This window comes from Siniperca chuatsi, linkage group LG12 (genome assembly GCF_020085105.1).
Source record: "Siniperca chuatsi isolate FFG_IHB_CAS linkage group LG12, ASM2008510v1, whole genome shotgun sequence".
NCBI lineage: Eukaryota > Metazoa > Chordata > Actinopteri > Centrarchiformes > Sinipercidae > Siniperca > Siniperca chuatsi.
In genome coordinates this window covers 27,183,772-27,244,719 of record NC_058053.1, presented here as the reverse complement: position 1 = coordinate 27,244,719, position 60,948 = coordinate 27,183,772, and the positions used below count along the sequence as shown (strand labels likewise).

Sequence of the window (60,948 nt, the reverse complement as noted above, 5' to 3'; positions counted from 1 at the left end):
TCTCTTTTAAGCAGGAGGTCGCATTCAGGAAAGGAGGGTCTGTGTGTGTGTGTGTGTGTGTGTGTGTGTGTGTGTGTGTGTGTGTGTGTGTGTTCAGATTTTTCCAGTTTTAGTTCATACTGCAGAAGCAGGATTTTACACCAGTTGAAAGTTTTTATTAAACTGGATTCAGACAGAAAATAGTTTCTTGTTTCACCTGTGGCACATATGCAGTTTACAGTGATAATGGCAGCAGATGTATCATCGAATTCATGGCAGTTTTTGAAACAATGGCTCCTTGATTTCAGACAGAGTAGACAAAAACAAGCCTCTCATTTCTAGTTGGCCTCCACTGACTTTGCCAGCTGAAATGACTGTAGCTAGCTAGCTAAAAGCCAACGTTAGCTCCATGAATTGGTTGAAAACGCAGTCTGCAACTGACTTTGTAATGTTTCCAGCTGACTTGTTTTAAAACAAGAACCTTACATATGCACTTGATGACTACATACATGATATCACGCTGAAAGACTGAGGCTAAAGCTAAAACAGGTCCCAGTTGATGATCCACGTCATAGACTGTTTATAAAGATGGACGACGCGTCTCCACTTCCCCCCACCGTACAAAAATGAAGCCAAAATATCCGGATACGGGCGCTGCCATCTTGCGCTGGTGATGTCATTTGGAGTCTGCACAGTAGTGATCGGGGTTGGAGCCGCGGTATCGATTTCCCGCCCACACACCTCAATGGCCCTCAGCTGATCGCGAAACGGCCTCAGCTCAAATAACTCAATCATGATCGTGAAACAACACTTGAACAAACATCAGCGTGATAAGAACTACCTAAAATGACAGAAACCAGTTTAAGCCCTCAAGATCAGCGCTGGGCTGTGAGGGGATTTTGGCATAGTGGCCACTGTCGGTACTGCATGTCTTGTGACACCCACTGGCCGAAAAATAGTTTTTCCCCCAAACATAATCTATTACGAAGTGGCTGTATAACAACAAATACATTTCTCTGAGTGTCACAAACACTCAAATGTGACTCTTTGCACCACAATTTGAGCCAATAGGTTAAAAAAAAAAGTGTTGAAGATCTGTATCAATAACTTATTTTTGTTACGTGCAAGTGTGCGGGGGAGTCAGCAGGAAGAAAAGTGGCTAATGGCCATGCTCTGTGGGCCTAAAAACACAGCCTGAGGAGGCTGAAATCCCCTGAAGAGACCCAAACCAACGATGTGCTACTTTCTGACTTCCCTACTTTGTCTGTGGGTTCATTGGTTCCCACTGAAGACGTAAATCTCACAAATATAAAGTTTTATCTTTTAAAAAAAGGTTCAGTAATTTCCTAAAACAGCTGGTCACTGTAGTTTTTATCAAACATTACTCAAATAGGAGAAAATAAAGTGCATTTGTTGGAAACTATTTTCAGCAGCGGATTAATACGTATCAATAAACAGACAATACTTGTTAGTAGGATCAATTCATTCTTGGCTTTGGTCTTTAAAGGGGATTTATTGACACTAATAAACATGTGGATCGTTACCAGCCTTGTATTTTAAAGATGGTTTAACACTCAAAGCAATAATGAAGAGTTACAGCAAACATTTCTGCTTCTGTCATTTAAGTTTTTATTCATTTTTTTGTTTAGAAATAAAACATTGTGGAGTTTGTGGCTGCCCACCGCTCCGAAACAGTGAGGACGGGTCAAATGCAGAGGATGAATTTCCCCCACGGACGTTAATCTGATTTAACAAAACACAGAGATGACTATGAGAACAACAGCACTAAAACGCAAAGAAGACGTCAATAATCAATAATAACACGCAAACAAGAAAATAATGTCATTTTTGTCTCAAAACTTGTCTTAAAACCAAATCTGAGAGAGACCACCAGCGGGAGGACAGAACAGATTCATCCTTACGTCTCCAGCATGTGGTCTGTCAAGACCATTTTAAAGAGTTTAAGTGGTGTGCAGTATTTTATATCAACCTCACATTCTCATTTTTTAAATTCTGGATCATTAAACCAGAGCAGACCCAGACCCTTTCTGCTCTATTCAAAATCCTACACTGTAAAAATCTGAAATATTTTTTCAATACAGTACTTCTTTCACTTCTTGGAATGACTTCAAAGTTTTCTCATTAAAACCAAACTTATTTGTTGTTGAACTGTGTAACCGCCCTGAACAGTTTCTCCTCCTGCTTCAGTGTTTGGATCCATTCATCGTCGTTTTGTAGCTCCTCAGTTGTTCCAGGAAGCCGGGATTGGGGGAGGAGGCAGGCCGAGCTGATCTGACCAATGAGAGGGCGGCATCAAAGGACTGGCCGTCACGTGACATCAGGTAGCCGATGACCACGGCCGGTGCCCGTGACACGCCGGCGTTGCAGTGGACCAACACCACGCCTTTCTGGAGAACAAACAGAAGTAAATGGTAATATTAAAGCTGCATTAATTGATTTCAGAAGAAGATGAAAAACATATTATTTTCTTATAAAGTTGCTATGACAAACGTGTTAGCAAACAGTTGAACACGTCCAGCTGACACGGACAAACATGATCAGCCCATTGGAGTCATGAATATTCTCTCCGTCAGCTCTGTGTTTGGTCTCCAGCAGCTGCTGAGGGAAACATCTGGCTCTTCAGCTGCTAGATGCTCCGCTATGTTCAGCAGCTGCTCTCTGACTGACTGTCTGCTGGCTGGTTTGGAAACGCTGAGACTGAACCGGACAGTAAATGTGAGGGTAAAACGGGGTAAAAAGATTTGTAGAGCAGCAGAGTTGGTGACAGTTCTCTGTGGGTTTTTCACTGCAAGCAATTCCTTTTACATTGCAGAGTCATTTCATTCATTGTTTGTATAAAAATATTAATGTTATTTACAGCTGGAGACGATCTCAGCTGGTGTCCTGTTTGATAGCAGTTTATGTTTTGAGCAACATATCACTGAGCTTGTCCAATCATGTTTCTATCACCTCAGAAAAATCCGATCTATTTTAAATCTTAGTGATGCAGAAACTGTTGTACATGCTTTTATCTCCTCACGCCTCGATTACTGTAACAGCCTGTTCACTCGTCTTAATCTAAAAACTCTGACACGACTGCAGACTGTACAGGACTCAGCTGCTCGGCTGTAAACCAGGACCGAGAGGTGCGACCACGTCACACCTGGTTCAGCCTCTTTACATCGGCTCCCTGTTGGTTTCAGGACTGATTTTAAGATCTTGTTGATTACTTTTAAGGCTCTTCATGGCTCCAGACTTTATTTTAGACCTTGTAATCCCTTATGAACCTTCACGTAGTCTGAGATCTTCGGGCAGGGGTCTCCTGTCTGTTCCTGAGTCCAGGATGGAAACTAAGGGGGACAGAGCTTTTGCCATCAGGGCCCCGAGGCTCTGGAACAACCTGCCCGAAGACATCAGGCTGTCTGAGTCAGCGTCTTCGTTTAAGTCTCGTCTCAGAACACATTTTTATCTGAAAGCAGATCCTGATTTCACCTGAACTGGCTGTTTATTTTATTTCTTTATATTTCGTCATTCACTCCGGTATTTTATTTCTCTCGTTGTGAAGCACTTTGTACTTTGTTTTGATAAGTGCTCTATAAATAAAGTTTTATTATTATTATTATTATAAAAAAAGGAAAATGGAAGGAATTGGCAAGACAGAACTGTTTTACGTATCAGAGAAACACTCAGTTTATGAAACTACATACAGTCTGAAATATCAGCTTCACTTTACTTCTTACTACTACCATGCGATGTCTCTGTTCAGGTTACGTGATTTCACAAGGTTTAAAGCGTTTTAAATCCTCAAACCCTCCTGCACTCACTCACAACCCTCACAGTCTGGGGGTGCAGGGACGCTCTCTGAACACTAGGGGGCTCCACAGAGCCACAGAGTGAACTTCAGCCTGTCGGGCTGAGCTTCCCACCACAGCCAGCTCCACCACTGATGTGCTGTTTAGTTAAAAGGTGGCTTGTGTGTTAGTATCTCTGTGTGCTCGTTAGCTTCTCCATTACAGCCTCTGTTTTCCTCCACACCATAGCTGTGTCCCAGTTACCGGACTGAGCCTCTCAGCAGGGCCGCGTTCACTGCAGCCCGAAAACCAAACTGGTGCCGACCTTCTCACCTGGCTCTTGGGAGGACGGAAAACAAGAGCTTCTCCTAAATGTCACAGTCTTCCATCGAGACAGACTGTTAACAGATTCAAGTTTGGCCAATTTCTTTTTCATACAAAAGCAAACAAAAAAAACAACAACAATTTTGATGATTATATGTTTACAAACCTGAACATTCAGGTAAAACCAGACCTAGGAAATGTGTTAAAATTTGGATTAAAACCAAAAACATTAGGGTAAGCCCTAAAACAAAATTTAAAAAAAGGGTTAAAACTTTAGATTTCAGAATCAGATTTGGTTAGAAACTTGGGTACAGACCTGAACTATTCAGGTTAAAGGTTGAGTAAAATTCAACTCACAAATTGTGGTGTAATAGCCAAAAATCTGGGCAAAAAACCCAAATACTTTCCTGTCCTGAACATTCGGGTTTTGGCTTTAAAGGACCCAAAAATTCAGAGAAATACCAGAAAATTTGAGCGAGGCATGACTCGAAACATTTGGCAACCCCCCCAGATATTTAAGGCACATCTGAATATTCAAGTAAAACTTGTAAACTGAAAGCTGTGGTACAAACCTCAAAACACATTTAGTATGTTTACCAGTTTATGTATCTGTACTGCAGTCATGAACTCAGTCACATGGTGCTTTTGTGCTTGTTGCTGTCGTTGTCATGACAGCGTCAATAACTGAGGGTCACTACCAGCCAGGTGTCCTGCTGGGTAATCTGACCCTGCATTTCAAAGTAAAAGCTCAAATCAGTTTGATTATCAGGGCTGGAATTACAACATACACACAGAAACATATCATAATGAACACACACACTTGTAATCACACACCCGTAATGACTGCCTAATGACTCGGTGTCTGTGTGTGTGTGGTGTCATGTTAAGGTGAGCCGCAGGCTTCGCCGCTAAAAGCTTGTATGACACTGAAATCTAATCTGTGTGCAGTTTAATAAAACATGAACAAAACTACGCATCTATTATTCAGAAGAGTGGAGACGAGAGGTCGAAACACGTGTCACATGTCAACCCTTCCCTCATTTTAAGACCCTCACGTCTGTCTCCTCCTTCCCATAAGCCCTTGGTTTTATGGGATTGTTTCTTGTCCTTTTTCTTCTTATTTGTGTTAGCAACGATGCTAAAGCCAGTCAGTTTGCCTTTTCAATGATCACTGATCAATGATCGCCCACGGTGAAGTGAAACGTGTGACTGCAAACTGTGAGATCAGCTTTGAGATGGCAACGTTTTCAGAAACAGAGACAGAGTGAGACGTCCCTCGCTGTGTTTGCAGACAGGGTGTTTGAATCCATTCGTCAGTTGCTAAAAGTCAGTTTTGATAAGTGATTAATGGTTTGAATAATCGTTCCAGGAAACATTTCAAACACTTCCAGCCTCTCAAATGTGAGAATTTCTCTGTTTTAGATCGTCTCTCTTTGGGTTTTAGGACTGTCGGTCAGACTGAATGAGCAGTTTGAAGAGTCACTTTAGACATTTGGCTTTATTTTGAGATGTTTTATGAACGTAATAAATTAATAATAAAGCGATTAGTATAATCTGTAGTAATGTGTTACCTCACTGCGAGCCTGCTGGATGAAGTCACAACAGTCCTGGATGTGAAGCAGCAGATCAGCGTCGGGATGATCCAGAATACTGACGGTCTTATAGATGAACAGGTCAGGAAACACATTCTCCACCCCGAAGGCCACATTCAGGATGTGAGACACCTGAGGAGGAAGAAGAAGAAGAGGAGGAGGAGGAGGAGGAGGAGACTTTATCTTGATAATCCCAGAGTGAAGGTGATGTACAGCCATGAAATCAGAATCACAAACTAACAGGAATCACAGGACGGTTACAGTAACGTCCAGGCAGCTAACAGCTGTGTAGCAGTGCCTTTATAGGATTTATTTCCTCTCGGCTGCTCCTGCTCACTTTTCACTGCCTTTATTTTGGCTTTTGACATGGCTGAGGCTACATTAAGCCGTCTAAACATTTTTTAAATGATTGTGAAAATGATTTGCGTCCACATTTGTGTTTCCAGGTCGTGTTAGTGGAGACCCCTGTACGCAGTGAAATGGCTAAATCTCTTTTCAGTTGGCAAACAACAAAACTGCATCACAGCCAGCTTCTGGTAAGGAGTGGGAGAGACAGCCAGCTGGCCAAATCTACATAAATAGCCTACAGGTTAATGACAACAGCTGTGTGATCGTCTCTATCGACGTTTAAAATGCATGATCACAGTAAGAAAGTTGTCTTCTTAACGCTGCTGCCACACTATGACTGGGTTTGATTGTCAGCCTGTTACACCTCTGTTCATACTGTGTTTTAATACAGGCATATTCACAGTATTGTTGTTCTTATTTATTTATTTTACTGTTTTCAGATAACTTAACAAGTGTGAAATAGTCCTTTAATCGCCGCCCATAAACACTACATGTTAACCAGCAGTCATTCAGGTTCATGACAACAGCTGTGTATTTGGCTAGAATCACATTTAAAATCACTGATCGCAGAGAAAATTAGAGGCGTCTCCATGTTGTCTTGTTAACTTTACTGGCACACAGCTCCCGATCCTCTCTGAGCGGCTTACGTCGTCGTTTTGGGAAAGCTCAGTTTACCCCGACACACCGAAACAACAAGCTGACCTTTTAAGGTTTACACACTCTGGAGGCCATTTTGGAAAAGCTCCATTTTTTTATGGAAAAATGCTGTTTTAGTCTGAACGGAGGGCTGAAACGGTGCGTTTACAAATGTCTTAATGTGGACGTACTCTTAGCTCAGCATGTCATATTGTTATTTTTCAAATAGGTTAGGCTTTTCAGAAATGCTATAAACTGGCATGCCATTGGAAATACACACGTTCAAGGACAGTTTTTATGAAAAACTTTTGATTTTGTCACTCCTATTGGGGTTTTTTTTCTATTTGGAATAACTATGATTTGAGTTTTTGCCACCAGGATTCCCATCATGCTTTGGGTTGTGTAAACAAGAAGTATAATGTTTCTATAGAGTCAGTGTGTTAGCTTGTTAGCTATAGCTGTATTTCTTTACATTTTGGTGAATCTGCACCATGAATCATGTTTATTTGAGGCGAACAGACACTTTAAATGAATCTCTGATAAAATATGTGGTTGACTGATGTTAAAAGCAGACCAAACCTTAAAGATGAGCGATTCACAAATATGTGAACACTGAATACATTTTAATTGGATTCACATCTATGCTGACATACTGTGTACATGTATACGTACGCCCATAACACACACACACACACTATCACACCTATATGTCAATGCATGTGTCAATACATACACACATAGACACATATATACATGCATATACACATGTAGATTGTCTTGTTTTTGTCCTGATTCTGTTTTATCCACTTGTGCTGTTTTAATTGAATCCTAACCATTGACGGGGGCTGCAAATTAGCTTTAGCTGTATGTGGTTCCTGCTAAATAAAGAAATAAATGAATCAATTCAGCATGTGTCTGAGAGCCTTCTAGTGCTCTGCAGAAACCAACGCGGCAGCTGATTAGTGTGCAGGTCTGTTGTATTACTGGTTTTTCAGTTCAGTAGGAAAAGAACCTCACCTTGTGTTTCCTCAGAGTGCCAAAGTCATGTGCAGCATCTTGAGAACCTACACACACACACACACACACATAGTGAATTACTGTAGTTAGTTACAGAGGTGGAAGAATTATTCAGAACTTTTACATAATTAAAAGTAGCAATAATACAATACTCTGTTGCAAGTAAAAGTCCTGCATTCAAACTCCTACTTAAATAAAAGTATTAGCCTCAAAATATACTTGAAGTACCAAAAATAAAAGTATTATTATGCAGAATGGACCATTTCAGAATCATATATATTACTGGGTTATAGTTAGTGATGCACTTTAATGTTGCAGCTGGTTAAGGCTAATTATCACTTTATATACTGCTGGGAACCTTTATCTATAATAATACAACATAATTATATTTTGTATTACTAATCTAAATCTGCAAACTAACTAGTAACTAAAGTAGAAAGTATTATCAAATGGAAATATTCAAGTAAAGTACAAGCACCTAAAAATAGCACTTATGTACAGTACTTGAGTAAATGTACTTAGTTACATTCCACCACTGGTTAGTTAGCTGGTTCAGGATTTGTCTTCGAACTGTTTTGGCGCGAGACGCTGTCCAGGGTGCTGGAGAAAACAGCTGACCCGAACAGGTTTTCCACGCTGCGTCCGCGCACAGCGTCTGCTGCAGGTCACAGGGTCATTTATGTTCCACCTGTGAACCAGTGAGCCCTGATGGGTCACGTCCCCCCCTCTCATCCCCCACGTTTGGGCTCATGTTACCCTCTACTCTGAGCTGGCAGTTATCTGTGTTGGTGGACTGAAGGTGATTTCCATGACGGGGGTGGACCCATCCAATCAACTGAAGTGGCTGCTGGGTGGGTCATGCCTCTGTTTTTTCCTTTCTTAAATACAAATGTGGGTTGTAGGTGGAAGTAGACAAGCCGCCATCACTGCGGTGGCACCTCACTTGTAAACATGAATAACGCTGTAATGTATGTAAAGAATTTCATTTTTTAAAATTTTAATTTTTCATCTTTTTAATCTGTCAAACTACGAAGCTAAACTGAGTCCAGTTTTAACGGATGGCTACATGTCTTTTCTGTTCTGTGACGTTAACAGCTGCTCCAATCTTGTTGGATGTTCGGCATGCTGTCAAAGGACCGAACATCATATCTCTTGCTAGCTTGGTATCTCTTACATTTCCGGGCAGAAATTCCACTTTTACAGTATTGTTGTGTTTCCATTTTTTATTAAATTATGCACATCTACTGATTACAATGCAAGCAATCATGGAGTTTGATTTAAAACATAAGTAATAAGTAATTCTTGCTGGGTTTAATTAGCTACACCACACAGCACTTTCACGTCCACACTGTGGAGGTCCAACAGAAGCAGAATACATTAATGTTATTTTCTCCCAAAGCCTGTGTCAAAACCAATTTCAAACGAGTGTTTTGAGGTTGAATAACCGTCATCTGTTGGACTGCTGACCGTGATTAACCCAAACATCTTTTACTCTGCCACTGCAGTAATGGCGGCAGCGTTTGAGAGTGCAACACATAAATCACACTGGTGGTCTAATGACGAACAGCTTTACATTAAATACCAAGCTGTCAAAAACAAGAGGGACAGGTCAGCGTTTTGAGTCACAAATGGGATGTTTGTTATTGTTATATGTTAGCATTCTGGTGTGGATATTCATCTTTGGGTTAGTTCATACTGATGTAATTAGGGTTTTAAAGATCTGTGGAGTTTTTCAGTGAACTCAGTCAGTCAGTTGGACAGACACAATTGTGGGATTGTTTCCTGTTGTTGGTCTTGATGATTGTCGGACCAGTTGTAGTTGGACTGAGCACAATCCAGTCTGGACCAGTTTTATTGGAACTGGAGACATGGGACATCACAGGTGTGAGTTTAAGAAATAATATGTGCGATGAGTGACAAACCCCTTCATCCAAATTGACCTTTTTCATCTGTTTCTTCACCTTTTCCACGCAAATCAAATCTAACATGGCTGAAGGTGGACTTTTTGATGGAAGTCCTTTTCTGTTGGTTCTCAAAGGATTTGGGGGTTGCCTAGTGACACAACTCTACTAGTGGTCAACATGGGTTGACAGTGGTTTACTGTGTCGCTTAGTCAGTCATTATGTGTCATGATCACTCACCAAGCAGCAGGTAGGGCTTGACAATGCCGACCTGCACGTCCCAGGAAGTGTCGGGGACATATCCCAGCATCCTCTCGGGGGGGACGGGGTCTTCAACCACAGTGATCGTAGAACCCTTCCAGGTCTCGATGATGCGACGGCCGCTCAGTGATGTCACACGGGTGCACTGCTTCCTCAGCCGTGTCCGAGAGAAACTCTGGATTTCCTCAGTCAAGGACTGCATGACTAGAACAGACTGGAATGAACTAGACTGTACTGATCTGGACTGAACTGGACCGGGCTGGAGTAAACCTGAAAGATAAATGAAAGGTATTTAGATATTATACTAATATTATAGTAGATATACAGTATATGTTAGATATGTAAGTAACGATGCAGGATGAGGCGTATAGAAAATAATACGAGGTGGAGGTGAACTACATCTAAAAAACAAGTGTCTACAGCCAAGCTAGCGGCTCTGTGAGGATGTACTTGGGCACAGTGGTGCTTTGAGCTAAATGCTAATGTCAGCATGCTAACATGCTCACTGTGATGATGCTAACATGCTGATTAGCACAAAACACAAAGCACAGCTGAGGCTGATAGGAATAGTTATTACTCATCAGCTCTGCAGATATTTGGTCATAAACCAAAGTATTAGACACATTTAACATGTCGACCTGATGGTGGAGCTAGAGGAAAAGTCAGAGGAACACCAAAGTTATTACAGTTCATCCTGAGGAGAACATGAATGTCTGTGCCAAATTTCATGACAGTCCATGTTGGTGTTCCCCAAGGTTCTGTCCTGGGTCCTGTTTTGTTTACCTTGTTGTCCTGCCTCCCCTTGAGCAGATAAGTAGTTTTTCAAGGTTGCTATGCAGATGATATCCAAACATCTGTTAAAAGTCTCAAAATGTTGTACAATTGACTATTCTGCAGAACTGAACTCTACTGAGAATTGGACAGAAAATAATTTAATGCACATTAATGCTGGTATTACTTAATAAGTCTGATGATATTCTACCTTTTTTCTTATTGTTAATAAATCCCATGAAAAGGCCCAAAACCAACACTGCATGTTTTCGACTAACAAGTAATGTGTGTCTGTCAAAGCCTGATAAACTATTAAAAACACATCAGTGAGCCGCACTGTTGCACTGGGTGACATGTTGCTTCATCACCATGAACACACACACTGTAGTTTATTCTGACTCAGTCCCACACACACTGTCCTGCTGCCCCAAACACTCACTACAGCACCACATGTGGATTCATCCGCCGCTGGAAAATAGTCCCCCAACAGATGCACTATTTCCTCCTGTTTGAGTAATGTTTGTTTGTTTGTAACTAAACTTTTTTTTAAATGAATGATATATTTGTGAGCTGTGTTTAAAGATTTACATCTTCATTAGGAATCAATGGGCGTGGAGCTGAGAGCCACAGACAGGGTGGGGAAGTCAGGAAGTATTGAGAGACAGATTAATATTTTGATTTGCTGACAATAAGAAAAATACAGAATTTCACCAACCTTATTTTTTAATTTTTATTTGTGCCCCAGTTAGCTTTGTCCCTAAGGTGATGGAAATCCTTGTTTTTCCCTGATTATCTGTTAAATATATTTTCAGAAATCTAGGTGTTACTATTGACCAGGCATTGACTTTTGATCAGCATGTGAAGTGTTTGATTTGCACCTCTTTTTTTGAAGCTGCAGATCATTGCTAAATGTAGGCTCTCTTTTCACCTACAAGACATCCCCAGATCGCTTACAACTGATATTGAACGCTGCTGTAAAGCTTTTTAATCAGGTCCTCTTAAAGTTCTCATGTGACATTGATCTTTATTTCTTTTCTGGCTCCCAATCAAACTCAGAATGGAAGCCAAGATCCCGCTGGTCACTTTTAGAGATCTGTATGGTCGAGCACCCAACTGCATTAGAGTGCTCCTACAGCCCCTTACACCCACCACAGCAGGTCTCTGAGGTTTTCTGTTCAGGGTTTGTTGGTTATTCCTCGTTCCAGGCTTAAGACTAAAAGAGAGGTTGAGGTTCTGGCTCCTAAACTTTGAAATCCATTCAACTTAAAATATCTGTGAAGAAAAGCAAAAAAAAAAATGCAGCTCAAGACTCACCTGGCATTTTGTGACATCTGCTCAAGAAAAGTGCAATATAAACAAACTTTATTTACTTAAATTCAATCTTTTTTTCACCACTTCACAACAACGTTTCGATGGATTACCATAATTGGTACAGATGTTCAGCATCCCCAGAGGATGAATTCTAGTGAGTTTGGTGATGCATTGACTTCACTTATCCAGTTTAACATCGCAACATCTACTTTTGGCACAATGAGGTTCACACGTGTGGTTTTGACTGAAATATCTCAACAACTATTGGATGGATTGACATTTGGCACACACATTCATGTTCCAAATGTTAGCATGCTAAACTAAGATGTTGAACATTATACCTGCTAAACATCATGTTAGCATTGTCAGTGTGAGCATGTTAGCATGCTGCTGTTAGCTCAAAGCACAAATGTGTCTAAGTACAGCCTCACAGAGCTGCTAGCATAACTGTAGACTCTCGCAGACTTGTTCCTGTATCAGGACTTCTCAGTGTGTTTTCACACAAGATGCCACAAGAAACAAAAAGTTCAAACTTCTTTTAGCTAATGTGGTGAGTACGTTTGGTCTGACCGTCAATTTGTTAAACCATTAGTGAGTTTTTACATTAACATAATGTGCAGCATCAGTGTTGTTATGGTTCTTTTTAGGACTGAAACTATGTTTGAGGTAACAGACACTTATCAGCCTGCCAGAGAGCAAGTATTTCCAGTGGACTTTGTATCAATAGAAGTTATGTAGATATCACGTTAGGCATGCAGTAGTCACGCAGTAGTTTGTAGTTGTAAAGGTGGACATTGCAACTCACACTCCAAAAAGTGACCACCAGTTATCTTCTGTTTGACAGAGGGAGGATTACATTGCAGAGTGGTTCATGTTATTTTGTCCACCCTACTGTATGTGGTAATGATTGTCCTTATTGTGGTTAAGATGACCAATCAGACTGAGACATTCACTGTTCATTTCACTCAGCTAGAACAATAAAATAAGCACAGAAATAAGTCTATAAATGTGATACACAGTATATATACTGTATGTATATGTATAAACTGCTGTGTGGGATAAAAACCTGTTTCTTCAGATGTTCAGCTTTGGTCCGGTTTGGCTCAGAATGGCTCTGGCTCAGCTGATGGCAGATAGTCCAGTTTAAACACCAAAAACCAGAGCAGAGTGGTGATCTAGTTCAGTTTCCAGAAGAGAAACACACTTCTTCCCCCATCATCTTCTGTTCCAGAGAAAAACACATCAGTCTGGTCCAGGTTCCTACTGCTGACTAAACCTGGTCCACGTTAAACCAGGTCCAGAACAAATCCAGTCTCAGTAGCTGTAGTCCTGTAGTCCATCTGTGAACTGGACCAACTCTGCTGGAGGTGAGACTGAACTGCTGCTGTGTAACATAAAACCTGCTGCCTGTCCGTCCGTCCGTCTGGCCCTGGTGCTCTATAACAGTGACAGATCTACCGAGTCGATAACTAATAATACAGACCTACACCAAAGTCAATTCAATTAAATATTCTTTAACATTTATGACGAATAAACCACACGGCATGTTTTGTTGTCAGTTGATCTCATTTGAAGAAAAAAAACTGTTCACAAACACGCAGAACAAAACAACAAAGAATACATAAAACCCGTTTTCAATATGATGACATTATAAAATAATAACAACATCAGGCTATCAGTGTAGAAAAGCTTAAAATATGAATGGGCATATTGATGGAGGATGTTGCTTCTTGTGTGGTGCACAAGAGGGAGCCACATCCCTGCTTTTATGAGCTACTAAAGACTTCAGTAGAAACTGTAGTTGATAAAGCCGATGAAACTAATACAGTTGCTCTGATATTCTCATTCATAACGATAATAATGTGTGTGTAACTGTGTTGCACTTATCAAAACCAACTGTCCTCAATTTATTATCACAGTTGTCTCTGGTGTGAAGTTTTACGCCGTAACATGTAACCCAACAATTTGTCATTTTTGATCAAAACCACCGTATAATAATGTTCATTAAATATCTCAAACTCAGTATTTTTGTGCCACTTAGGCTGCTTTCACACCTAACCTGTCATGTAAGCGTGTCACCACGAGTGTGAGGATGTTCCCTGATATATTAGAAAAGGACTTTAAACAGAGGTGTGTTGAGCTCGTGTCCTATTCTGAATTTTCACAGTTCCCCAATAGAAAGTGAGTAATAGCCCAATATTACGGGGGAAAATGCCTCTTTTTTGGTCCTCCAACTGTTTTGTCCGGTCCGAAAACACTTTATGTATAATTTTCTCCCTTGGCCAAATGAACCGAACTACAGGTGTGAAAGCGCCCTTATTAAAACACTGTGATTTGATACAGTATATGTATTGGAAATGTTTTGGTTCCTTCTTGGCTCCATCTCATTACACATTCCTGCTCCGCAGAGGATTAACCCTTTAGATTTACTTAGCGTCACTTCAAATTAAGTGTTTGTCAGACAGTCGAACACTGTCTGTGAAAAAAGTAATGATATAGCCTTCAGTGTCTCCAGACGGAGCTGTGGGAAGTCTGATAAATGTCCTCAAGTGATGTCACGTGAGTCGGCGTCGGTCGGGGCTGAAGACTACAAGTTTGAAAATGAAAGAAATCTGTTGGCGTGGAGTTGGACAGAAGTGAGTTTACCTCTGCAGCCCGCTGCTCATCTCTGCTGCAGGCTACAGGCTATTAGCCGCTACTAGCATGAAGCACAGGAATCTGTCAGCAGTCGAGTTGCATTGTGGGTAGAGTAGGTGCCAGATTTTGAAATTAAACTGTCCATCGTGAGTCCAACAATGTTATAGGAGTGCCATGCTAAATTGGTGGAGTTCTTTTAATGTCCCGTATGACCTTTCCTCCACCCTCAGGACAAAGCAAATTCAGTAATTGTTGTGGATTACTTTCAGTCCTTTGCAATACTGTGTGTGTGTGTGTGTGTGTGTGTGTGTGTGTGTGTGTGTGTGTGTGTGTGTGTGTGTGGACAGCTGCAGTCTTATTTATGTTGGAAAAGATTCTGGTAGTTTCCAAGAATATTTCCACAAAGAGAGAGAGAGAGCGAGAGAGACACAGTTTTCTGGCTTAAATTGGACCTTTTCATTCCTCCAACACGCACACACACACACACACACAAGAGGAGGAGAGAAGAGGAAAGGAGATGAAACAAGGAGAAAAAAGAGGAGAGGAAAGGAAAAAGGAGACGAGAAGGTTTTCGGTTGCACTGGAATGTGTGTTCACTGTGTGTGTTTCATGTTCTTATATCCCAGTGGGGACGTTAACCTGAATGCACACTAACTCACGGGGACTTGTGTCACCGTGGGGACACAAACTGACGTCCCCACGGGTAGAGACGGCTTTTTGAGGGCTAGGACTTGGTTTTAGGGTTCAGGTTACAATCGGGTTAGGGTGAGGGGCCAGGGAAAGCATTATGTCAACGACTGTCCCCCACAGGGACAGTGAAACAAACGTGTGTGCGAGTGTGTGTGTGTGTGTGTGTGTGTGTGTGTGTGTCCCACTGCTAAGATTTTCCTGCCAAATGCTTTTACGTCAGAAACAGACTTGCAGAGATGAAATCATGAGAAACAAGAAAACAAAAACGAAAGAAGAAAGAAAAAGAGAACAAGAGGAGGAAAGAAGGAAGGATGGAAGGGAAAGTGCTGACTCAGTTCTCTACATGTTGATCCATGAGTCACAAAACCCGGAGAGACCGTGTGTGTGTGTGTGTGTGTGTGTGTGTGTGTGTGTGTGTGTGTGTGTGTGTGTGTGTTGGCTGTAACTCAACCCTAACATGGGAAGCTCCTCCAACATCTGACAACCATTACTGCTATGACACACACACACACACACACACTCTCTCTGGAGTTGCGGCGTCATATTCGGCTTTAATGGACCAATAAGAGAGCTGTTAATGCAACAAGCCTGCCAAGGTCAAAGGTCAAGCAGTCAGTCAGTAAAACAGTTACATCAACGTCAGCCCGTTCATTGGTCAACAGTTCAGTAGTTAACTCACTGGTTAAAACTGTTGATACTCCATCGATTACTTAGTTGTGCGTTAAGGACAGGGTTTGCCACGGTAACCCGGACAGCAGGGTTCCCGCAGGGCATTCTGGGAGATGTAGTCTTCTTCATAACACGACTGCAACTGACTTGGCTTCGGCCTGATGCAGTGGTGGAGGAAGTACTCCGATTCTTTACTTAAGCAAAAAGTACCAAAACATTAATGTGAAAAATACGCCACTACAAGTAAAAGTCCGGCATTCAAAATCCTACTTAAGTAAAAGTAAGTATTGTCATACACAGTTAGCTAGTTTGAACTACGTTAAATACAGTTAGCTAGTTTTAAGACCGACATTGCCACCCATCATCTCTGTAAGCGTGCACACACGCCAACCAGCGATGACGCGCGTCGAGGAGGCAGGTCGAGTCTTTAGGATACGACACGGTGCCAAGTCTTCAGAAAAGCAGCAGATTCACGGCCCTCGTCGGCACTTCCTGTCTGTGTGACATGTTTGGTGTGTGCTACAGGTGTCAATTAACACACATCAAATGACGCAACGCTGATGTGTGTTGCACCTAAAAGCAAAATATCAACTGACATGATAAGGACCAGGTCCTGCTTTATTACCTGTCCTGTGTTTTAAGACCTTCATCACTCCATAATAATATCATGCATAAAAAAAAGGCGTACAGGTATGTTCCTAAATGAATCTGTGTTTAATCAGATTACCACACAGCAGACCTGGAGCTTTGTTTTATTCCAGGATAGGAATACTGTACACAACGCACAGAGAGGGGGGAGGAACACATGGTACACGAGACCTGACTCTAGAGTCACAGGGCCGGACCTGGTTCTGACATTGCGTGACATGAATACATGTCTTAAAGCTTTGAATACACACTTTGATCCGAGTTTGAACTGTGATACAGTACGTGCCGGGTCGACACGCCGCAAAGCTCACGTGATGTGGGAGTGTTCCTCTGTTTCGCGACCCGAGGTTTAGGGTATTCGGAGGTTTGTGGAAGCTGACAGGCCAGGCCGGACCTCCCAAACCCACTTTGTTACAACTCAGCGATGACTCTCAGCTGGGACTGAATGAGACTCACAGCCACCAAAAGGCTGTTTGTACAAAGATAGCTGCCACAGCACAATCCCAACACCAGAAAACAGGTTTGAAACTGTTAAAGGTCCAGTGTGGAACATTTAGGAGGAGCTGTTGGCAGAAATTGAATATTTATAAGTATGTTTTCATTAGTGTTTAATCACCTGAAAATAAGATTTGTGTTTTTGTTACCTTAGAATGAGCCGTTTATATCTACAGAGGGAGCGGGTCCCCTTCCACGGAGGCCGCCATGTTGCACCGCCGTGTTTCTACAGTAGCCCAGAACGGACAAACCAAACACCGGCTCTAGACTGGCTAGTTTGCGTTTTTCGCGAGTTTCGCGGCCACCGTAGTTTCTCCTACACGCTTAGAAGGGGAGGGCGAGGCGAGCGGGATTCAAATGGTTGCAATCTGCAATTTCACCACTAGATGGCACTAAATCCTCCACACTGGACCTTTAACACTGCTCATTTAATGCAGTGGAGGAAAGTAACGGAGTAGTATGTTTCTTTATACTTCTACTCCACTACATTTCAGAGGGAAATAAAACTAGCTGACTGTATATAAAGCAGTTAAACCTGCTCCACCTCGAGCAGCTACAGCAGTGAAACGCTGCTCTAACGTTGATGCTTCAGTATTAATAATCTAATAATCAGACAGAATCAGAATCAGTCACAGGAGACATTTTACTGCAGAACCAGAACTTCTGCTGATACTTTAAGTATATTTAGCTGATAATACTTCAGTATTTTTATTAAAGTAGGAATTTGAATGCAGAACTTTTACTTGTAATGGCTATTTTTACATTGATGTGTAAGTCCTTTTACTTCAGAAACTGATGTGATTTCATGAGCTGCAATGACACACATCCATGAGCTTTTAAAGGCTTTACCGGTGTTGACTTTTCATCTAAAAGGAATCTATCTTTTAGCATGGAGGATAAGAGAAGAGGAGAAGGGAGAGGAAAAAAGAAGAGGAGGAGGAGGAGGAGAAGAAGAAAGAGGAGAGGAGAGGAGGGGAGCTGTGGAGAAGGAGGGATAGAGGAAGAGGAGGAGGTGGAAGTCTGAATAAGAAAGCAGCTCCTCCCGCTTCCTCGAGCCGCCTGCAGACCGGACAGCAGCTGCAGAAAAGCCCCAGTCAGCAGCAAAACCACGTCCTTATCTGGATTTAACTCGCCGTGACTTCCCCGGAGCACCGACAGCGCCGCCGTGCCTCTCTGAACCGACCGACAATGCTCTCCCCGGGACTCTCCGTGTCTCTGCTGGCCGTGTCCTGCGCGCTGTGGCCGGCTGCGGTCCGGGCGGCGTCCTGCGAGTCTGTGCGGATCCCGCTGTGCCGGTCCATGCCGTGGAACATGACCAAGATGCCGAACCACCTCCACCACAGCACGCAGGACAACGCGGTGCTGGCCATCGAGCAGTTTGAAGGGCTGCTGGGTGAGTTCCTGTCAGTCTGTTCACTAATTATGCCGCTAATTACTGATTTAATGGACTCGGTGCCTAATTAAGTGACAAACTGACTGAGGCTGCACCAACCATAAAGTTCAGCTCAAACTCCTTTTTGCAGTTTATGTCCATTAATATACAATTTCTAAAGTTTTTTTGTTTGTTTGGTTTAAAAGATTTTAAAAGATTTTTTAAAAATCATTATGCTTTATGCTTTAAAAAGTAGGCCTGTAGGCCTGTTTTATGGTTAAAAGATACTCCGAAGTGACTCCAGTAACCAATTAAAGAGCTGAAACGATAAATGGATCACCAGAAGAATAATCATCAACAAATTGCATAATCGATTGATCTATTGAATCTTTTTTTTTAAACAAAAATGCCAAAAATGAATTGGCTTCAGCCTCTTGCTTGTGAATATCTGCAGGTTTTCTTTGTCTGCTGTGATAGAAAACTGAATATCTTCAGGTTTTAAACTCTTGTTTGGATAAAAAAGGAATTTAAATATGTTAACTCGGCTATTTTTGGACATTAGAGCAAATGATGAATCGATTAATCAAAAAATACCGATTATTCAATCATAAAACTCATCTTTGCAGCCCTAAATTATTTTATGAACTAATTAAGGAGACTGATCATGACAGCCATTGGTATATTAATGATTTATTTAAAAAAAAATACGATTTAAAAAAATTATATTTGATGTTAAAAAGACACCAAAGTGTCAAGAAATTAAACGTCTAATTATTTAATGGACCAATAAATAGTTTTAATTGACTCCTGTACTGCTGTCAGCACCAGGCTGCCTCTGAAGCAGCATCAGCATCCTAAACAGCTTTCATGAATTTAGGAAATTGTGATGGCCGTTTTCCACTGTTTTCCAGTTTTATAGACTAAATGAAACAAAGTAATCGGCAGATTAGTTGCAACCTTAGTTTTATTTACTGTTTTTTTAGAGTAAAATAGTAAGAGAATGAGAGAGAGAGAGAGAGAAATAAAAGGAAAGAGGGGGAGGAAGGAAAGTTAGAAAGAAGAAGAGGCAGGACAGAAAAAGTACAGAAGGAGACGAAGGGCAGAAAGCAGCAGAGTCACGTGACGCTTGTAATAAGAGTCAGTTAGAATCAAAACACGCTACTTTAAAAGTTCGGTTCACACAAAGTACGAAAAACACATTTTCTCACTCTCTTATAGTGATATCCCTCCATGCATAACTGCGGACCACGTGCCACATTTGTGGTGCTCGACATTCATCAGCAACATGTCTTTTTCAGAGACGGTGTCCCTGTTTTCATAATCGGCACGACGCTGTCGACAGTTTTCAGCTGGACTGTTTTCTGCCAAAGAAGTAGTCCCTATGAAAACTGCTCACAGCGATCCGGAGTGATGGGGGCAACGTTTGTGGAAAGAGTTAGTCCGCTTGATTTTGAAGGAAAATCATTGATCTCTGTGGGTTGAAATGCATTATGATATATTACACTTCTGTCTGGCAAATGTGCGCTCTGTCGCTAATTCACTTCCGTAAAACCCTGTGTGCCTGATGTTTCCTGTCCCAGTGTGATTTCCTGGCCATTAGAAACACTGATGCGCTGTAAAATGGAAGGTCATTATTTCTGAGGTGTGCCATCATCTTGTTTCACAGAAAGCAGAGAGCAGCATCGCTCTCCGCTTACGCTGTTTACAGTTTCTGATCGCTTCGCCTGATATTTATTTATTTATTACCCGCATCAGAACTGTGACATTGCATCCTTTTTTGGGGCAATTCAGCTGAACAGAAAGCTAATGTGACCGCACCTTAAAGAGTAAGCTCACCCAGGCTAATAATCCTACTTGCACTGCCAACTCGTAGTGAAGTTTTTCCACACCCTGTGCAGCAGTGACGTAGCGGTGCACTTTAGTACCATGCTACATCACAGCTGAGCGTGGTCAGGTGAGGTCAGTTGTACTTTTGACCGTACCAAGCTGTGATGTCACGTTGTGCTCCAGTGCAACGGTACATCACATGCTGCACGGGGTGTGGGAGAAGAGGGTTGGTAGCCCAAGCAGGATTATGAGACTGGGCGCAGTTACGCTTTAAATATAAATTCTCAGATCGTACACAAACTGAATTCCATTCACCTCCATTTTATTAGAGTTGAGGCAAAAAACTCAGACATATATCTCAGAACCTGGACAAATAAAACTAAAACTCTAACTTTTATTTATTCATTTTTGTAATTTGGATGAAGTGAAACTGGACTTGACGTGGCTCGGCCAAGTCGTTTCCAACAGATTCCAGATCATGGCAGCTGCTGTGGCTTCTTCTTCTTCTTCTTCTTCTTCTCCTGTTTTTAATATCTACAGGAGGAATAAAACAGTTTACTGCTGAAGCAGAGCTGGATCTGGTCTGAACCCTCCTGACTGAGCGACAGGAAACCTTAGACCATCAGTTCACTTAGAGACCATGGAAACATTTTTGTGGAAACCATCGTTCTGATTAAGTTTACTCAAAAGGGGAAGAAAAACTGGCTCCTCTAACAGCAGACAGTGATAAAGCACACATATTTTGGAGAGTTGGTCAGAGTTACAGCCCACTCTTGGTTTCTGGTTTTGATTGTAGCCCTGATCCAAGACAGTTTTACCACGTATCACTGTCCTGGGTAGCTACTAAAGGAACCCGAACGTTTCCTTCGCTCAGGCGATAATGAAATTAGTTACAGGAAGAATGCTGAAAATCCAAACTGCTGGTTGAAACTGTCTTTGAGCGCTAACTCAAAAGCACCTCGATGAACATCAGAATGATGAACGTCGTCCAGACAAAACAAGAAAGTCCGTCTGTCTGCGAGGATGACTGAGCATCTACACAGATATTCTCATAACATCACAAGGATTGAATACTGGCAACTGAGATCCTGGTATTTCCTGGGAATTCTTGCCAAAATCTGTTGTGACTGATTGTTAGTAATATTTGTATTAGGGCTGCAACTAATCATTATTTTCATAATCAATTAATCTGCTGATTTATTTTATCGATTAATCATTAAGTTTATAAAACATAAGAAAAAAAAAAAAAAGGAGAAAATGCTCATCACAGTTTCCCAGAGCCAAAGGTGATATTACCAAATGTCAAGACAAGCAAAAGCAGGAAATTCTCACATTTGAGAAGCTGGAACCATCAAATATTTGGCATTTTTGCTTAAAAGAAACTGAAATGATTGATCGGTTGTTAAAAATTGTTGCAGATTAATTTTCTGTCGATGGACTAATTGTTGCAGCTCTAATGTGTTACTTTGCAGTTTGTCATATGCACATCGTTTTGTACAACTAACGATACATTTGTGACAGTTTTAAGGTAAAACTTGAGCTTGTTGTGTCAAAGTAACCGTATTTCAGTTTATGCAAAGTAACTGGGTAACAGTAATATAAAAAATAACACTGACTGGGTCAAAACAACCCACTGGTGCTGGGTTTTAGTGCGTACTGGAACAAAGACGCCTTCTCCAGACCTCATTAACGCTCAGCGGATCGACTTTTCGCCCGCAGCCATTTACTTTTTAAAAATGGCGGTTTATAGTTCAGCTGTGTGGCGAAATATTTCTCAGATCAAGAGAACAAAACGGAGTGCAAAAGCTGTAAACAAACTATGCAGATGGCTCAATCCGAGCTCTCAGGCCGACTGCAGAGCGGCATTCAGTAGGGCGAGCATCAGGAGCAGAAGATCGCTCTACATGAAACTGAGAGTGATGTATTTCTGGGAAAACCTTCGACCCTAAACACGACTTGACCCTTTGCTCAGTGTACAGCAGAGCTAACAACATATCACTGTGTCAATATCATACCTTCACACTTCTTCATGCCTTCATCATCTCTTATCACACCCCCTCCTCCTCCTCCTCCTCCTCCTCACTCAGGTCCTTTCAACAACTGCTTCCAACTAAAACACAAAAAAAAGAGAGGTTTTTATATTCATCACTTTTATCTCGGCTTACATTTTTAAGGTACTCGCCACAGTCAGTTTTTACAACGCAAGGAATGCGTTCACCTGGGTTTTCTCTTCCGAGTCAGTGATTTCAAGGCTCCCTTCGGACCTGAAACTGCTGATGCTGTGTGGGCAGCACAACAGTTGGAAAGGAAAATGAACTGAAAATTAGACAGGTTGGAGGAAAAAAAGCTGTAAATCCTGAACAAAAGTTTTGGCTCTGTTTATTGCCATCCATAGAGCCATGCCGTTAGCATGGCTAGAACAATTGTGCGCTTGACGGTAAAGCGGTAAAACGAGTTTTAATAGGTTAAAGGTGATTTAAGTAAATATTAATGGCGTGAGAGCTGTCTTGTTCTCTTTGTTGTTTTACTGTCTGAATGTTCATTATCATGGAGGGTCGGTCTGTCCAGCTGCACTGCAGCCAAACCTTTGTTTTATGGTTTACTTCAGTCCAAAAGGTAATGAAATAAACTCATGATGCAGCTGATCATTAGATACAAACTGGCCTGGATGTTAAAGGTTCACCCAAATAATAAAAAACATATTTTCTCCCTTCGTTCTAGTGGTATCTAACCATGCAGCAAGTTTTGGTCTAAATTGTTCGTATTCTGAGATTTCTGCCTCCACACCAATACCACGGAGGGGGATCGAATTTAGTTTGTGCTATTCACAGTATTGTAAAAATATTACGTTTAAAAATGTTGAGTGAGCTTCGTGGATTATATGCAAAAGATTCAGATTAATTAGAAAAGCATTTAGTCCAGTTACATTTCATTATTTAACGGACTGGAACTGGTAACCCCGTTCTCTTCTTGCATGTGGAATTGAAACTGAATCTGCTGTTCAGCTCTGTTCTGTGTGTTTTCTTTTCCGACAGAAACCTTTCTTCTCTACATACCAGCTGATACCGAATATCACAACCTCTGTGTGTTTTTGATAAGTTGAATTAATAACGCTGCTCTGCAAATCTGCACGTTCTGTACGTACACTATCTCCATCTGTAAACTATATATATCTGATAACGGTATGTCTCCTGTTTCCCTTTCTTTATCTTGGTGTCTCCGTAGAAAGTAAATATTACACACTTCCTGTTTTTAAACTGTGAATGGTACTGTGAGCTTATTTAGTGTGATCAGTAAATCTTAAAATTTTAGCCTCAAGCAGTTCTATTTACCACATTGATTTAACCAGGATGCAAAGCTGATGTGACTACTGGATTGTGAGAAAGAAGGCGGCGTTTGAACTGCTCTCTCATCCACTCTTCATGTGAACATTTGAGTGAAACACCATGGTTGACCACGAGACTATAAAGACACGCTAAACAAAAGATTCTTGGAGCGACATCAAGGAGGCGGCTGTGACGGACGGCCGCTCACCCCGCCTTCGAGTGTGCTCCTTCGGGAACAGCTTTGACTTTGGACGTGGCTGGATGACGTATCGCACGAAAGCCAATAAAAACCAAGAAACCACAAACTGTTTGACTTTGCCAGATTTTCATTTTTAAAACTCTAATATTTTGTGTTTTCAGCTGCAGTTTGTTTCTTATGGAATCAGTTGCTGCTTGTTTTTAGCCATGCTAGCAGCGGGATGGTGATGTTGGTTGGTCGGTCAACCACTGTGGTCCAAACTGAAATATCTCATCTATCTATTATTGAATAGATTGCCATGAAATTTTGTTGCCCAGAGGATGAATCATACTGACGTTGGTTATCCGCTGACGTCTCCTTTAGCGCCACCATGAGGTCAAAGATTTCACTACCTGCAAATATCTGCAAAGCTAATGACATTCCCATCTGCCTCAGCTGTACTTTGTGTTGCTAAACTAATATGGTGAAGGTGGTGAACATGTTAGCATGCTAAACATCAGCATGTTAGCATTCTCAATGTGGACATGTTAGCATGCTGATGTTAGCATTTGAGCTCAAAGCACCGCTGTGCCTAAATAAAGCCTCACTGAGCAGCTAGCTTTGCTGAATACTCTTGTTCCTTATCTCACTATACTGCCAGGGAGGTTAAATTTGAATATTTCTGCCCTTTTCCACAATCATATTTTGAGCTAGTTTCTTTTCACACATCTTTATTCGTTGTATTATTTATCTAAATGTGTGCTGCTGATTTTGGCTTCTGCCCTCAGGCCAAACGTTTCTTTTTTTTTTAAAATAAACTAAATATTATTCTTAATTCTTAGTGGTTTTCTTTTTAATGCACAATTGCTTCCGATTTCAGACGTTAATAACCGCATACACCTGGCGGAGTAATTGCATCCCCTTAGATAGTTGTAAAAGAAAGTTACACCTTTTTTATAGCATTTAAAACCAGCTCATGGTGATGTAGTTGATTCCTGTGTCCACTTGGGTTTTTTGTTGTTTGATGTATTTCTTTTATTCCTGTGGATACCTGTGCAAATACCACTGTGCATTTCATGAAGAAATTTTAATTGCAGATGCAATATTCACATTTCCTATGCAATGAGTTAGCTGGTTAGCTAACTGTATCCACTTTAGAACAGGACTTGTTTAAGGATGTAAAAGTTTGCAGTCAGAGTCATCCGTGTTCTTTGCTGTTTGGAGTTAAACTGAGCTTTGTGGTTTTTTAATAACCTTAACTGTAAAGGAGAATCAAAGGAATTTAAAGGCATGTGGACAGCCTCATTAACTGCCATGATATTTCATGATGCATGCACGTCTGTCTTCAATAAATACATTTAGGTATTGGCTGAACTTAGAGCTCAGCTGAGGTCAGAAGAGTGGAGAGAGAGAGAAAGTGGAAAGGCAATGAGCTTTAACCAGAAAAATGTCCTAATGAAAGACCTGCACGCCAGAAACCAGGAAGGAGTTTCAGGTCACAAGTTCAAGTATTTCTTAGACTTCATTGTGAAGCTGTGCAGCCAAACCTCAGTCCTGCTCTGCAATAAAAACACTGATTCGTCCTCTACCCAGTGTTGAACTCTTTCTGGTCCCATCCTGTGTGAAATGTGCAGCAGGATGGCACTCAGTATAAGTCTGGTTTGTGGTTAGCCAGATTTCCCTGAACACACCGTCCCTTCACTGATGTAAGAGAAGGAAATCCTTCTGAGGAAAAAGAACAACTCGAGTTCAAATGAAACGGCCCTCAGCCAACAAGAGGAAATGTTGCTACTACAAATTTTCCTCAGTTTGACCCAGAAAAAGGCTTAAAGTATTATCACACCAGGTCTGAGAAATGTGAGACCAAGCAGGTACTTAACTGCTTGTGTTTCTGTTGCAAAACACGTAATTTTGTGCAGTAGAAAAAACTTTGGGAGTTTGTCAGAAATTTAAAAAAATCAAATTGGAGAGCTGTCCTCGTTTTTTCTTTTTTCTTGTATATTACTACATGAAGGATCCAGCACCTGGGCTTCAAGGTCTAATCGTGAGTTGAATCCAAAATGTAAAGCAAAAGTAAATTGACTTAAGCTGCAGATTGTATTCTCGTTTTCTTGACACTGTCAGCTTTCACCCGCCATTAGCAGCACACGTCACAGACCTTTAAGTTTGGTGATTGGATGTTTCTGCTTCTACGGTCGATCCAAGACGTAGAAGTGCTCCAACTGTGAGTCAAGTAACGTTAACTTTGGGGAAAAATGAATGGGACTTTTACTTCTAGAACCAGAGTTGCCCAAAGTAGCTCCTCCTACTTTGCAACTCTAGTTTTAGTTGGGCGCCATGTTAGCAGAGAGGGGGTCTCCTAACAACGCCAACTCTGTCAGTCAGCCGCTGCCATGGGAAACACCCACCCAGAGGCCTGAAGCGTAGACAGTGTTTCCCCAAATATGTCCGAAAACGGTTTTAGAAGGAAAAATATGCACAATACTGTAGCTGAAGTATCAATTAAAGTTTATTTTTCCTTACACAAATAGTTCAGTTCGACTTTTTCGAAGTATTTTAAAGCCACTTCAACTGACTCAACTCACTGGTTGATTAGAGAAACACTCCTGGTGACACACCTGTGTTTTCCTGCCTGTTCAGGTACTGGCTGCAGTCCGGATTTGCTCTTCTTCCTGTGTGCCATGTACGCTCCCATCTGCACCATTGACTTCCAGCATGAGCCCATCAAACCCTGTAAGGCCGTGTGCGAGCGGGCGAAGTACGGCTGTGAGCCGGTGATGAAGCGTTACAACCACAGCTGGCCCGACAGCCTGGCCTGCAGCGAGCTGCCGCTGTACGACCGCGGAGTCTGCATCTCACCTGAGGCCATCGTCAAGGCAGATGGACCAGGTATCACTACTTTATCATTTATATTATTATTATTATTATTATAATTACTATATTTTTTCTACCAAGGCAGCTGAGGTCTTTGGGTTAAAAACACGTTGACTGCTTCGTACAATACCTATTTTTTGCTGTTCTTGTTGTTGCCAATCGCGTGTATTTGCCTTGTGATTGTGTGTCAAGACAACGGTTAAGATGACAAAAAGACAAAATATAGAAAAGGAAATGAAAGTGACAACAGCAGCAACAGACAAGAACAAAGCATGCAGGAGTTTTCGTTCTGTTACAGTCCCACAGTTATTGTTGGTTGAGGTTCAACGTTGATTCTTGAGCTGGGAAACAGTTGCTGAGAAAATTATCTCGCCACAAGGTCCATTTAGTAGCTATTCTGTTGCCACTAAACGGCTGCTAAATGGACCTTGTGTGAGACTGTTTTCTCAACTACTGTTTCCAAGCTCAAGAATCGACTTTGAACCTTAAGCCAACATGGATGAGAAGTACTTAAAGTGCTCTGGGAATATGGAAATTTGAACACCATAATTTCAGGGCAAACTCCATCTGCTGAAGATCATTTGATATGATCAAAAGCTCCAGAACAGCTACTGAATGAACCTTGTGGTGAGATTGTTTGCATTATTGCTGTGCATTTATATGAAAATTACAATAAATAAGTAACTCTACAAGCAGTCAAATATCTGGCAGGCAAAAGGGTTGAATAAAAGATAGAGATGAAGTTTAGCGAAGCAGAAGTAAGTAGCCATCACTACATTTTAAAGATTTTCTGTAATCATTAATTTTTCATTGAACTTTCGTCATATTACAGAACAATATACTGAAAAACACATTTCAGGTGTAGTTTTACAAGAATTTTGTATTTTTCCCTTAATTTCAAGGATTCACCCCAAATTTTGGCATTTTAACATAATTTTAGGTGTTATTTTACAGGATTTTTTGTGTTTTTCCCCCCAAAATTGGGGGGGGGGGATTATATATAAATTTAGAATTATATATAATATTGATATCTTTAAATTTTCAGAATTTTAACACAATGACTCATCCACGTATCAGATTAGCGCGCTATATTAGGATTCTGATATCAATAACATACAATACTGTTACTGTTTTTACCTGATAGTGATAAGAACAATCTTCACAAAACGTCCATAGCAAAATCTGACATTGAATCTTATTGAAAATTTAAATATGAAACAAATCTAACTTAAATAAATAAGAGTCAGTTGCTAATTAAAGTACAAGTTTATGGAAAGACAACAGGTAGAAGGAGGAACAGCACACAAATCCTCTCAGATACATCCTATTAGTTTAATATCAGTGACTTCTTTAATGTCATTTACTCCTGTAAAAGTCTCAATATGGAGGCTACTTCTGAATAAAGATATTTCATTCTCTTCACTGAAAAACATGGACCCTGTCAATGTTTTCTACCACGTTTCTATTCTCAGCAGTTTGTTTCTGCTCCCTCTCGAACAGATAGCGTGAGTCATTTTACCTCCGACTCCCACAGACTTTCTCAAAGAGCTCCTTGATTCAGGCGGCCCACTCATTTTACACTCCATAAAACCCTCACTGTCCTCTGCTTCTTTAAACCCTGGACCAGCAAGTCCTGAAGAAAAAAACTCATCTCAATCCCCTTGACCTCCATAACGATACACCCACATATCTCCGAGCTGCCTTGCCTTGGCTTGGCTTGGCTCGGCTCGGCTCGGCTCGGCTCAGCGGGTTTTTGGGATTTTCCCTCCGTGTGATTTGTTGATTTGCTGAGGTTCAGTCAGGGTGGATCGCTCAAGTTATTCCAGTGATTTTTTTTTTTTTTTTCAGTGGCACTCCAGTCTGGAAGTTGCTGTTCAGAAGTTTGTCTTCTGTTGGAACAGAAATCTAAAGCAGCCGCAGTTTGCCTGTTTGTCTCCATACATTGCTCATTTGGTGTTGCATTCAAAGACGCTCTGACATTGGAGAACTGAGTGCACAAAATTAAACTCTAAACTAATCTTTGTGGGCACCCTGGTAGCTCACCTGGTACACCACCGGGATAAACTTTACATTTTAAAGGCTGTAACAACAGCTAAATCATCAATGTGTTTTTGGTTCTGTCCAAAACCTTTATATTGTGGCTGTAATGAACACTGCAGCCTCTAGGGGGGCGCTATAGCAGGACTTGGGAGTGTCAGGTTAAAACCGCAAGGTGATTCAAACATTTGTTATCTGCACACGATTTCTGATGCTGCTAACCGAATTATAGGTCATTTTTTCTGAACATCCTATTGCCCTTTTCCTATTGTATTTGTTTTCTTTCTGTTCTGAGACTGACCGGTGCCTCTCTGTGTCTCTGTAGATCCATACTACCAGGACCCAGCCAGGTGTAACCCAGGTGAGGCTGACCTTTGACCTTCTCTCTGGCCAAGCTGATTGCTTTCCTAGAAGCTGGCTTGTTGTGTTAGCTGGTTGATTTTAGATATTAGGTTGATAAGGATGGACACATAATCACAAACAGCATTTGGGTGAATAAAACTAACATAACAACGCAGCCAGTCCGTGACATCTGCTTCTGGAAACCAGCATGCTGATGTGCATCTGAACACAAACAGTCTAGAAACCACTTTAACCAATTTGCTAAAAAGCTGATCTTTTCTGGTTTTGATCCTCTGACAGAATCCAGTCCAGACTTTCCAATGGACTCCAACAACCTCCACTGCAGAGGACCAAATGGAGGTAACCCATCAGTTTACCTGTCTCTACCTCTGTTCCAGGTAAGGCTCAGGTCGATGACTGTGAAATGCAAAAGCTCTGATACATCCAACTTGGTACTTAAAAATATGGAAGTGTTCGAGAAGGCAAATAAATTTGGACACCTCATGTCAGTCCGTCGTTCAAGGTAATTAAACACAAATTTAACAGTTCTATAGTACTATATTTTTAACCCTCACACAACCAACAATCATAACAACCGTCTTGAGTTAACATGAACGCAACATGACAAATTCAGTCTGGAGATGTGGACTTTGAAGGAGGTGGAGCATGAACACAGTTTCTGATTGTCTGTTTTTCTTTTAAAAATGATGATTCCCATGATCACCCACTTTGTGTGTGTGTGTGTTTCTGTGTCTGTAGATCGCTGTAGATGTAAGCAAGTCAAAATGGCAATGAAAATCTACAAGAAGAACAACTACAACTACGGTGAGTCATCAGGGACTTATTCCATTTTTTACAAATATGAGACAGAAGATCATTGTATTTTACTGTTACTCTCTGTGGCACTGTATAGTAGTACCTGATATATTAATGAGAATTGATCAGTTATCGTTATATGAGATAGTATAATACTGTTGATCTGAGCATTGAATCCTTCCCTGTACTAAAAAAAGTGTTTCCATTCCTGCTTATCCCACTGAGAATCAACAGTCAGTCGCAGCTCAGAAGATTTCAGCAGCGTTCAGGTTGTTTTCATGTTTTATATTAATGTTTGTTATAATAAGACAAACACAAAGGTTGACTAGAAACCCCACATATACAGTGAGATATTATGATTCTGAGAAGGGGTGCAATCTGTGATACAACTTTCTTCAGTCGGGTTCTAAGTTTGTGGTGGTTTGTTTGTACATTTCCAAATCAAACCTTTTTAAAAGTTTTAAAATGAGAATGTGGTCAGCCAATCATAATTTCTCAATGCTACATGTGAAATATCAACATCACCACGGATCTATTTAACAAGTCTGAATGTTCATTACTTCACTTGTTTCAAGCCTTAACTGTGGTGCTCGATGAGGTTGTTAAAAAATCTTTTTAGTATCACTAAACTCCTCAGCGGATTCTTTCTCGCTGACCTGTTTTTCTCCTACATGTAGAAGGAAAGATTTCTGTGCCGAGGCAGTTAGGTTACTTAGATTAAATTAGACACAGAAAAGCTAAAAGACCAGCAAGGCTTTTCCAGATGATTACAGCGCACAGGCATGATTTGGCAAATCCAGCAGAAATTTCCGTGTGGACTTCTGGAGCTCGCTAATGCCTTTGGCCACAGAATCCATTTGGGGAAGATTTAAAATTTTTTCCAGCCATCATTAAAAAGAAGAGCTCACTTTCAAAATATTCAATTTTAATTTGACTGCTGGCACTCTCAGTGCCAGTTATTATGATTTTACTGTTGACTCCAACCTGCACCTCACTGTTACTGGTTGTGCTGGTTTCTCCTCCACCTCTTCTGGTTTCTAAGTGCCATATTTGCGATTCTGTCTCCATTCTCGTGCATTATGTTATTTCTTTACTCTGTTACTCCTAAAGCTTTTGTTGTGCTTTCCTCAGAGTCTCACACTGCTTGAATTCATTAAGGGTGCATTTTCTGACAAAAACAACCAAATTTCCATTTGCTGCGATAAAGGTTTACTTGGTTTTAGGCTGCTGCTGTTGTGCATCTTGGATGGTTATATCCATTACCCAGGAAACAGCAGGTACTACACTGGAAAGACAGTGACAGGAGAGGCTCCAGGTTACTGGTGTCACTGGCAGCTGAGGGTGCCTCATTTTGTGTTGTTGGAACCGAGGCAGGATGACAGAAAAAAAAAGTGAACTGTTAAATTCAGCTTCAAAGAGAACAACTGCAAGACAATTACAAAACTTAAACAGAAATTTAAAACACAAGGGGTTTATAATCGAGCAGTTAAGTCCTCTACTAAGTCCAGTGAGTCCAATGAAACAAGTCTTAATTGTGAAAATTCAGCCTCTAGGCCGTCTGGATGTCCTATAGAGTGATGTGTTGGCATTTCTTTATTGGCCCCATGTATGTCAGTCCTTGTGGGTCACTATTGGGACCACGGTGGGCTACAACTGGAGTCCCTTTGACCCACAATCCACTCCAGAAATTTTCAGCACTATGGAAGCATCCAATCCAATGGATGAAAGGTTTCAAGTAGGCTAAATTGGAACTATACTGGAAGAAAATGGAAGTAATTATTTGTTTTATTCACTGATTTTGATATTGTTATATTTATTGATTTGCCCCACCTACTATTGGAGGTCTTGATTAATTGTTCCTCACAAACAAATCTGAGATGTGGGCGGCGATTCAGAGGTCTGGAACCAGGCCAGGGCCAATTTTAAATAATCACTTAAGTTTTTATTTTTTTAAACCAAGAGTTTAAAAAGCCTGACTTGTCATCTGCAAGTGAGCTCTGTGTGAGATTTAAAGACCTGTGTCCAATGTGTCCATGTATGCTGATGACTCTCGCCTTCAGTGATCAGGGCGAGGGTGAGGGAGGTGAGGAATCGCGGTCTGGAGCCCACAGCAGTGGTGGAGGTGAAGGAGGTGTTCAAGTCTTCTCTGGTCAACATTCCCAAGGATATACAGACGCTTTACTACTCATCCTCCTGCCTGTGTCCTCCTCTGTCTCCTGGGGAGGAGTACCTCATTATGGGCTACGAGAACGAAGAGACGTCCAGGTATGAGGAGTTGTAACAAATAATAAAAGTATTGTTATTGACATCAGGGTTTCCTCCAGGAAATTGGTTAGATAAAAGTCCAGCTTAAACTTCAACTCGATGCAGGCTCTTTAGGGTAAAGCACTGGTGGTTGTCAAACTAACTTCAGCCTTTTTTCTCACACATCAGCACCTGATTGTGACTTTTTCCAACTTGTATAAACTCAGAAGGTTTTCTCTTTTCCTGACATTGTGACATGCTGCTCTGATTAATTCCTCCGAAGTGAACGTTCAGTGTGATCAATCAGTCATCTGCTGAGCTAAATCAGACAGAGCCTGATGCATCTCATCTCCTTATCTGTGTATTTGCTAAATGGCAGATTCACCAGTCGCTTTACTGTGTGATGTAGCGCCACTACTCGTTTCCCTGAAGCTTAATAACCTAATATTATTATATTTCATAAAACTGTAATCATTTCTTCTGACGTTAGCGGAGGTCACAGCGGGGTTATATAACGCTGTACGTAACCCTGCATAAACCTCACTCTGTGTTTGTGGTTGCAGGTTGCTCCTGATTGACAGCTCCATTGCTCAGAAGTGGAAGGACAAAATGGGCAGGAAGGTCAAGGTGCGATTCACATCCAAATGCACACAAACACAGACAAACGGCTGTTTTCACACACACACACACACACTGAGTTTCAGAGCATCGTCTCCTGTTATTTTCCACGTAAACACACCCGCAGCGGTACAGGTGGAGGCTTTACAGTTGATACTGAACTATACTGAATTTAACTGTATTATGTGCAGCCTGTTGCATCAACTTAAAGTAAGTTTGATTGGAAGTTTGGGTATAAAGTGAACACCAACTACTACATTGTAAGTAGTTAGTTTTGCACTAAACTTTCCACTTTGTGAAGTTGCCCCATTTCTACTTCTGATACAACTTAATTAAGTTGCCTGTAGTAAAAACATTTATGCAAAGAGAGATGGTTTCATCTGCAGCACTCGAGTAACATGAGAAGACATCTAAGACCATGTGAGACCTACAATAGGCTGATATCATGTGTAGACTAGCAATCGACTGTTGTCCATATGATACGACTGTTGCTTGTTTAATATGAACAAGCAACGGTCATCTAAATTGACTGTTTGCTGAACCCCTCCCTAATCTAACTGACAATTTTATTTTATTTTATTTTGACAAACTATGTTATATTATAATGCAGCACAAAACAAAACGTAAACAAAGGTTTACATATTAAAGTGCATGATAAAAGTCAATCATTTGTAAAATAAAATCAATGGAATTTCTAAGCTAGCAGGCAGACAACTTTATGGCTTTATATTAAACAGCTAAAAGGACAAAAGATATTAAAAAGCTCTCCTTACTAATGAATAGACAATACTATGGTTTCAGAAACGCAACCCGACATCACGCTGCGGTGGCCAGTCCGGCGATCAGACCGGTCGAACGGCTCCAGTCGGTAAACCAGCCTCGACGCCTGTGTCTGGCTTACAGTGTATGCTGAAAAACAGCGATCATGAAGCGTCCTTTGGTTTGTGTTCATTTGTTTGAGAGCGAGACAGCTGTGGTCGAGCGACATAAAGATTGAATAAGGAGAGGGAGCGCTTTTAGGAGAAAGCCGTTGTTCTAAAGCACAAATAAACACACTGTCGTCATGACGCAGCAATAACTTAGTGATATTGAATGAAAAACTATGAAAAACCATGCGTCTGTTAAAAATATTGACGTCGACACATTTTCAGCGTAGCATTTTCATCCCTAATTAGCATGTCCAGCTAACTAGATTACCACCTCTGTCTGAAATGAAGGACCTGTTGTTTCAAAAATGACTAAGAATACCATCGTAACATTGTTATCATTGTGAAATGCAAATGTGCCATGCCAGGGTTTGATGGACACAGCAACAGTAACCAGGTGGGGTTAGCAAACAGTCAGTTTGAACCGGCTACAGTGGATTTGTGTCCACTCGCGTCCTTCCATTGACTTTGAATAAAATTTGCTTCACTTTCAGTCTGAAAACATCTTCAGAGTTGCTCAGACTTGTTGGTTAATATCAGTGGCTGAAATCCTTAAGATTACCATAGCAACAGACCTCATCAGGAACATGATGTATTGTTTACGGAGTGACGGATCATGTCTGCCTGTCAGTTTCACTTCCTGTCTGTCTGTCTGTCTGTCTGTCTGTCCGTCCAGAGATGGGATAAGAACATACAGGAGAAAGCCCGAGTACCTCCACAGGGGAATCGCCACTGAGATCTGACTGTGTGTGTGTGTGTGTGTGTGTGTGTGTGTGTGTGTGTGTGCGTGTATGTGTGTGTGTAGATATTGCACTATCACAGGCTGTTGTAGCTGAATGTAGTTCATCTCTTCATCTGTCAGACTGTTTGGAGTCTGTTTTTTGTCATTTATTTTCTTTGCACAAACATTATTTAGTGTGCGTTTAGTGTGTGCGTTTGTCAGTGTGTGCATGTGTGTGTTTGTATGTGCATCTGTGTGGCGTGGTGTGTGTGTGTGTGTGTGTGTGAGTGTACACCTAAAGCTCTCAATAAAGACGAAGGGGTGGAGGTGGAGCTTCAAAGCTGTAGTACTAAACCTACGCACAGCCATACAGTATGTACATGACTTTTAAATTTTTTTGGAGCAAATTTCTTTTCAGTGGCCATGTTGGCTCCACTGCTCCTCTTCATGGTCACGGTCTTTAATAGTCCTGGATGTTGGTCATGTTACCCTGGCGATGTGACGGAGGACATTTTTAATGATACGAAAGCCATTTGGACTTGGACATTTCGGACTATGATAGATCTGTTGCCATGACCTTAACTTTACTGAACTCTGCGAAAAGGAAAACGGCATCGAGACCAACAGCAACAGGAGCAACGGCAGCAGAATGTGGGCAGATGGAGGGTTCGCTTACTTACTTCAGCCTTTGTTGGATCCAGCGCCTCCTCTGGTCTCAATGTGTCACAACAACAGAAAACGACAAATGTCCGTATTATTGTTGGACAGGAAACATACACTCGGTGGCCATTTTATTAGGTACGCCTGCACAGTCTATTGCAATTCAACAGCTCTGCCATAAATTCTACTTTTTAAGAAGTTTCTAACGTTTTTTTGACATTGGAGAAAATGTGTAAATTCGATTTATGTTTTTACTGAGGACATAGTTAAAGGTGGTGTTGTACTGTACTACATTACATTGAGAGGTGTTGCTAATTTTTGCCCTCCCTCCTTATTTACATACATGAGTGGGGGCAGAATATAACACCTCCACCACTAACTATGACCTCAATGCTAAAATATACAGTAATTGAATTAACACCTCTATGAAAAACTGAACATTATAAGCATCATAAAAGCAGATTTTATGGCAGAACAGTTGTATTGGATTGCATTAGCTTGTACAGGTATACTTAGTAAAGTATATACACTGAGTGTATATACTGTAAGACGAGTGTGGAGTGTGCCACTGGAATAATTATACACTAACTAGCTCTACACTGCAATACAAATAAATGTAACTGTCCCTTTTACAACGTGCTCTTTTAACACGAGTCAGCTTGAAACAAAAATGTGTAACTCATGGAGCTAACGTTAGCTCGGTTACCAAGGCAAAAAATAAAACGTGGCATGGAATATATTTAAAATTTGAAACCCCATTTTAAAATTAAATTATTAATTCATCATTTAAGGACAGAATAAGAAAAAGTCATTTCTGATTGACAAATTGAATAAGTTTTTTAAAAAAGCTTTTTTTTTTTTTTTTTTTTAAGAAATGTTATTAATTCAGAATGGCACACTCCAGACTCTCTCTCTATATATAAATAGAAAATATAAAAGATTGTCTTTGGTGAGTTCCACTAATGGTTTATCAAGCTCTCCTTAACCTCGCCACCATCTTTAGTGTCACTGTGGATGCATCAGAGTGCCTCTTTATGAATCACAGATTATAGAATTTATTAGAACTGATCTTTTGCTAATCACTTATCAGTTATAATCTTTTATTTTTTTTGGTTAGGTGACGTCGATTAGGTCACGTGACACTCAGTGTTGTGTTTTTCTCCCGAGCGGAGGGGAAGTTAGAGGGCATGTTAAACCATTTCTGAGACACACTGCTTGTTTGATTGATGTGATGGGGGGGAAGAAGGTACGGTCACAAAACATTACACTTCCGACCTACGAATATTTGTTCCGTCTCGTTCATTTCTGTTGAAACCTGCATGACGAATTCAAGTTTCCTGTTTCCGTGCGATCTCCAGCCGGCTCCGGCAGATTCGCAGTTCAGAGTTCACCATTGTTAAACTTTTACAGTTTGTGATGGCTTTCATCAATATCTGTTACCTGCATCAGAGCCGTGCCACCGCGTCCTTTTTCGGGTCCGAGTGCAGGGCAGTTTTGTTGAACGGAAGGCTAATGTGACCGTACCTTAACACTATCAGCATCAGTTTCTACACTTTACTGTTGAGGTGTGAAGACCCACTGGAAGCAAGAAAATCCTGCGACAGTAACTTTACACACGTGCGAGTGTCAACGTTTGTAAGCTTAGCAACTATTGTTGGCAAGCACTGAGTGAATATACAAACCTAGCACTTTCTCCAGCAATTTACAAGACTTGCCTTGTCTTTGCATAAGCGTCATACAAAAGAGGACTTCCTCGTAGGAAACTACGATAACGACCTCCTCCGCACTAAAAAGCAAACTACCAGTAAATGCAGCACCCCGGCCCCATCTCGACATGCGTATCACACATCAAATGCATAATACTAACAGAAGATGCAGTCGAGGTAGGGTAGTCGGGATAAGCTGGGGAATGAACATAATGAAATTACCAACGTGTCGACCTGCATCAAGATGCCGCCTGTGTGAGGGCTTACATTGAAAATAAGTAGGTAAGAGTGTTTTTGACTTAAATTTTTCTTTGTCGGTGGCACATCGAAGCAAAGTTGGCCTCATTTGTGTTGCTGAACATTGTTAAATCCTCCCTGTTCAGTCCTGCTGCTCTGAGGATTAGTAGAGATTCTTTAAATGGGATTTGTTGCACTGCAGCCAGCCGGTCTTCACCCGTACGAATGAGCTCTGAGAACTGTCCTGCAGACTCTGCTGTCAGGAAGAAACCAGGATAAACATTCATTTTAAATACAAGAATGTCATTTGAAAGGCCTTTTTCACAGCAGACATTTTGACTTGTCATATTAGTAAAAGCACTTGTTACTAACAAACTGGCTCTGTTCTATTCAGGTCATGACAGCGTGACAGTGAGCCAGCTTGTACAATTTCAGGATCCTGAAACTGAAGCAGCCAAATGGAATTCAACCATCCTTAACTTTATTATTTACATGTGTGCTTTTCCTACTGTGACATGTCAAAATGTCTAGTGTGAAAATGTCCTTATAGCAAGTCCTTTTTCATTTCATTGTGACTTTTTAAAGAGCAGACTGGAGTTCCTGCTGTCTCTGCCTCTGATAAACAAACAGTGCTCTCATTATCACGCTGTAACTCTGTCCATGTAAACACACTAACACTCAGTACTACACTACTTTTATCAGTAAACTATACTAACACCGATATTTTGAACTCTGGACTCTTCACAGCAGTTTGAACCATTAAACATGAATTTAGACGACATGGTCAGAGTTGAAGTCTGGGTGTTTGTGTCTGGAAGTTCTCACTGTCAAGGTTGCTTCTAACTATGAAATGGGACCCAACTGTGTTTAACTTCCTGTACCACTAGACTGCATCCATCCATCCATCCATCCATCCAGTATGTGTGTACAGTGGTGTGCAAAAGCGTTCGCCCCCTTCCTGATTTCTTATTTTTTTGCATGTTTGTCACACTTGAATGTTTCAGATCATCAAACAAATTTAAATATTAGTCAAAGATAACACAAGTAAACACAAAATGCAGTTTTTAAATGAAGCTTGTTATTATTAAGGGAAAACAAAATCCAAACCTACATGGCCCTGTGTGAAAAAGTGATCGCCCCCTAAACCTAATAACTGGTTGCTCCACCCCTAGCAGCAACAACTGCAACCAAGCGTTTGCAATAACTTGCAGTGAGTCTTTTACAGCGCTGTGGAGGAGTTTTGTCCCACTCATCTTTGCAGAATTGTTGTAATTCAGCCACATTGGAGGGTTTTCGAGCATGAACTGCCTTTTTAGGGTCATGCCACAGCATCTCAATAGGATTCAGGTCAGGACTTTGACTAGGCCACTCCAAAGTCTTCATTTTCACACTTTTGCACACCACTGTGTGTGTGTGTGTGTGGTTGCGGGGGGCTGGAGCCAATCCCAGCTGACATTGGGTAAGATGCGGAGTACACCTGGACAGGTAGCCAGTCAATCACAGGGCTGACATATAGAGACAGACAACCATTCACGCTCACATTCACACCACTAGACTGCAGCCATGAAAACTGCAAAATATAAAAACAAAACACAAACTTGTTGCACTGAAGGGAAACTCAAGGGACTGGATCAAACTATTTGAATCAGCAAAGTGATTCGTAGTTTTCCACCTCCTATACCACATGCAAGGGAAACAACGGAGATCTCCAAGCTAACGGTAACGCAAACAAGCTAGGCTACACTGCCTACTGCTGGCCTTAAATTATCTTCAAAATCACCATTGGCTGTGGGTTTGTATAGAAATGGTACCATCCTCAGGACAAACTTTACATTTTTGCCCCACTGCTACTTTAGCAAAGTTTTGTCTCGATTTTTCATCCATCCAACAGTTTTTGTTTTCTGGACTGGGTTGCACCAGCTATTTGTAAATACATTGCTAAGTTTGTGTGTTAAGTCCTTCCTAAGTTCTTAGTAACAACTTGCAAGTTTCAAACTAGTGATTTACTAAATCAGGCTGCACCACTAAAACTTATGAGTAAATTGGTTGCGAGGAAACATCGAGCGCTGTCCAATCGAACGAAGTCACTGTTGCATCACACGTTGTAGCATGACTATCAAAACATTTAAGGCGCCAAATTATATATTAAACTTAACTGCTAATTATTTGTAAATGTATGGTTGACTTTGTTTTAATATATGCATACGTGGAGAAATATGTGTTTCAGAGTTAGTATCATACAGTTTAGAATGGGTGGGGAGATATCTGATTATGCTAACCTAGCTGACGGTGTTAGGTCATTTGGTCTAACGATATTGGCATAACGTTTTGTAATTTGAGGTATATTTTGTGAAATGTAATTTAAAATCTTCCCAGTTTACATCATTATTAAACATAATTTTATCAAGTGTCTGGTCAGATATGTCAATCATATTCCATACAACCTCTGATCTGAACAGGTCATATATTAGCAAGCTAACGTTAGCTTTGTAAGTTAATTGGTTCAGTTAACTCTGCAACAGTTAATCCTGGTAGTTCTGCACAAAGGCAGAGAGCAGAAAGTACAGAAAAGGTGAAGTTGAGAAAAAGGGGTTTCAAGTTTTCAGGTTGACTGGGTAAACTGTGTAACAGTGTAATGCCTTAATTTAATGTAATGCAACATCGACACAGACCATAGATAAGACCTGAAAACTGTCGAAAGCAACGATGGTAGTTACTGCTATTCTGCTAAGCTAGGCTAGTTAACGTTTAGCAGATCTCGTTCAGCTTTTTTTATTCTCCATGACTGAATTGAGTTATTTAGCTACTTCCTTATTTATGTAGGATAACAAAAAAACTACCAAGATTAATATATAAGGGGGGTAAATATAAACACAGATGCCACATTGGTGTATATAGTAACAGTAATATTACTATAATATCATGTTTAAGATGAACTAACCCTACGTGATTAGTTTCTAAGTATATTCTTTTTTCTTACTGCATTGTAAAATGGCTGCCATGATCTATTTTTGTTTATAATTTTGGAAATAATAAATCTGAAACAGTTGTAAACAACACTTTAAAGTAGATCATTTAGGACTATTTAACACAATAATACATAGAGTAACATAGCTGATTGATAATAATGATTGATATCATTTTCATCATCTTACTGATATACTACTTTAATAAAAATGTTCATCTTTCTTTTCTTTACCTGTTTAAGTTAGCTTAACTTTGTATCAGGGCAGTCATTTATCATTATGTTAGCTTAAAAGAAGAGTTACTTATTGTGATATATAAAATTCAACACAATCGTAAAATAACTTCTCATCTGTGAAATATTATTCCCTGTTGCTTGGTTTTTGGCATTTCTTGTCATGGCTTTGGGTTTGTGTTCAGTCATTTCCTGTTTTATTTTGAAATAGTCTCCTTCCCTCATGTGTCTCTTAGTTTTGCTTCCTGTCTTTGATTGCTTTGATCAGTTTCACCTGTGTCTTGATCAGTTTCACCTGTGTCTCGCTGTCTCCCCCTAGCTGTGTGTATTTAAGCTTTTGGGTCCGAAACCTTGTGTTTCTCCTCCTGCTGCCTGCTTGACAAACCGCAGCATTTCTTTTATTACAACATCCAAAAGCAGCACAGAAGTTTTCCTACTATTTGGACTGGCCAGAGCCCTGCTGCAAGATGGCGGCAGCAGAGACGCAGCTCACAAGCCGCATGCTGTATCTAAGTGTATATATCTATGGGGGAAAAGAGCTGTGGCTCTCTCACTAACTAGCTTTAACTGGATTTGGCTCTCTTGCTTTGGACGTTTGGTTTATTTTTAAGATGTTCTCTTTGAAATTATACATGCCTATGGCGTAAAACAATGTCAGCAAGTCAGATCTGCTCTGACTGTTTTGACTAAATATGAAGTTACTGCAGTTTGGCTTTGTTGGGCAGTTACTGGGTGTAAAATAAAATAAATTAAACATTAGTAACAGCTAACCTCTGTGGTGCAAATCATTTCCATTTACTGATGCATAAATCTTCACTTAACACGAAGAAGTTTTAACTTATGAGGAGCTGGTGCAACCGACTTGGTGTTCTCAAAAAGGCAGCTAGCATGTCTGTAGACTTGTTCTCCGTTAAAATGATCTAATCTTTACATTTTAATTCGGCTTGCTGCTCTAAAAATTCTTCTCTCAGAGGCAGCAATGACAATAAAAACAGTTTTAAAAACTGGTTAAAATAGTAATATATAAAATGAGTCTAAATATAGGCTGAAACAGGCCTACATAATACAGATTGGGTATCAAACTAGAAGAGGAGAGGAGTTGAACCTTTAGACCTTCAGTGTTTCTCACTGATGGGCGTAAAGTTTGTTTAACAAAACTGAGCAGCAGCATGAAACACAGCCAGCGTGGTGTGTGTGTGTTAGTATGTTCAGTGTGTGTGTGTGTGTAGGCGTGCTTCCAGTAGTTCCTGCCTACTTATTTCCAGCAGTGTTTTCTCAGCTGCAGTTTCCATGAGAGAGAAGAGAAAATGTTTTCATGGATTTACTGCTATTACACCTCCTTATCCCCCTCCACTCTCCTCCTCCTCTCGTCCACGTTGACTTCAGCTGACTGCCTGACTGAAAACACACCTGGTGTTGGTATAAGGTGTAGTCTGTTCCTTCGGGCTGAGTGGCTCTATTCATGTTCCTGAGTGCTGACACAGCAAACAGAATATTTTCATACTGACTGGCCTCGTTGAAAGCAGTTAAAGCTGCTTTAAGTGATTTTTCAACACTAGAGGGCAGAAAGTAGAAAAAAATAAACATGCAGAAGCTTCGATATACTACATCAAGTTCTTAAGGCCAACATATTAACAAAAAATAAACAAAGGAGCAGAGAAGCATGGTCCTTCCATTGCAGTCCACTTTGTGTTTACTCTCTAGTTGACTGTCAATCTAATATTTGCTTTAGCTCAGGTTTGGTCCAATATTTGTTGGTGTTTTAGCCATATTTGGCTAATATTCTCTGGTGTGTTAGCCCATTTGGTCCAAGCCCTGGTTTGGTCCAATACTCTCTTGGTTTGGGCCACTAATCTTTGTTGGTTTAGCTGTGATTTGATCTAATATTCTCTGGTGTTTTAGCCCGGGTTTGGTCCAATATTTGCTGTTTTTTTTGTAGTCCTGGTTTGGACCAATATTCGCCTAATTTTGGCCAATATTTACTGGTGCTTTAGCCCTGGTTCGGTCCAGTGTTATCTAGTGCTTTAGCCCTGGTTCGGTCCAGTGTTATCTAGTGCTTTTCGCCCTGGTTCGGTCCAGTGTTTTTTAGTGCTTTGGCCCTGGTTCGGTCCAGTGTTATCAAGTGCTTTAGCCCTGGTTCGGTCCAGTGTTATCAAGTGCTTTAGCCCTGGTTCGGTCCAGTGTTTTTAGTGCTTTAGCCCTGGTTCGGTCCAGTGTTATCAAGTGCTTTAGCCCTGGTTCGGTCCAGTGTTTTTTAGTGCTTTAGCCCTGGTTCGGTCCAGTGTTATCAAGTGCTTTAGCCCTGGTTCGGTCCAGTATTCTCTGTTGTTTTACCTGTTAATAGTTAGTGAGTTTGCCATATCTTACTTCTTCGAGTATCCAGATAAATAAATGCATCAAATAAAAAAAATAAATAAAAAAACTTGTTTGTTAATTTCTGCTGCTGTCATTCGATGCTGAAATGAAATGGTTGAAACATACGCAGAGCCGGTCTGATAGGAGTTTCTTTAGTGTGTTAATCATTGTGATCAACACTGCTCTCCAACTCAAACACGCACAGGCAAAGCTTCAACAGTCCAACAGTGATTTTAATCTGACGTCAACACACACACACACACACACACACACACACACACACACACACACACACACACACACACACACACACACACACACACACACACACACACACACACACACACACACACACAAACCAGGTTGGTTCCCACAATGCCTCAGTGAGCGTTTGTCCAACTTGCTGCCCCATTTCACATCATGAAACAATAGAACGCGCACTCAGTAAGTGGTTCCAGTGGTTTATGGAGCAGTGCTGCGTCAATGCTGACCTCCTACTGCCCACAAAACACTGCGAAGGGGGGAAGAGATACAATACTCAGAAGTGGAAAGTACTTAAGGTCATTTAGTTAATTGCAAAACATTTTAAAGTAGTGGTCTTTTACCTGAGTATTTCCAGTTTGTGAGATTTCTTACTCCACCACATTCGTCTGATGGTAACTAAACGTAAGAGAAACTCCTCAAATCGGAGCTAGATGGAGTTGAGACTGTCCGACAGTTTAATGGTTTAACAAGGGTGAATTACAAATCACTTTGCTGTTTTGCATCACTTTTAGTTCCTTAGTGACGTCCTTGTATTTTAAAGTGGATCTCTGAGTTGCTGAGCTGCTTGTCCTTTATTTTAAAATGGAGGAAGTCGGAAATGTTTTTTGACTCCAACATGTAGGCCTATTTAGGAGCCGACAGACAAAATCAAAGCCATCAGGAGAGGAAGGCCCCGTAAAAGCTCATCAAAAGTAATGCCAGCTACAGGTAGCTGCTGCCGTTCTCTTTTGAGACTCTTTTTTTAGCCTATATTTGTTTACATTTTAGCAAATTCTGCTTCTTATGGTCTCCAGTTCAGTCTTGGATTCTAACTAAAGGTTTTTCCACATCAAGCCCAAATGTAAATGCAAGATATTCGCACAAAACAAAGCAGGCAGGTAAATAAACTGTGTTCGTGTCATTTCTTACTTGCGAAAGACATACTTTACGGTGTGTTTTTTTTTTTTTCTGACTTTACTGTTTGAAATAAGCATTTGACCAATGAAATCTGTGTCCATTTAATGAGGTTACGGGATCGAGGAAGAGATCACAAGACTGAGGCAGTACAGCAGAATCTTATACAACAAAGATTTTGTGTCCCTGCAAACAGATAAAAAAATGATCCTTCCTCAAACACACTGCCAGTCGGTCAAACTCGCCATCCTCTCGTCGCCCCACCGAGAGCCTGGAGCGTTGCTGATCATATAAGAGAACCGTTTAGTCTCGGACTTGTGTGCATTGTTCCTGTGCAAAAATGTATGCGCGCACATTTTTCACATTTAGAAATTCAGCTCAAAACCAGTGTGCAGGGGCTTCAAGTTCAGCCTGTTGCTGGTTTTGAAGTCTTTCAAACACATTCAAACTTTGTGGAGCCAGCAACAGACCACGTGAGCTCCGTCTACAAGGCTATCAGCCTGCTCTCTGTAGGTGTTTCTTCACCATAACAACACTGTGACACACATTTAAATGTCCTCAGTGCTGTAACTCCTGTACCCGTCTGCATTCTGACTGGAAGTCAGTGGTACAGCTTGCAGTGTCACCGAGACTGATCCGGTACTTCCTGTTCCCTGCTGAACGCTTTCCCAGAGGAGCAACAGCGCCACCTGCTGGCTCAACTGGAAACACACACCGCCCCCGTTCAGTTTTGGTTTGTTTGAGGCTTTTATCACTTCAGATTTTGTAATTAATTTTGATTTAATCCCATTCAAACAAACAAAAGCAGTGCATCAAATCCACATTTCATTGTATTATTATACCGTATTATCATCATCAACCGGTAAACCCACTTTGTACTTCACACTTATTTTAATTTTATACTTATACCCACCTGGTACTTAATTAATCTGACCTGTATTATAATGGATTATATTCTGATTGCTTAGTACTTCTATCCCTGTGTGCACTGACGTGACAGTGAGCAGCTGTAGCAAAAGAGTTTGATCAATAAAGTATTTCTGATTCTGATTTTCTGTTTTTCACAGTAACAGTTTATATTACATGTAACAGGCTTCTGTCACATCATAGACCCCACGTAGAGGAAACACACTTTTAAAGATCTGAGTTACTGTCTCATAAACGCATTGATCATCGCAGAATAATCAATAAAGTCAACTTGCTAATTTTGACTGCTCTAAAACCCATTGATCCATCTTGTACAGTACACACAGTTTAAGGTCACGGAGGTTCCCAGCATGCATCACTAAATCCTTTGTGGTTGAGCTCCTGTCTTCTGCAGAACAGCGACACCTACTTGTCAAAGTGGGAATAGTTTAGAAAAAGTTTAAAGATGTAAAAATTACATCTGCTCAGAATCTATGAAGATGCAGCTCTTTTCAAAAGTTCAGCAACTAAACACAATGCATGTTTGTGTCCTGAAAGGTTTCAAGTTTCCGCATCACATTTGCGTAAGTTTCATTCTGGCTTCAAACTAATTGTGATGTCACAAAGTCCTGCAGGTACGTCCAGGTGTTAAACTGAGATTTAAGGTGAGCTCAGAGAATCTTTCCTGCTTCAGCAGATGAAGGTAACTAATTAATCAGTAATTACACGGGGTTTTTGTTTCTGGACAGGGTTTCTGCAGGGTTCACATACTTCACAAATGTAATACTTTTTAACACCACATAGAACGCAATTTAATACCTGTTTCACCATCATGCCGGCAATATGATGTAAAACCAGCACGCACAATATGGCCTACAATTATTTATTATTATATCACATTTTTCAGTAGTTCCCAGCGGTATATAACAATAACTCCTGATGATATCAGATTACATTGGTGCAACGTGGAGCCAGATAAATGTCATAAAATGGATGGATGGTTTAACCAATTAAAAATTCATATATAATTTAAGTTTTTGAGTCTGAGTGGATGAGCTTCCTAGCTGCTGGAGCTGCAGTCGTGACAGCGTTTGACTGAAACGCCACAAAAAAGGATTAAACAGCCTCCTGCAGCACAACCCACTGTCACAACAAACCCCACTTTTAGTTTCGAGGTGTATAACTTCTCCCAACAGTCTGCAATCAGATACAAAACAAACTAGAACTGATGTTACTGTCGACGGCAGACAAGAGAACATTTTCCAGACTTTTGTAAATTAAAGGGAAGACTTTTTAATACTTTCTAAGACCCTTTTCAGGAAAAATCATTCAATGCTTTTGAAGACCTGCAGATACCCTGTCTGAAGGGAGTGTGTGGTTGTAGCTTGAAAGATTCAAACTGGAACTAAGCTAACATACACTCTACTAGAGGATATAAAGGTACTAAAGCTTACACATTTGAATGAATGACAAGAAGATTCATTCTTCATTATGCGACTTTGCATGACATTAGAGCTGCAACTAACAATTACTTTCAGTATCCATTAATCTGCCGATTATTTTCTCCTTGTTTGGTCAATAAAATGTCAGAAAATAGGGAAAAATGCCAGAGCCCGAGGTGGCATCATCAAATGTCTTGTTTTGTCCGACCAACTGTCCAAAACCCAGAAAATGATTAAATAATAAAACAGAAAACGCAGCAAATCCTCTCATTTGAGAAGCTGCAACCAGAGAATGTTTGGCATTTTTGCTTAAACAATTAATCAATTATAAAAAATAGTTTATTAATGGACTAATCGTTTCAGTTCCATATGACGTTTTGACTTCTGAGATGCACTAGAACTTGTAATAGAAGGTATAGAAGAGGAATAAAAACTGCAGTAAAGGTTGTGAAACTGATGTGACTGTTGAAATCTTTTAACAGAAACAGTTTTATTCTGAAGGTCCAACAGTTTCTACATGAACAATAAAATACAACACTATGTCGACATCTGGTGTGTGTGTGTGAGAGAGAGAAAGAGAGAATAACATGTCCAGTATACAGTGTCCCACAGTTTTACTTCATAGAGTAAATACAAACAATGGAGACAAAATAAAAAAAATCAAATAAAAACAAGGCAGAAAGTTTCAGCACATTCAACACAGCAGGTAACAGTCAGTGTCCCGTCTGTCTGTCTGTCTTTTTGCTACAGCTGTGGTCTTATCAAGGAGTGTTAAGTGACTGATCTTTGTGCTGGACCAATCAAATCCACTTCTGTCCCTCCCTGACCAATCAGATTGCTGGTCTTTCTCACGGCACCGCCCCCGAGATCATCAGAGCTCGTCCTGCAGAGACAAAGACAGACGTCAGTCTCCGGTTCACTGTCCGCTTTGTGTTTGAATTTAAGGATAATAGCGAGTTACCTTCTGTTTGTTGTGTAACCGTGGCGACAGCTGTTGTAGTCGCTGTCTGATGGTGTCAGCAATCACATTAGCATCCCGGCTATTGATGTGCTCTCCACTGTGCTCGTGCTGTCAACACACACACACACACACACACACACACACACACACACACAATACATCTTTTAGACCATTTCAGTCCACCTTCGACTCTTTCACACTAAATTCCTTTGTCACGCCATTTAAAGTTATAATCCTTAAGACTTTCATGAACTGAAACCCCGGTTTGGATATTATTTTTCAGCATTAGCATTCAATGTACTTGGAGTCAGTAATTACCTCTATATACTTCATTGCTCCCGCTGGAGTCCGAAATTCCCGTGCAGGATTCAAATGTCACAGGAAACATTGCAGCATGTAATCTGTTTGTAATTTGATCTCATTGATATCATCCTCACTGTGTATGTAGTAATGAAAAAGCATGTTCAAGTGTCAGAATAAAGTCCTTTGGGGCTGTAAGGGGGCTTGAGTCTGTGTTTTGTCATCTCATGTTCTGGTAAGATAACGAAAAAGGTGAAGTCTGGACTGGCGAAGCCCTTCAGCTCTATGAACGTGCTGCTGTTTCGTGTGTGTGTGTGTGTGTGTGTGCGTCCTCACCCTCCTTGTTCCCAGGTACGGGTAGAATCTGACGGTCGGGTAAGCGGTTATTCCAGATGACTGACAGATCTGATAGTGAGCCTGACAGTCCACCTTCCCTGCTCGAACCTTCCCTTTCAGAATCTGTCAATCACACAAAGAACATCCGTATAAGAGCCTCGACTACATAGAAAACGTCTCTTTTAAGAACGTGTGAATGTATGTTTCATGTCACAGCCTGTAGCTGCTGGAAGAGTCTGGTTTAGTCTGTCTGTTGCGTCTCCTGGGCCGTGACTGACAGGAACCACAGAACAAAGGTTATTAAAAAAAAAAGATAAAAGATGTCTCACCCGAGCCAGGACCTCAAACTCTGGGGCAAAGTGCTGACAGGGTCCACACCAAGGGGCGTAGAAATCCAGAACCCAGTGATCCTGACCTGATAGAACCAGAGACCTGAAGGACTCTGGAGTCAGGTCCACTGACACTCTGGGTAAAGAGCTGTACACACAAGACAATAACACATCTACAGGACTCCACATTAACCCAGTCATTTATTCTTTTGACACCATTAAGACAGAGACAATAAAGAAAGAAAGTCCGTTGGTGTCTCACCTCAGTGCCCATGCTCTCAGTGAATGGGCATCTCTGTGCCAGCCATTATAACTCCTGCAGAGACAGGCGGACAGATCAACAGGATCAGTAAGGTAACTGAAAAGGTAAAACTAATGATTCTAACATTCAGAAATAACCCCAACACTCCCATTCAGAAAGATCCGATGTGTTCATGGATGAAAGGAGCATGTGATGAGAATAGAGGGCTGCAGGTATGGCGTATTTTTGTACCCGGAAGTTAGCATCACCCTGGTTCCCTCGACAAAAAGCCAGTGGGATTTTTCCATTGGATTTGGGATTATTGCAGAAAATAAGTTCTGGCAAACAACAGTTAGATCTTCACAAATGAACACCACTTCGCTAGAAATAAAAAGCACGACTTCAACGGCACCAGCACTAGCTTCCAACTTGTAATGCGATGTGGCGTGATGACGTTTTACGTCCCCGACAACCTCTGTAGTCTCATTTAGCCACTTGTTAGCAACCGCCTTTTTTTAAGACACGTAAAAGCCTCAAAATTCACGAGTGGTGTATTTACTGACGTATTTTATGTCGTGGAACAAAAAGTGAAAATCTCTTGAGCTTGTGTTAACCACAGACCTTATTTGACCAATGTGGATTTAACGTGTTGACTGTGTGAAATGTATTTAGCTAGGCTAAACGCATGGAACTATTTCTGTACTGGATGTGCAAAGATGAAACTAATATCCATCTTCTCATTTGACTCTGGGTGAACGAGTTTCCCAACATGTCAAATTGTGTATGCAAAACAATTTCTGTACATACAAAATGAGTCATTTAAAGTGCGGTGCATACATGTAGCGATCTGGCTGCCGGGTGTTGCTGAGGTACAGGCGGATTTCAGGGTACGCCCTCACGTTCTGACTCTGACAGAACGACTGAAACCGCTGACAGTCAACTGAACCGACCAGGATCTGACCTGACAGCAGCTGGATGGTGAGAGACAGAAAGACAGAGACACACAGGTTAGACAAGTTACACTCGTTAATCACCAGCAGTAGCAACTACATAAACCTTCTGTCTGGTCCTCAAACTGCGTTTCTTCTGTAAACGGGTGAGCACTGCTGAGCCCAGACCCCATGAGTTTAGTTGAGTTAAAATCAAACGTGCCGATATAACCTATTGCAGATATTTCAGTGTCAGTGTATGTGTCAGCAGATGAGTAACAATAAATGGGACAGAAATGTCACCGATATGTTTGAGGTAATGTCTTTGTCAATACACATCTTGGTCACAATAATTTAATAACCAAATTTAAGGGATCCTTATAAAATAAAGTTTGTTCTGGGGGGCGCCCTGTGAGGTTTAACATTCATAGTCAAGGTTTGTTTGAGTCCGACGGGACTTTTGTGGCGTGTCATTCCTCATCTCATCTCTACTGTCAAACTATCTAATAAACGCCATAAAATGCTCCAAAAATAATTTAAGAAAGTTTGTTTTTGTCATGTGTTTGGAAAAAAAAATCAGCTGATATATTGTTGTTGGATTTTAAAAGAAATTCAAATATTGATCTTGGTACTGGCCTCACAAATCCAGTTTGAGTTGGGCTATAATGTTTGGGTGTGTCGTCCTTCTGGTGAGCTTAGTGTTGTCTCAGTATGCTGCTGCGTAAAAATACTGGAATAGTGAGTTTTGGTACTTTAAAAAGACACTGGCTGCATTCAGAGACAGTGTGAAACCAGGTTTGGGTTTTGGCCAAGGCCCAATCAGGGTAACAGCAGGTCTGCAAAATGTGTCAGACGTGATCTGTTTCCTGGGAGTCGACTGAACTAGTCTTCCTGCATTTTGATGAAGCAAAAAATAGATTAAAATTGTGAATCACCCCTCAGCTGGGAAAAAATATTTTGGCCATATCACCCAGCTAGAGTCAGTATTTGTTCATTTCTCTGCAGGATGTTGTCCGGTTCAGAATAAACCCAGTTTTTGTTCCAGAAGATGTACTCAAACTGTCAGTATTCCTCTGCGCTGTTTATTTCTGCACAGTCCGGGTTGTTTCAGTGTGTGGGGTATTTGCACTGTGTGTACGGTGTGTATATGATGTGTGCAGTGTGCGTGTTGTACCCTGGACATGCGTCTCCACTCTGGCATCAGAGCCTGACAGGGACCACACCATGGAGCGTAGAAATCCACCGCCCAGATCTGCCCCTCGGCTCGACCTGCGACCAACACAACAGGAGAAGACAGAGAAGAGATGAACTGATTAGTGCCAGCAGTAGTAGTTAGAACAGGAACAACAAATACTGACTGAATAACTGAAATACTAAACATCCACTCTTCCTCCAGGCTATTTCTGAACTGAGCGCTGTGTTTTCCACTGTGCTGGTGAGCGAGCAATGGGAATGAGAGACTGCAGTAACGCCTTTAAACATACTGGAACTTATTCTGGTGTTTCTCTGGCCATAACTGGAGTTCCTCCAGAATACATACTGTTTGTTGCTGCTGTTACTGCTTGAGGTGGTTGCGCAGTAAAAGTAAAGTTTTTAAGTTTGAGAAGACTGTAGGTTTTACCAGAGTGCCGGAGGAATTAGTTTTGTGCAGCCGGATGAATTTAAACATCTTTGTTTGTGCAACCAGCCCCCGGTCTCGCAGTTAGTAGCAGGACTGTCTGTTGCTGTCAGAACTAGTTTTACCTTTGACTCTCTCGGAGAAGCTGGAAGGATCCAGGACCACCACAGATGGATTGACCAGATCCTGCAGAGACAGAAAGAATCTCTTGGTGTTGATGCAACCATTTTTAGTTGAAACCATTTTTGGGAAGGTGGCAGCAGTGTGAAGGCATTTTGTTTTTTATAACCTGTGGTCTGCATGTTTCTGGATTAAAGAAGAGTCATGCTTTTTTTTTTTTTTACATTGAGAATAACTCCCTGCTAGCAAATGCAATAGGAGTAGTGTGTATTATGTTGTATTAGTATGTCATTGGTATGCAGTAGTACCTGTATGAACTCCAGGATGCCGTCAGCTGAATGTTGTCCTTCATATTCATGAACAGAGGAACCGTTAAAGATCACTGTGGTGGGATAAGCCTGAATATTGTACTGAGACACAGACAGAAAGACAAAAAATATGATCAACCTGTCTGTGGTATGTACCAGTCTCTAGCTCATAATTAATGGTACAGTCCAGATATGTATGTGTTTACCATAGAGCAGAGGTTGTGGTGGATGGTACAGTCCAGAGTACCAAACTTCATCTGTCCAGCCAACTGGATTGAAGCTTTTCTCAGTTCAGGCAGTAAGGCTCGACATGGAGGACACCACTGCACACATGAATCAAACATTTATTAAATGGCCAGCTCTTTGTTACAGCCTGAGGACAATAAACTCCTCTTCACAAACACAAAGCTGCATGCTCGCTCTCGTCCCTCACGAGCCTGAAGCTCGCGGGCAGGTTTAGCATCGAGCACCTCATTTACATTAGGTAGCGATTTTCTCCCGTCTCCCACTACACCGGCACACAACAGAGTAGTTCACTTTCTTTCTGCTATGTGTTTCCATGAATCATGTTTTGTTCAAGTCCTGGTAGCTCGTTACAGTTGTATGATATTAAATGGAGAAGCCGTTGACTGTGACCATCAGTTTTTCCTCCATTTTGTATAAAGTAGTCTTACGTATTTATGTCGGAGTAGAAAACAACTCTGCGTCAGTTTCCAGATGGACGAAAAACAAATGTGATTGTCGCTCCCGCACCTCAGAGACCTCAGAGAACATTTGCATAAAGTTGAACTTTTTCCAACTTTTGACTCTTGAATTTGGAGGCAAATTGAGTCTCAGTGGGCAGCACAAGGACGTTATTTGAAGGTTATTTGAAGGTTGAATTCAATTCACAATGAATGGCAGCCCGTTGTAACTTCTGTGTTAGAGTCCTTCTTCTGCAATGCTTTAACGGCAGCGACCAAAGAATTAGCACCACCAGCTGTTTACTATTAGTGGATGGAAACACCCATTAATTTGCATTGTCTTTTGCCAGTTTTCTGGAAATTCGCTTAGAATTTGCACAAAATTTTAATGGAAACTTGATTAATAACTTCCTGTTCACACGCACAAATTCAATTTCAGGCTCTCTATTGTCTCCCATGAGCCTGAAGCTTGCGGGCGTGTTTGTCGTTAAGCACACACAGTAATTTACAAACTCAGCTCCGATTGGACAGTTATTTTCTCCCGTTGCCACTACACTGATGGGCAACAACGTGGTTGATTTCTGCCTGCCTCTCCGTATCGCTCACTGTTTGTGTTGTAGGTGTAAAACCATCACCTGCCCTGAAGGTAAACAGAGAGTCAGACAGGCTGGGTCATCAAGCAGCATAGTGTGAAGTATAAAACTATCTGAGCTGCTTATCAGTAATGACGTGGCATTTCCACCTGTATATTCATGATCAGGAGGATGTGCTATATGAGACATTATTTTCTGTTACTGTGCTTCCCTGCTGATGAAGACCACGAGTCCACAACACATCAGGTAACAGCCAGGTCTGGTTAACATGCCAACCACTGACATAAATAAGTATCTCAGGCTAGGAGTGTGTATCCATACCTCTAAGATGGTCTGATATGTATTTAGGTACCTGGTCCTGGAAGTGGATGGCTTGAGATAGGTACAGTATGTAATTGCTGGATTTAAAAATAGTAGTAAAGTCACAAGCTGAGCAGGTGAAACACCAGTGTGTGTGTGTGTGTGTGTGTGTGTATTGATCAATCTTCTGATTAAAATAGTTACAAACCGGAGCAAAGAAGTCGACCACCCAGGGCTCCTTTTTGTCTGAAGGAAAGTTGTCAGGTCTCAGAGTCGTCACATGAGCACGAACGCTGTCCCTCGCAAAACCCACAATGTTGTACAACACATCTTTACCTACAGACAGGACAGACACACAGGTAATACAGACACTTGATATCTGAAGAGTAACTAGACGAAGAGTCTACAGCCATGCTAGCAGCTCTGTGAAGCCGTAAGCAGACGCAGCGGTTTAACTAAATGATCACGCTCAGAGTGGCAACGCTAACATGCTGATGTTTAGCAGGTATAATGTTTACCATGTTCACCATCTCAGTTTACCGTGTTAGCATGCTAGCATTTGCTAATCAGGACTAAACACAAAGTACATCTGAGACAGATGGGAATATTATTAGTTCTGCTCATAAACCAAAGAACTGGACAAATTGTTCAACCTGATGACAGTACTGGAGGAAACATCAAGGGATCACCAAAGTTATTACAAATTTATCCTGAGGGGAACATGAATAGTTGTCGAGGCATTTCAGTCCAAACCACAAAAGTGAACCTCATGGTGGTGCTAGAGGAGAAATGAGAGGGTCCCTGAAGTCAGTAGGCTTCATCATCTGGAAACCATGAATGTCAGTGGCAATCTATCTGATAGATGTTGAGATATTTCACTGATGAAATATCTCAACATGAGTGAAAACTTTGACCTGTTGGTGGTGCTAGCGGAAAAGCCAGTAGTGACCATCGTCAGCGGACCATGAATATCTGTACAAACTTTCATGGCAATCCAGCCAATAGATTTTGATAAATTTCAGTCTGGACCAAAGTGGTCAGGCAGACTGACCTTTGCCATCCATAGAGCCACGTTGTTAGTGGCTAAAAAAAAAAAAAAACAGTATACAGTAGAACACAGAAAGGTAAAAGGACAGTCTGCAGTACTGACCGTGGTGGATCTCGAAGTCGTGGATTCCCAGTCCTTTGAAGACGACCACGCAGGGTTTATGGATGTAGAGAGACTGACACAACTCTGAGTCTGCTATACAGTCTACTCTGCCAACCTGGAGAGACAGACAGTCAGTTGGACATACAGGCAGGCAGAGAGAGACATGCAGAGAGACAGACAGACAGACAGGTACCTGTATGTGGTCATTGCGGAGGAAAGCTTGTAGCTTTTTGTACTCGTTGGAGGCGGGGCTTCTGTCTCCAAACGTAAAACTCACCAACCAGCGATGATGGGCCAGCTTCCGCTGGGGACAAGAAGTTACATATCATTAACAGGATGTACATTTAACATGTATTGTAAAGTGTTGATCTGTACCTGAAAGCTGCAGGGGATATCTGAGTGTGTGTACTGTAATGTGTGTGTACTGTAGTGTGTGTGTGTGTACCTGGAAGGTGTCACTGGTCAGCAGTTCCAGATCAGGCAGATGGTTGATGACCTGATTGTAAATCTCTTTACTGTCCAGAGTATTCAGCCACTGGAACATATGCACACTGAGTCAGAGCTGCAGTACTACACACAGTATTACCAATGACAGTACTACAAGTATTACTACAGACAGTACTACACACAGTATTACTAACGACAGTACTACACTGTGTAATGTGTTCTGTGTCTTACCAGTATGCTGCCTTGTTGATCCAGAGAACTTCCAGCTGGGAACAAACCAGTCGCTCCACTGGTCACCTGAAATACAGCAGGAGGATTAGAGACTAATACTAGTACTGCAAAAAATAATATACCCTACTACTACTACTACTACTACTACTACTACTACTACTATTACTGCTGGGAATATAATGTTTACCTGAAAATAAATCTAAAAAACAGCTGAGGGCAAGCTGTGTTCACAAACAAAATATCAACCTCTGCTGCTTTGCAGATGATACTCTGATTTATCTTCCATATAAACCCAACTAGCAATGAATCATGGGAGTCCAATGAGCACAAACTAAGGAGTGAGGGTTTTTTTTTTTTTTTATGAAGAGTAATGTGTAACAGTATTGTAGTAGTGTCTGGCCTTACCTGGAAACTGTTACAGAGCTGTTCCTGTGAGGTGCAGTCCATCCATCCCACCTTAACTAGACCATCCTACACTCACACATTCAGATCAGACATTTCTACCATCATTATTCAACCAATGGGATCAGTAGCATTCATTATAGTAAATACATGGTATAAACACTACTACTAACAAGTTTTCCCCACAGAACTGGATAGTGAAGGTGAAGCGTTTTAGATGTTTAACGTTCCATAATTTATTAAAGAGATATGACTGAGGTTTACGGAAAAAACACAACAAAAGGGATGTTGTTAACACTGTGGGTCATGTACAGTCCCCACAACTACAATATCATGAGATGTAAATAAGTCAAAATCTGTTTTTCAACTGGCATGTTCTGTTTTAGATGACCAATCTATATTCTTGCTGTGTAATAGTTTGGTGATTGAAGGTTTAAATCATTTTATTATATAAAAACAGAGCAACTGATGTAAAAAAACAAGTCAAGCTGAAACTTAAGCTTTTAATTCTTTAAAGTGTGAATTAATTTCTTCTCACATTAGCAGAGGAGATCCATAATTCAGTGGAGGCCGCCTGCCTCTGCTTTAAACAGCTGTGGGAAACCCCGTGATAATAAATACTACTGTGTTCTCACCAACATCCCAGCCAGCTTCTGTCTTGTTCTTGGCTCCAGGCAATCTGAGAGACAGAGAGAGGCATGTACATTATTACTACATGACAAGCCTGCTATATACTCAGCGTGTGTGGTGATGGTGAATGATTTGTGCCTCTTCACACATGTCACCCATAAACGTGTGTGTGTGTACTTGTACTTGCTACATAGTGAGGACTGAAACACGTTTTTTACCTACAGAGTGAGGACATTTTTGGAGAGTGAGGACATTTTGGCCCGCCCTCACAACTTCAAAGGGCTGTTTGAAGGTTAAGACTTGGTTTTAAGGGTTAGGGTTAGGCATTTAGTTGTGATGGTCAAGGTTAGGGTAAGGGGCTAGGGAATGCATTTTGTCAATGACGGTCCTCACAAAGATAGAAGTACAAGGATGTGTGTGTGTGCATACGCTGCACATGAAACATGATGATGTGACACATAACATCTTTTATAGATTCATGCCACATCACACACCTGTGCATATGCATGCGTGACACTTTAAGGCATGAAAAAAACCCTCATATATGCGTGTGTGTGTGTGTGTGTGTGTGTGTGTGTGTGTGTGTGTGTGTGTTACCTCCATTGTAAGAGCAGAAGGTGATCAGCCAGCCGAGCCCCGACGAGTACGCACTCTCTATCTCGCTGAACACGTTACCTGGCAAAAAACACAGCCACACCCACAGGTCAGACCACACAGAACGATATAAACTAGATAATCAGACTGTTGCGCTTTAATTTCATTCATTCTGAATCTCCGAGCAGATCGGAGACGTGGGCGGTGATTCAGAAGTCTGTAAATGATGAATAATTCAGAGTAGGTTACCTTGCCAGAGCTGAGTGACCGTTGTTGTGATGAACTGCATGGAGAAGCGGACCAGGTTGTCCTTGAAACGCTCCCCATTAAACTTCTCTGGTCTCTACAGAAAGACAAACAAAATGTTCACGGTAACTAAACGATATCGCTCCGATGCTAAGCTAACAGAATTCAGGTTAGCATGTCAGTCAAATCCACTGCACAACAGTAAGTCATGAGTAACATGTGTGAGACATGAAGGTCACTTTCTAGATGTTGTTACTTCAATAAAAGTCAAGTCGGCTTGTTTTGTTTCCCCAATATCGTCACTGCTCCATAAAAACAACGGCAGTTTTTTGCTGATTGCTGAATTGTATTAATGTAAACACGTGAAGAAGATATGGATCATTTCAAATGGAGATTAATTCGGAACGTGTTCCCGCTGCATTAAGTCCTCCACCCGACCGAACGGGAACACCATTTTATCCAGTGCAGCTAAATAAAGTCAATGAACAGAAAACACACCTGTCCTGCTCTGTATACAAACAGACTGGGGTAGCTGTTGATGCCTTTACTCCTGCAGAGATGGTTGTTGTCTCCACAGTTCACTGCTCCAATCCTGATGACTCCATCCATCTCCTTGGCAAACTCCCTCCACTGAGAGACAGACAGGTTCGTCAGAGAGACACGCGGAAAGACAGACGGACGTTGTATTACTTGGTTAATGCTAGTCCGTCTCAGTAATTACTGCCGATTTCTACTGAAGACAATGTCAAACTTCCTAAATATACAACAGCGGCTCCATCAGATAAAAATTTAGGAGGAAAATTAAACTGAAAAAGTCTTAAAAATTATATTTAAAAACATAAAACCGGACGAATTAAAGAAAAGAATAGCTTACAGCGAAAATCAAGAATCAGAGAAGGCTACAGCAAACACCTGCATACAAGGTGTATGTTCAGTCTTGAGCGTGTAGTTTAATGCGTAAGTGTGTGTGTTTATTCTGTATTTTAGTGTTATATTACCGTTGGAGCCAGCTGGTGACAGTGTGAGCATCGTGGGAAATAGAAGTTGATGAACCAGATTTCTCCAGAGTTCACTGCTGCCTCTGAAACACATGTACGTGAGAGACACTACTGAGTTGCATTATGGGAAATGTAGGATCCAGCGTCCAGTGTGAGACTGACCCATACTAGGCACTAAAAGTCAGGATACGTCGGCCTTTGCTGCTCCGATGTTGACCCTTCTTTTTTAGTCGGCCTCTTGTCAGTCACCCAACTTTAGGGAAGTGAAATACTACACTAGTGGCTATTTAACAAACAGCTGTCTGCTTTCACTCCATGTACACGGAGAACAACAGTATCATCGAGCCAAGAACCTTGTTATCCAGCCCTGAACCCAGCCAGGTGTGTTTGCTACCGAGAATCAGACCGCAGGTGGGCGGGAACTTCACCCCTACACCACCCATGCACACCCATTGTCGGTGTAAAGAAATAGAAGAGTTAGATTCAATTTTTCGGTACAACAAATCTGAACCAGAAACACTTTATTGATCCCCGAAGGGAAACTCTTTGTTACAGCAGCTCGCCTTTACGTCAGTGCACACAGGAGAAAGTACTAGCAAACGATATAATACAATACACTATAAAACAGGTCAGAAAATAAATTAAGTACCAGGTGGGTATAAGTATAAGATAAACTAAGTGTCGAGTACCAAGTGGGTTTACCGGTTGATGATGATAATACAGTAAAATGTTATGCTTCACCCAGAAACTGAAATCGCTGACTACAAATCAGCTGTGGCAAAGAAAGAGTTAGTCTGGAGATGTGAAAATAAAGTTGAAAACTGTCGCTCTTACCAAAGTCTCCGCTGTCCAACGTGATGATCTCCAAGTCATCATCGTAGATGCCTGGACACAAAGACAGATTCAAATATTAAACTTTAAGAAAGTAAAATCAGTTTCGCGGTTTTCAAAGAAAATATTTAAAAATGTCCTATCATGGTTTCAATACAAACTGTCGTTAAAAAAACAACAACACACAGAACAGAACAAAAGGTGTTGCTCTTGTAGCATCACCATGGTTACACGACAGGTGTGCGTGGTTACAACGGAGACTTGCCAAAGTCATATCGGTAGTAGTTCCAGCTCTCGTAGCGTCCTCCCTGCTGCTGCTCGTCCAGTCCCTTTTCTCCATATTTATCATATTTCTTCCTGAGGTCTTCGTCCTTCAGAACCTCGTAGGCTCGATTCACCTGCACGAACTTCTCGTGGGCCGAGGCGTCGCCCTAAAAACACAAAACCTTTATTAGTAGCTCCAGGTTTAATCGGGGTGTTGTGGTTTTTAGCAGGGTTTATGCGTAGGTGTTTCAGGGTAAACCAAGGGTTGTGTCAGAGTTTATGGTCTGTGGTTTCTCAGAGTAACTCACAGGGTTTTTGTCGGGGTGCATGGTGAGCGCCAGCTTCTTGAAGGCCTGCCGTATCTCTCTGGTCGTGGCCTCCCTGTTGACTCCCAGCAGTTTGTAGTAGTCTTGGCTCTCCGCCCAAACCGCTGCAAGCAGGACGACGAGGAACAGCAGCACGAGCTGAACGGGGCGGGGCCGCTGAACCCCGAGGACAACCCTGTGCCCCATCACCAGTCCTCCCAGTACAACTAACGATGACCAGAAACTACAGCAGCTGCAACACACACACACACAAACACCATTCCTTCCTTGTTGTGTAAACGAGCAGGTTAATGCTACCAGGTTTACTTCTGAGTGATGAAATAGTCCACCCAACCCTGCAGCCATTAACATCCTGCACTCATGCTAGTTTATTAGATGGAGGTCTGCTCTGGAAAACAGAGGAATGAAGCTGAGCCGCATTAAGACAGAATACATGTGTGTCAATGAGAGGGACCCAGGTGGGACGGTGAGGTCACAGGGAGCAGAGGTGAAGAAGGTGCAGGACTTGAAGTACTTAGGGTCAACGGTTCAGAGCAATGGAGACTGTGGAAAAGAGGTGAAGAGGTGAGCGCAAGCAGGTTGGAACGGGTGGAGAAAAGTGTCAGGTGTGTTGTGTGATAAAAGAGTATCAGCAGGAATGAAAGGAAAGGTGTTCAAGACGGTGGTGAGACCAGCGATGTTGGACAGCTTAGAGACAGCGGCGCTGAAGAAAAGACAAGAGGCAGAGCTGGAGGCAGCAGAGCTTAAGATGCTGAGGTTCTCTTTGGGAGTGACGAGGACGGACAGGATCAGGAACGAGGACATCAGAGGGACAGCTCATGTTAGATGTTTCGAGAGATAAAGTCAGAGAGGCCAGATCGAGGTGGTTTGGACGTGTCCAGAGGAGAGACTGTGAATATATTGGTAGAAGGATGCTGAGGTTGGAGCTGCCAGGCAGGAGGTCTAGAGGAAGACCAGAGAGGAGGTTTATGGATGTAGTGAGAGAGGACATGAAGTTAACTGGTGTGAGTGAAGAGGACGCAGAGGACAGGGTTAGATGGAGACATATGAAATCGCGTGATTCAGCTGTTGTAATTGTATTAGACTCCTGTCTCCCCCTGACAGGGCTGGGGTGGAAGAGCATGGGAGCAGCTGGAAGGAGCGACCCCCACTTCTGACAGCAGCGGCTTTATTACAGCAGATAAATATTATATTATTTTCCCCCTTGAAGAAGAAAAGGGGGTGTAACACATCAGCAAACTTTTCCAATAATGTCAAACCCTTTAATAAATAGAAACTTTGCATTTAATGTTAGTAGAGCTGTCCCTCCTCCAACATGGCCGCCTGTAAATTGACAACCACCAGTTGCCAAGTCTCATTTTCTGTCCAGTGGTAAGTTAAAACAGGTCAAACATCATTCATGTTATCTGTGACTTGTTTACAGCATCTCACATACTAACACAGAGCAATTAATACCAATTTTAGCACCAGAGCATCCTGAGAAAAGGCCTGTGTAAATGGATAACTACAGCTAGCATGGATATACTGTACGTTAGGTAACCAGCAGTAAAATACACATAATACAGTAGATAACACATTTATAACAACAAGTTAAAACACTGCGTTTAACGAATATTTAAAAAAATACCCTTACACAAAATTCAAACTGTTCACCGCTGGTTATTTACACTGCCGGGTGTCCACAGGGTCAAGTCTTAATTTTCCTCAGATTTTGTGTCTTTCTTGATCCAGCTAAACTGAGCTAAGCTAGCTAGCTAGCTGTGTGTTGCCAGTCAACTATTACAACCTGCTAGCTAATTAGCTGGTTAGCTTCGCCGCGACAGTAAGCAATCTGCAGCGTGTTGCTGAAGCTAAAGCTAACATTTATCTACCAACGGTTTCAATCTGATTAAAACAGCCGATCCGTTACCTTTAGACGCGTCTCAACTTCTGAAAGTCTGAAGCTGAAGATCCGCATCAGGGTCCGGCTCAGACCGGCATCAAGTTTCACAAAATAACACACTCTACTTCCGTTTTGAGAATTTCACATTAAAGGCCGCACAGATAACCAAGACAGCAGACCATTAGACAAAAAAAAAACTAAAATTATCTGTATGA

The 60,948-nt window shown here is 41.3% G+C and overlaps 3 protein-coding genes across 4 annotated transcripts; 1 reads left to right on the top strand and 2 right to left on the bottom strand.

Moving 5' to 3' along the window:
• Positions 1–1,465: 1,465 nt before the first annotated feature.
• On the bottom strand, positions 1,466–13,389 carry dusp19a (dual specificity phosphatase 19a). The gene is made up of 5 exons (XM_044216298.1): positions 12,998–13,389; positions 9,829–10,119; positions 7,688–7,734; positions 5,666–5,818; positions 1,466–2,387 (listed from the first exon to the last, which is right to left on the bottom strand). The coding sequence occupies exons 2-5, from the start codon at positions 10,049–10,051 to the stop codon at positions 2,184–2,186; spliced, it is 627 nt and encodes a 208-aa protein (XP_044072233.1). The 5' UTR covers positions 10,052–10,119; positions 12,998–13,389; the 3' UTR covers positions 1,466–2,183.
• A 4,619-nt stretch (positions 13,390–18,008) lies between these two features.
• On the top strand, positions 18,009–37,735 carry frzb (frizzled related protein). The gene is made up of 8 exons (XM_044216297.1): positions 18,009–18,463; positions 26,414–26,662; positions 29,010–29,045; positions 29,327–29,386; positions 29,786–29,851; positions 31,903–32,107; positions 32,650–32,713; positions 34,307–37,735. The coding sequence occupies exons 1-8, from the start codon at positions 18,259–18,261 to the stop codon at positions 34,364–34,366; spliced, it is 945 nt and encodes a 314-aa protein (XP_044072232.1). The 5' UTR covers positions 18,009–18,258; the 3' UTR covers positions 34,367–37,735.
• An 8,738-nt stretch (positions 37,736–46,473) lies between these two features.
• dnajc10 (DnaJ (Hsp40) homolog, subfamily C, member 10) lies at positions 46,474–60,909 on the bottom strand. 2 transcript variants are annotated; one of them, XM_044216295.1, is made up of 25 exons: positions 60,761–60,909; positions 58,834–59,083; positions 58,527–58,692; positions 58,265–58,315; positions 57,431–57,513; positions 56,931–57,062; positions 56,436–56,529; positions 56,190–56,267; positions 55,598–55,641; positions 54,966–55,031; positions 54,561–54,626; positions 54,328–54,417; positions 54,076–54,186; positions 53,883–53,997; positions 52,941–53,068; positions 51,363–51,479; positions 51,157–51,258; positions 50,854–50,914; positions 50,285–50,379; positions 49,019–49,152; positions 48,203–48,256; positions 47,941–48,088; positions 47,612–47,734; positions 46,976–47,083; positions 46,474–46,897 (listed from the first exon to the last, which is right to left on the bottom strand). In XM_044216295.1, exons 2-25 carry the CDS (start codon positions 59,035–59,037, stop codon positions 46,886–46,888), a joined length of 2,382 nt encoding a protein of 793 aa, XP_044072230.1. In that variant the 5' UTR covers positions 59,038–59,083; positions 60,761–60,909; the 3' UTR covers positions 46,474–46,885. The 2 variants fall into 2 exon arrangements, with proteins under 2 accessions (XP_044072230.1, XP_044072231.1); XM_044216296.1 differs by lacking the exon at positions 60,761–60,909 and adding an exon at positions 60,485–60,754.
• Positions 60,910–60,948: the final 39 nt, after the last annotated feature.

Bases quoted from the DNA above. Each gene is read 5' to 3' on its own strand.
- dusp19a (XM_044216298.1), bottom strand. From the start codon at position 10,051: ATGCAGTCCTTGACTGAGGAAATCCAGAGTTTCTCTCGGACACGGCTG. The intron at 7,735-9,828 runs GTGAGTGATCAT...GTGTGTGTGTAG, and splicing joins CAAGCCCTACCTGCTGCTTG to GTTCTCAAGATGCTGCACAT. The intron at 2,388-5,665 runs GTAACACATTAC...TTTGTTCTCCAG, and splicing joins TCCAGCAGGCTCGCAGTGAG to AAAGGCGTGGTGTTGGTCCA.
- frzb (XM_044216297.1), top strand. From the start codon at position 18,259: ATGCTCTCCCCGGGACTCTCCGTGTCTCTGCTGGCCGTGTCCTGCGCG. The intron at 29,852-31,902 runs GTGAGTCATCAG...TCTCGCCTTCAG, and splicing joins GAAGAACAACTACAACTACG to TGATCAGGGCGAGGGTGAGG. The intron at 32,714-34,306 runs GTGCGATTCACA...CTGTCCGTCCAG, and splicing joins AAATGGGCAGGAAGGTCAAG to AGATGGGATAAGAACATACA.
- dnajc10 (XM_044216295.1), bottom strand. From the start codon at position 59,037: ATGGGGCACAGGGTTGTCCTCGGGGTTCAGCGGCCCCGCCCCGTTCAG. The intron at 50,380-50,853 runs GTAAAACTAGTT...TGTTGGTCGCAG, and splicing joins CTTCTCCGAGAGAGTCAAAG to GTCGAGCCGAGGGGCAGATC. The intron at 47,084-47,611 runs GTGAGGACGCAC...GTGTGTTGACAG, and splicing joins CGTACCTGGGAACAAGGAGG to CACGAGCACAGTGGAGAGCA.